The 71,661-nt window shown below is 44.9% G+C and overlaps 4 protein-coding genes and 4 non-coding genes across 12 annotated transcripts in view; 2 read left to right on the forward strand and 6 right to left on the reverse strand.

Moving 5' to 3' along the window:
- The window catches only part of LOC122879292 (S-arrestin-like), an 18,419-nt gene extending 16,903 nt beyond the window's left edge, over positions 1 to 1,516 (reverse strand). The window contains exons 1-2 of the mRNA XM_044203249.1: positions 767 to 1,516; positions 1 to 47 (exon numbers count right to left, since the gene is read on the reverse strand). The exon at positions 1 to 47 is cut by the window's left edge and continues 23 nt beyond it. Of these exons, the coding sequence (XP_044059184.1) occupies positions 1 to 25 (25 nt within the window). The 5' untranslated portion in view covers positions 26 to 47; positions 767 to 1,516. The remainder of the gene's footprint in view (positions 48 to 766) is intronic.
- A 3,245-nt stretch (positions 1,517 to 4,761) lies between these two features.
- Positions 4,762 to 37,176, reverse strand: atg16l1 (ATG16 autophagy related 16-like 1 (S. cerevisiae)). 5 transcript variants are annotated; one of them, XM_044201417.1, is made up of 21 exons: positions 37,146 to 37,176; positions 36,357 to 36,468; positions 34,248 to 34,341; positions 32,669 to 32,774; positions 30,756 to 30,829; positions 30,539 to 30,608; positions 27,487 to 27,668; positions 22,808 to 22,873; positions 22,640 to 22,726; positions 22,207 to 22,266; positions 22,043 to 22,087; positions 16,900 to 17,005; positions 15,321 to 15,426; positions 13,956 to 14,026; positions 13,745 to 13,816; positions 11,845 to 11,965; positions 11,499 to 11,604; positions 10,406 to 10,555; positions 7,238 to 7,285; positions 6,227 to 6,328; positions 4,762 to 5,240 (listed from the first exon to the last, which is right to left on the reverse strand). In XM_044201417.1, the coding sequence occupies exons 2-21, from the start codon at positions 36,460 to 36,462 to the stop codon at positions 5,147 to 5,149; spliced, it is 1,866 nt and encodes a 621-aa protein (XP_044057352.1). In that variant the 5' UTR covers positions 36,463 to 36,468; positions 37,146 to 37,176; the 3' UTR covers positions 4,762 to 5,146. The 5 variants fall into 5 exon arrangements, 4 of the variants coding, with proteins under 4 accessions (XP_044057352.1, XP_044057348.1, XP_044057350.1 ...); XM_044201413.1 differs by lacking the exon at positions 37,146 to 37,176 and having other exon boundaries at positions 16,900 to 17,002; XM_044201415.1 differs by lacking the exons at positions 22,043 to 22,087; positions 37,146 to 37,176 and having other exon boundaries at positions 16,900 to 17,002.
- LOC122879731 lies at positions 12,364 to 12,639 on the reverse strand. The gene has a single exon (XR_006378783.1).
- Positions 15,507 to 15,784, reverse strand: LOC122879729. Its single transcript, XR_006378782.1, has one exon.
- On the reverse strand, positions 29,748 to 30,025 carry LOC122879728. The gene has a single exon (XR_006378781.1).
- Positions 37,177 to 38,333: 1,157 nt separating the features above from the next.
- Positions 38,334 to 54,843, reverse strand: spint2 (serine peptidase inhibitor, Kunitz type, 2). The gene is made up of 11 exons (XM_044201418.1): positions 54,321 to 54,843; positions 48,727 to 48,897; positions 43,713 to 43,796; positions 43,522 to 43,596; positions 43,220 to 43,243; positions 41,938 to 42,099; positions 41,768 to 41,824; positions 41,297 to 41,464; positions 41,023 to 41,067; positions 39,613 to 39,721; positions 38,334 to 39,534 (listed from the first exon to the last, which is right to left on the reverse strand). The coding sequence occupies exons 1-11, from the start codon at positions 54,748 to 54,750 to the stop codon at positions 39,450 to 39,452; spliced, it is 1,410 nt and encodes a 469-aa protein (XP_044057353.1). The 5' UTR covers positions 54,751 to 54,843; the 3' UTR covers positions 38,334 to 39,449.
- Positions 47,641 to 47,730, forward strand: trnar-ucu. The gene is given in 2 exon segments: positions 47,641 to 47,677; positions 47,695 to 47,730. It is a non-coding gene; the product is annotated as a tRNA-Arg (tRNA).
- Positions 54,844 to 60,390: 5,547 nt separating the features above from the next.
- Positions 60,391 to 71,661, forward strand: part of ppp1r14ab (protein phosphatase 1, regulatory (inhibitor) subunit 14Ab) — a 20,245-nt gene continuing 8,974 nt past the window's right edge. The window contains exon 1 of the mRNA XM_044203132.1: positions 60,391 to 61,034. Within this exon, the coding sequence (XP_044059067.1) occupies positions 60,828 to 61,034 (207 nt within the window). The 5' untranslated portion in view covers positions 60,391 to 60,827. The remainder of the gene's footprint in view (positions 61,035 to 71,661) is intronic.

The raw sequence follows: 71,661 nt of genomic DNA on the forward strand, positions 1-71,661 counted from the left end.
TAAAGACGACGTGTTTAGGACTCATGGTGACCGACTAACGTCACGACCTGCAGCACAGAGAAGATGTAACATGAACTCTTTATCTAACCCTAATTCCATTCAGTTTTATTTATATTGCACCAATTCATAACAGAAGTCGTCTTATTGCCACGATGCTCTCTAAAGTGCAGTGAAACGAGACTCACTTGTTGGTTTTCGACAGACATCAGTTTTAGGGTCTAACTAACCAGTTCTGGACAGTTTCACCCTCCGTCACGTTGACCTGGAGAAACTATCCGGTCCTGTTGTTTGCACTTACTTGAATACTGACTGAAATTACCTTATTATTGGTGTTTTTTGACAAACTCATAACTAGTTGTGTGTAAAACACAACACCTATATTGCTTTTAAAATATTGTTTTCACAGCATTTTGCTGGTTTGAAGCAGACTTTAATGTACTTGTATAAACAAATATGAGTATGAATGACAGAAAAAAAAACGACTGTTATCGTCAAACAAACTCCAAATTAAATGTTCTTTTCAAGTCAAACTGATTTGGTTTACCAACTCGATCGTTTAACAAAACAGCCAAACTTGAGAGATTAATGTTAAAAAATAAGTTCCCATTTTTTCAAGTCTGTCTCAAAACAATAATGAAACACTGGAGGAGTTACTGGGCGTAGTATATATTACACTATCTTCAGTCCTCCATCACGTCATCATGTGAGAATGTGATTTAAAGATTCCTTTAATGTTGCTCTGATAGAGGAAACAGAAGAGACTGACCTGAGAGCAGTGATGTGTGTTGATCAGCAGGACGACGGCAGGTTTGCAACAGCTGATCAGACTGACAGAGCTGCATTTATAGTGGACACTCAGCCTGGTCAGCATGCTGATCATTACAGACTCAACACACACAGATAATCCTGAACAAACAAACAGGAAGCTTTCGCTGCCCACGCCTTCTCCAAAAGCTCCAGTAACAAAATGAAAGATATTTATTATTATTAGTTTAGTATCATTATGATGAGATGTTTATTTATTACTGACTAAACCAATAATTCACAACCAGTCTAAACTAAAGGTCCTCTTACTCGCTTCTCTCAGGCAAGACTGAACTGTTAAAGTTTAACTTCTGAGCCAACGTGGACAGAAAGTCTTAAAAGTGCTCAGAGTCATGAACATATATTCAGTGACAACTGAGTGGACTACATCTGCTGATGAAGACCATGTGATACCGAAAGCTCAAACAAACAAGCAAGTAAGTGGACCTTGAGTCTGTTTTGTCATCTGCTGTTTCTAAAATCAATAATTAACTTTCAAGCTCTTCTTTTCTATCCTGTAAATCACCTCGAGCCTCTCAAGCCTACATCAACACATGCAGTGCCTGCTGCACCTCCTCCTCCAGCACCGGGATTCACCGGGCAATTTCGCCAGGATCCTCTTTGTGGACTTTAGCTGTGCTTTCAATACCATCCAAAGGCACCTGACGCCCCCATTGGATTATTTTCAAGACGGTGTCGTCCCTCATTCGTCCAGCAGTGCTCCATCGTGGAAAAGGTTTCAGTCGTAGTCGTCTGGACGTCGAGACGTTTCGGCTCCCATCCGGAAGTCATTCTCAACTGTGAAAATGGTCTGAGAACTCAGAAATTTAAGCTACTCTGTGTTGCTTAAGCCCCGCCCTTATTTTCAATTTAATTTTATTTATATAGCGCCAATTCATAACAGAAGTTATCTCATTGCACTTTTCCTACAGAGCAGGTCTAGACCGAACTCTTTATAATATTAATTACAGAGACCCAACAAATCCCACCTCAATCCTACTTACCTTCCACGGCTGTGCTATATGTATTATGACACTATTTACCTCCCATACAGCTCACCTGTGCACTCATTACATGCCTGACAAAACATTTTGTTAAGTACATCTGACTCATGTTAAAGACATATAGAGTATGTTATGTGTGAAAAGTAATAAAGTTTGTTTTTTTAAAGCTGATCGGGACTCCGGAAATAACGGTAGCAAAAAACCGGCCTGGTGTGGTCTAAACGGACTCCAGACACCATTAAAGTTGGCACAAGAAAGAGTTGAGTTTTCCCTAATGCCCAAATAAGGAAGACGAGACGCCATTGTTTCTGAAAAGTTCCCAGAAATTCCCAGAAGGAGGGACTTGTGGACTACATAAGACAGCGTGCGACGCTGAGATTCAGTTGGTTCTGGAGCAACTCCGGAGTTAGATTTTTGTAAAAGCATAAGCTCTGCATCGAACTCTGACCTTCTCCGGTGATTCGGTTTGCTTTGAGACTCTGATTCATCGTAAACGTGTTGGGAGCTAATCTCTGGCCCTGACCTGGTTCCTGACCTCCACGAGAAGACGTACAGTAGATGTGTACAGTGTACAGATGGACATCAGATCATTTGTTTGCTTTTTCCATTAACGCCATTTTCTCACAAAACATAAGAATCATGCAGCCTTGACCTTTGACCTTTTGGCAATTGGTTGCTTATGTGGCCAAGTGATATCTGTAAATACATGTTTATGCTTTTATCTGTCAAGAGATTAAAACATACACTGAACAAAATGAAGACTTTGGAGCGGCCTAGTCAAAGTCCAGACCTGAATCCTATTGAGATGCTGTGACGTGACCTTAAAAAGGCAGTTCATGCTCGGAAACCCTCCAATGTGGCTGAATTACAACAATTCTGCAAAGATGAGTGGGCCAAAACTCCTCCACAGCGCTGTAAAAGACTCACTGCAAGTTATCACAAACGCTTGACTGCAGTTGTTGCTGCTAAGGGTGGAGCAACCAGTTATTAGGTTTAGGGGGCGATCACTTTTTCACACAGGGCCATGTAGGTTTGGATTTAGTTTTCCCTTAATAATAACAACCTTCATTTAAAAACTGCATTTTGTGTTTACTTGTGTTATCTTTGACTAATATTTAAATTTGTTTGATGATCTGAAACATTTAAGTGTGACAAACATGCAAAAAAATAAGAAATCAGGAAGGCAAACACTTTTTCACACCGCTGTATGTATACAGACAGGTGACAGCAGACAGGTGACAGGTGACAGGAAGTGTGTCGGCGTGGAGTCCGGCCTCCACGAGCCTCCAGAGCAGCTTCAGGGCTGCTGGAGTCTGAGGAGCTCTGCTGGAGGACGAGCGCCTCCTCCACCAGCTGCTCCCTCAGTTATATATCCAGCCTTTATTAAGCAGCTCGTCTCTGAGGTCAGACACACCTGAGTGCAGCAGGTAGAGACACCAGCTGAAGGACAGACGGCAGCAGAGACAGACGTCTCCACGCAGATCTGAAGGTTTATATTAAATCATCTGGTCTGATAGACGCTGCTGCAGAGCGCTGTCTGACACCTGAGACCTTCCACAGGTGTGACGCTGGGCCGAGGTCAGGTGACTGATCCTCACCAAACGGCTCAGGGAGCGCCGCTGCACCGAGGCAGCCGATGTTTCTCTTCCCCGTCAGTATTTATTAATGTTATTGTTGCATCACGTGGTCACCAGAGCGTTTGTCTCTGCTGAGCCGATAAGTTCCTGTCCGTCAGACTCAGCAGTGTCTGCTGACAGCAGCAGCTTAAAGACACATGCGCACACACTTAGAGATGATTTTAACTTTCAGAATGAAGTTATTCACAAATCAAACTACATCCAGCTGAGCGGAGTCTCAAGTAAAACAGCTTCACATCAAGGAGGACAGAAATGTTTCTGTAAACTTTTATTAAATGTGACGCACTGATCGTGATCATTAATGACGGAGGAGGAAGTTCTTTCTGTTCTGGGAGTTTTACTCAGAAACATTCAACAGTGTCTTTAATATCCAACAAGCATCCGGTGACTTTCCTCGGAGCACGAGCCCGGAGGGACCTGAACGCACCACGGATCAGACCTGAACTAGAGGTGATTTCGGTTCTTCAACCTGTTAACGAGTGTTGACTTGAACCGAGACGTCCAACGAGTCTTGCTTTTCAGATCGTCTCACTGAGTCCAGAGAAGCTGAAGAGGTGAAAAGGTTTCACAAGAAACCAGGTAACAGTGTCTGAATGTCTGCGTGCATATATTTAATAACTATTTGTCTTAATGTGGAAACAAACAAATGCATAAACTAAATGATTCATCTTGTCGTCCATCACGCAGTCCTGCAGCTGGGAACCACGGATCTAAATGAATACTGACACGGAAACATGTCGACGTTCTTCTGTTTTCAGTGAACATCTCGACCAAAGCGCTGCAGCTGTTGGACTTCAGCGCTCGCTCGCACTTTACCTGCCGACTGAAGAGACTCCTCCCCCGTCACGGAGCTGGACACCTGAGGGACACCTGCTGGACCCTGACCCAGTTTGCATTAACGTGGACTTTGACTAACAGTTCAGCTGCGTCAAGTCAACGTTAACTCCAGCCAGGCTCCAACAATCAGCTTTGAGCGCCATTTGTGATTCGCCGCAACCAGGAGAGGCCCTTGAGGATGTCCATCATCCTACGGGCCCCGCCCAACATTCAGACACACGACAGGAAGCGAACAAACACGATTTCTCTACGAGAAAGCTTTAAATTTAACTCCACGGATCTGCAGAAAAATCAGCATCCAAACAGTTTTAGAGATAAATTCAGATATTATTCTGATTTTATTCTTGTTGCACAGATGTTCCCCACACACACACACACACACACACACACACACACACACACACACACCTGGACGGAGGAGTTGTGTGAAGCTCTGAAGTGTTTGCATTCATCTGTTCACCTTTCAGCTGCAGACTCTGTTCACTGTTAAAGACTTTATTATTAACTCTCGAATCCTCCTTCGCTTCCAGCTGGAAGAAGTTTCTGTCTCAGTAAACTGAATCAAAACCACACAAGATTTTCTGGAACATCAAACGCTTCTGAATCAAAAAGATTAAACATAAACATGTGATTCAAGCTGTTTTTATGTTCAACACGTCGACATGAAGGCAGAGCGACAAGCAGCTGGACAGACGTCAACACAAACAGTCTGATTCAGTCTGTCAGCTGCCGAGTTCAACCAAGACCAGCTCCACCAAATACTTCGTCCAACGCAAAAACATCCGCTGTCCTCAGCGTCTCCGTCTCCTCAGCGTCTCCGTCTGCTGCTGTCCACATCATCAGGCTGTCACGCACTTCAGCCAATCACATGTCAGACCACAGGATGGCCTTGCTGCCTTTCTCCACGCTGGCGACGTACACGCCTGAAGGTGACCAGGACACCGAGTTGATGGCGGAGCTGCACACACAAACAACAACAGGTTAAGCCGGGCTCACGCTACAGCAGTTTGGGTTCGTCCCGGATTCCCCCCTCCCGACAATCGGAGGAGAAATCTGGTCTGGGACTGTGGTCGGTACCGATGTGTGATGTGTAAGCCTCCCGAGCTGCTCGCAGACTCATCAGTCCAGTGGACAAACATTTTCTCAGTTGCTGTTTCTTAAACTGATGTTTGAGGCTGCTGCTGAACCGACGCTCTGAGCGTGCTCAGTCTGAACCAAAACGGTCAGCTGACAGATGCTTTAAACCTTAAAGCTGAGAGGAAGTGCAGAGTCAGGTGACTCTTTCACATACAAGTAGTCATGTGACCCATTAATATGAAAAGACTGCAGTAAATTAAAAGCAGCAGATCTCAGGTCAGTAACAGGCTGAAGACACTGCTGTGTGATGTCATGAGTAACAAGATGGCGAGCTAAACGAGCTGTTAACATGGATGACGTGTTGGAGGACTTTCACAATAAGAGTCACCTGCAGCTCTTCATCTAGCAGCTCGCTGAATCCTCCGTCATATTTCAATCTGGGAAAGCAACACAAAGTCAGAGCGATGGCCTCTGTGACGAATACGATGCATTTCCTGTAGCCACAATAACGCCACCATGTGATGCGCCTACAGAAAGGTTCTAATATGAAACAGGAAGTGATGTTTGAATCAGCAGCATCAACAGCTCAGCTGTATGTGGAGAGTAATCTCATTACAATTACAGAACCTTTCAACTGAAAGCACCAAGTATTGACTTGGAGAGTTGGACAGATGGATGCTGATCGACAGGTCGGGGACTCCTGCGTCAGTCCGTCTGTCAGTACTGTCTGACTTCCTGTCTGCGACTCTCTGCGCCAAGCCCACTGGTTCCTTTCCTGAAAGCTTTAAACACACCTCACAGACATAGTTTGATCCCGAACCTTCAGACAGAAACATTTACACGATTAAAAATCAGTCTGGTTCTTACTTGTGGTTTCGGTCCAGAGTTCGGTCCACTTTACCCGTCAGGACGTTCCATATGTACAGAGCGCCATCAGCTGAGCCTCCGGCCACGTAGCTGCCGTCAGGACTGAACACAACAAAACAACAGCAACGTGTCATCGGAGGTCACTGCCAGGCTTCACTCAGAAAATATAGATTTTAGTAAGAAGAGGCGTCAGAGTCCTCCCTGTTTAATCTGCCGTTGATACAAACTCAGCTCCTCCTCCCCTGCTTGTCATGGCGAACACAAAAGGAAAGAGTTGATCATTTATAACTTATACAGAGGCCATATTATGCTTTTTCGGGTTGTCCCTGCCCTTTCTGGAGGTTGTTCAGTCTCAAAGTGCTTTTTCGGTCGTGAAGGAAAGTTAGTTTCTTGATGGACACACGGCTAACTACTGCTAACCGCAGCTACCGTTAGCCGTGCAGCTAGTGCTATTATTTAGCTGACTCTGCCCAGACTGGGAGCTTGATTGGCTTGTTTCAGACAGGACGAACTGAATAAAGGGTCAGTATACAGATAAGGATTTTTTTGAACTGTGAATCATGCAAAGTTACTCCAGGAGTGTCCCAGAATACAAATATAGAGCTGGAAATGAGCATAATAGGTCCTCTTTAAAACAAGTAAAAAAAGAAAATACATGTGTACAAAAGTACTAATCGTTTATTATGATATTTTTACTAAAACGATACAGGAATATTTTTACTTCAGGGTTGAATCCCTCCCTTTTATGGAAGGCCTTTAATGTGAAATCTGCAGGAAGTGTTGAGTATCACTGACAGCAGTTTAAGAGCGATCAAAGTAACAGCAAAGTAGGAGTGATCAGAATTTATCACTGAAAATAGTAATTTGTTTAGTTTTTTACCATTTATTTAAAAAACACATTTCAGATATTAAAAAGCAGCAGGAGACGAGTTACTGCAACAACATGGTGGAAAAATAAGACATTAAGTGTGTAAACGAAACACTAAACACAGCTGCTGCTGCTGCACTTACCTGAAGGTGACTCTGGTCCAGTCGGCTCCACACTTGAAGCCCTGAGCACTGAAAACACACACACACACACACACACACACACACGCGGTAAGTAACTGGTGCGATAGCAGGAACATTGTGTCGCTCACGAGCTGCTGTTCGCCCGAGCTGGAGCTCCTGACCATCAGATGTCGCCCTTTCTATCTTCCTCAGCAGTCATCTTCAGCGCGGCCTACAGTCCACCACAGGCGGACAGAGACACTGCACGATGTTCTCGTTAGCCACCAAACCGAGGCCGGGGGTTTCAACAGCGCTAACCTCAGATGTGTGTTGCCAAACCTTTGGCACACATCACATGCGCCACCAGGGGTGAACGGACTCGGAACCACTGCTACACAGTTCGAGGGCGGGTACAAAGCAAAGTCTCTCCCCGCTTTTGGCAAATCAGATCACGCTGACATCTTTCACTTGCCGAAATACAAACAACGGCGGAAACAGGAAGTTCCGGTTCAGAGAGGTCATGCGCTGGACTAACCAATCAGAGGCCGCTCTACAGGAAGCTCTGAGTGACGCAGACTGGGACGCTCTGAAGGCCAACAAAGTCGCAGACACCTCAGGGTTTGAGACCGGGAACATGGAAAAATACAAAGCTACATCATAAAAGGTCCGTCGAACGGTAGGAGGAGGTTAAGCGACGCTACGGAAAGAATCTGGAATCACAACTGCAACAGACTGATTCCAGACGCTTGTAGCAGGGACTACCGAGCATAACGGACGGTGACTGCGGTCGTCTCGTCGAGGCTGACGCTACCAGCAGCCGACAAGCCGTCCCTGTCCCGAAGAAACCTCATCCCAGCTGTCTAAATGACTACTGGCCGGTAGCTCCGACCTCCATGGTGATGGAGTGCTTTGAGAGATCTCCTTACTATCTCTGACCCTGGACAGTTTGCGTACCGCCCCAACAGATCCACAAACGACGGCATAAATAATCTCCTTCACGCTGCGCCGGCACACCTGGACATCAGAAGGGGAAATTATGTTAAAATGCTGCTTGTGGACTACAGCTCGGCGTTTAACACAATCATCCCCTCCAGACTCGTCACAAAGCCTGAAGACCTGGGACTCAACTCCACCATGTGCAGCTGGATCTTCAACTTCCCGATGGGCAGACCCCAGGCCACACCTCATCCCTCCTCACCATCAACACAGGATGTGTCCTGAGCCCCCTGCCGTACTCCCTGTACACACTTGACTGTGTGTCGGACTCCACTACCATCATCAAGTGAGCTGATGACAGTCGTGGCGGGCTCGATCTCTGACAACAAAGAAAAGGCCTACCTAGAGGAAGTGACTCACCTGGAGAACTGGTGCCAGGAGATCAACCTCACTGAATGTCAGCAAGACTAAGGAGCGGATAATGGACTTTGGGGAAAAAGCAGGAGAGGAACTACCAGCCCCTGAGGATCAACAGGGCAGCGGTGGAGAAGGTGGACAACTTCAGATACCTTGGTGTCTGCATCACAGAGGACTTACAGTCCTCTCACGTTGACACCTTGCTGAAGAAAGCCCGTCAGTGTGTACCACCTCAGAAGCCTAAGGGACTTCAGCCTGCCCCCCATGTTGCTAAAGGCTTTCTACAGCTGCACCATAGAGAGCGTTGTGACAGGCAGCTTCACCACCTGGTTTGGGAACAGCACAAAGAGGGACTGGCCCTGCAGGGGGTGGTGCAGTCAGCTGAAGGCACCATTTACACCAGAAGGTGCAGGACGAGGGCCGAGATCATAGAGGTGTGTTCACGTAGAAGTGCCGGGGAGCTCTGAGGGGAGAGACGGGGGGCAGAGCTGGAGCTTCTGGAGGAATAAACACCCGGAGCCAGACCGGATTCTGCTCTGTTCAAGAGCCGTTTAATGTACCGACGGGAAGAGAGCTCAAGAGTTTATTTTATTAAACTTTTGGGATTAAAAAAAAGTGGATTTATCTTCAACCTCGCTTCTTAACCTGTCCGCAGCAGCGAGCAGAGGTGCCGATCTCCACTGTCGTTATTGTAGCCGCCGTCTGTGGGCGCTCGCTCGATGAGAGCTACTACTTCATATTTATACAGAGACCGGAAAAAAACTGCAGACTGCTTGGAGAAAGGTAAGCGAGGACTACCTGGTAAGTTCTGAAAATGTGTGTCTGTTACTTGATTCCAGCTATCGGTTGTACTTTACTATGAACCAAGTTAGCGCTAGCATTACTCCTGATCGATCAGAACTCCATTCAGAAAACAAGCATTTTAAAAAGTTGTTTGCTTGTCGTCTTGCAGACAGACCTGACAAAGCATGAATTCAGACTTTTTACACATCGGCATCATGATGTAGTTATTCTGGCATCCTTTTGATCCATTTATTGCAATTAAATCACAGCAAAATCAGTTTATTTTGGGTTCATACCGCTGTAGTAAGCCAGAAAGAGTGAATATTCTCAGGTTGTATTTACTCGTGTGAGTAAACAAAAGTGATCTGCCAGTCAAACTTGCGCGAGTAACGCGAGGCGAATATTCGTTTCCGGTGAATAGACTCTTCTCTCTGCTGCGGTCAGGCAGGCGCTACCGCTGCCTGAAGGCCAAAACACAGAGGATGAGGAGGAGTTTCTTCCCTCAGGCCATTCAGGTCCTGAACCAGTGACGTTACACACACAATTCATTATGATCCCTCCACTTGCCGTACTCAATAAACCCAGTACTGTTTATGCTGTTCCATTGTTTGTTTTTCTTCATTTTCCTGTTTCTGTAGCTAGACACTAAAGAATTTCCGTGTATGTGACAAATAAAACCTGATTTGAGTTTTTACATACGAAGCACTGGTCAACAACAGAACAACAGTTTGTGAAGATGAAACTTTCAGTCTAAATACAAAAGACTAGTTATTGATAAACATGGTTAAGATGGTTGTGGTCCCTCTTCACTCCATGAAGAAGTGAAGGAGGACACACACCTGTTCTGGTCAGGTGCTGCTCGCAGGTACACATCAAAAGGATGGAGGAAAGCCACACATTTATAATTTGACTTCAACATTGAACATTTTTTTATTCAGAAAGAAGTTTGAGTGCATAGCTTTCTCTTATTTTCTGTTACATTCCAACCAAAAACTAAAACCAAATCCAGATGTGAGGATCAACTCAGCTGGTGGTGTCTGAGGAGGAACTCACCTGAACGTCTGTCTGACAGCGTTGGTGCGCAGGTCGATGATCTTCACCTGGTCGTCTCTGGAGCATGCGAGCAGCTCGGTGCGGTCATGGTTCAGGTCCAGAGACGTCACTCTGCCCAGCAGCTCCAGCTCCAGCACTATACTCTCCGCTCTGACACACACACAGTGTTAAATGTTCAGGGAGGTCAGGAGATGTGTGCGAGTATCTGCACACATTTTAAAATTTAAAATGAATTTAATGCTTTTTAAGACCTCAGAGAAAACAGCAGAACAAATGCACATTAAGGCGATATGTTTTAAATAAAGCACAATATTGATACGCATCTTTATTTAACAAACAAAATCACATAAAATCTAAATGTTTCATGCAGTGAACGGTGTTCCTGCTCTGCCTTACATGAAACTAAACACTTCACACAGCATCTCAATAGGATTCAGGTCAGGACTCTGACTAGGCCGCTCCAAAGTCTTCATCAGTCTTCTTCAGCCATTCAGAGGTGGACTTGCTGGTGTGTTTTGGATCATTGTCCTGCTGCAGAACCCAAGTTCGCTTCAGCTTGAGGTCACGAACAGAAATGGCTTTAAGGACATGGATGTCTTTGGAGGCCCTTGCAGACATACAGTGGTGTATGTGAATCCTATTGAGATGCTGTGGCATGACCTTAAAAAGGCAGTTCATGCTCGAAAACCCTCCAATGTGGCTGAATTACAACAATTCTGCAAAGATGAGTGGGCCAAAACTCCTCCACAGCGCTGTAAAAGACTCACTGCAAGTTATCACAAACGCTTGACTGCAGTTGTTGCTGCTAAGGGTGGAGCAACCAGTTATTAGGTTTAGGGGGCAATCACTTTTTCACACAGGGCCATGTAGGTTTGGATTTAGTTTTCCCTTAATAATAACAACCTTCATTTAAAAACTGCATTTTGTGTTTACTTGTGTTATCTTTGACTAATATTTAAATCTGTTTGATGATCTGAAACATTTAAGTGACAAACATGCAGAAAAATAAGAAATCAGGAAGGCAAACACTTTTGCACACCGCTGTAAGTGGATTAACATGTGATCTGGATCAATAAAAACTCTACTCACTGACCTGATATCCCAGAATCGCACTTTCTTATCAAAGTGTCCGCTCATGACACACTGCTCCGTGCACACGATGTCATTACAGCTGGAACCAGCAAACACCGTCTTCATACCTGCACAGGTGAGACAGCAGGTCATGATTCACGCAGACTGAACACAGGTGGGGAACCAGTGAGGTCAGAACAACAAGATGACTTCAAACTCTGAGTTAGAGAGACTGAAACTATGAATGTAAATCAGTAGTTGTAGTACAGAAACGTAGTTTACACAGTACAGAAAGAGCTGCTCTATCAGACCTGTACACCTGTCCCAGGTTGCTATGGGAAACCTGTAAAAACTGTCCAATCACGTACAGACTTTGCTGCGGAGGTCCCACAGTTTGAGCGTTCGATCGTAGCTCCCAGAGACAATTCGAGCGTTGTCCAATAGGAAGCGAGCTGACAGCACCTTCCCACTGTGACCTGTCAAGGTGTGCTGGAGAACACACACACACACACACACACACACACACACACACACACACGAAGAGCCATGAAATACTGTTGCAACATCAGCGATGCTCGACTGTAACCAGCAGGTGGCACTACAACGAGCTATGTTTTAATGGAGACTAAAGATTTACAAACACAACTCAAGTGTTTTTAAAGTGTTTTTTAACTTCGTTAATGAACATTTACATGTTTCCATCCCAAAGATGAGGCACGAAATCCGTTTCATAAGCAACAAACATGTAATGATTAAACGTGATGACCAGTAATAAATAGTTATGGACAGGTTATATAATAAATAATTTATAATTTGAACACGTTCTCCTCTCGTGTCTCCATCTAACAGCCTCACAGTGAATCAACATCTGCAAACTCAGACTTCATGGTCTCAGTAGAAGAGTGAGATCAGCACTCAGGCCCCGCCTCCTCAGCCTGGCGCTCCGTGCTGATTGGTTCTGTTGGATGTCAATCAGCGTCACAATGAGCCTGTAGGATCTCTGTACAGACTCACACTGTGATGTCACATCCTGTCTGTCAGCAGCGCCTGGGACCACCACTGCACCACTAGAGCATGATGGGAGCAGAGCAGGGGCTGCTGGGAGCTAAAATGGCCGATCGGGGGGATCCGAGGTTCAGACCTTTTACATCACATCACTGACCAGAAGACTGACGAGAAGCCAACCATCCGCACACTCGTTAACACAACTGAAGCTTTATTAGTCGTAAGAGCAATCATGTGGGATTTTACTTCAAATAAAACTGAGAACAATTCAAACTCAGCTGAAATGATTAGTCGAAACGGCAGAAAATTACTCGGCAACTAGATTAAAGTAATTTAATGAAGCAGATATTCACTGGCTCCAGCTTCAGTTCTGGTACCAAATGTGAACACTGGCTGTTTCAGATCTCAGTAAACTGAATCTTTGGGTTTTAAACTGTTGGTCGAACTAAACGACGTCAACAAGGACTCTGAGGATGTGGAGACATTTAGTTTTTAATAAACCGAAGATTACTGAAGAACATAATCTGTGATTAGTTGATAATGAAAATCGTCACTAGTTGTAGCTCTACTTTAAATGCTGAGTCACAATTTAAAGACTAAAATGAGCTATTTTTAAACGGCATGCTTTTATACTATTTCTTCATTATTCCTCTCGTGTGTTTGTTTGTGAGCAGAACTCCTCAGAGAGAAAGCCGGCTTTCATAAAAACAGGTAAAAATGTATTTTTTAAAATCAAACAAAGCCACCCGGGTGGATATTTTTCCTCTTTCAATCTACCTGGACATGTTAAGTTATTTTCACACGGGGAGCGATGACGCGGTAATTCATTTTCAAATGGGGCAACCTGACAGGTGGAGCGATATGTGGTCGTGCTCGTCTCACGCACGCCCGCCGCCAGAGATGAAGTTAACTTTTTTCTACACGGCGTGCAGTGCATCGTGGGATCGTGCACTGATCCCTGCGAGTTCCCTGAAACACACAGACCTCAAACACGAGGGCTTTCGCTTGGCAGAGCATCGGCTCAAGCCTGAGTGTATCAGGTAACGCTGTGGATAGTTTTAAGTTAAGCTAGGCTATAGAGAGAAAACTGTTGTTCGGGCAGGGATACGGCAGTGCACAGAAGCCGTCTCCATGGTTACCACGCATAGAGCGCCTGGCGTATTCGCACGAGGAGCGCAGCGCTCGCCGTGTGAAAAGACCTTTACAGGCAGGTCAAGGCTCAGTGTCTGATCATGGTGCAGTGCGAGAGCTGTAAAGACTCACCCTCAGTCTGTAGTCGTCCACAGTCCAGATCCGACTGGCAAAGTCATTAGAGGCAGCCAGCAGGTACGAGCCCTAAAGAGACACGGTGCACAGATTTCCACGCCATTATTTTCCCACTCTTTGACCCAGCAGGGGCTCAGTGCTTAATATTGCAACGCCAAAGATGTAAAAACAAAGAAAAACAGGATTAAACGGTAAAAAACAGACTTACAGTGCTGTCAAACTCGATGCTGGTGATTCCAGCGTTACTGCCGGTCAGAGCTCCTTTAGGCTCACAGCGACCTGAACACACACACACACACACACACACTCGGTAAGCATCATAAACACCCCATGTGCTTGTTTTTGGCTGTTGAATGATTGTAACTGTGCGGTTGATTCTACTCATTTGTTGTTGACGTGAAAATAAAATAAAACCAGTGAAGCATCTGAGCTCCACTGAGTCCTGCAGTCCTGGTCCACGAGGCCCATGGTATGGCCTCGTTACCAAGTGAGTCCCAGTGAGCTCAGAAAAACTCGCACACGCTGCAGTCTGCACGGGAACCAGCTCAGGTTGGATTTATAGCCGAGCATCAGATCCCAGCTCCACAACACTGGACTCGTGTGCTGCTTTATGTTCAGCCACTGTGTTTACATTCTGTCATTGACTTTGTGACGCAGAGCGACGCCGAGCTGCACGCAGATTCATCGAGTCGCATCAGGTAACTCATTATTTCTGTCTGAACAGGAGACGAGCGCCGTGTGGCCGCCGTGTTTTCGTTCGTTCAGCGCAGGCGAAGCTCTGCAGCGTCATCGCTTTGTGACATGTTTGTTACTGAAGAGGAGAAAACCGCTGAGTCTTTAACCTCCTTCATGTCGTCTTCACTCAACAAACTCCATCATGAACACAAGCAGCCAATCACAGCTCTTACATTTTCCACGTGGCGTCTCCGTCGACGCCCCGATGTGTCGCTACATGTCTGAGGAGGAACACGTCAGCTACGTTCCCATTGGCCGGATCAAAGCGTGTTTACAGGAGCTTACAGGTAATCAGAGAACGTGTGTACTAATGCGGACTTCAGAAGCCGGTCTCGGATTTTCACTGCAGCGATAGAAAACGCTGCTTCCTGACTTTCTTTTGGTGTGTGTGTGTGTGTGTGTGTGTGTGTGTCGGAGCAGCGAGACTCAAGTTCACCTCACGTTCTCCGGGAGAACTCTAGCTCTAATCCCCCACCTGGATTACTGAAACCAGGTTTACATGACATTTGCGAAGTCTTACAGGAGAACGACGACTAACCCGGTTGACTAAAGTGTAAACACTGAGTTTTAGAAAGTCTGACGGTGTCGTCCCTCATTCGTCCAGGAGTGATCTATCGTAGAAAAGGTTTCAGTCGTAGTCGTCTGGACGCTGTTTTCAGAATCACATCAAATCAATTTGATTCTGAAAACAGTGTCCAGACGACTACGACTGAAACCTTTTCTACGATATTTTAGAAAGTCTGTATAACGAGCTGTAATTTTGCCAAAGACCTTCTTTAAGTTGTTGAACTCATTCTTGGATTGTGAGCAGTACTTCCTGTTTTCATCCTGAACTCACCGGCGACGACCTCCCACAGCTTCACCCTGCGGTCCATCCCTCCTGTTGCTAGGACACGAGAGCCGGGGCTGAACCTCACTGCGTTCACCTCGCCATCATGGGCTTCCTGAACACACACACACACACACACAGGACAGGGCTTAACTCTGAGCCAATGAAAACTTCCCAGTCAGCACCTTTTCTTTTGGTCTCAGGTTGAAAACTTGAGATCAGCTCCCTCCTCCTCCTCCTCAGCCTGGCGCTCCGTGCTGATTGGTTCTGTTGGATGTCAATCAGCGTCGCAATGAGCCTGTAGGATCTCTGTGCAGACTCACACTGTGATGTCACATCCTGTCTGTCAGCAGCGCCTGGGACCACCACTGCACCACTAGAGCATGATGGGAGCAGAGCAGGGGCTGCTGGGAGCCAGAGGGCAGCAGGAGAGGATTGTGGGTAATCAGACCTTTTACTGCTCATCACTGACCAATGAGTTTACACCTGGGCAACAACAACTGTTAATATTTCCTATTAAACCCACCTGGTTCTGTCTGAGACCAAATGAGATGCATTATGGGAACACCAGATCTTTTATGATGTCATTGATCAGCTGGACGAACACTACCAGGGTTTCCCTTAAGGTTTCAGAGGGCTTAGGTGCTGTACAGTCGTTGGGGGTGGTGGGGGTTAGGGTTGTATATTTTACACATGGCCGCCGCTGGATAATCCAGCTAAACTGCATCGTTTTGACCGGGCCTGAACGCTCTGCTGTGAAGCTCGCGCTAACGGGAGCGAGGACTTCCTGTGATTCCTCATCAAATTAAAGCCGGGACTCTAAAAAGGTAGGAAGTGTGTGTGTGTGTGACTGAGGGCTGAGCTACACACACACACACACACACACACACACACACACGATGTGCCACATCATATTCACGATAATACCGCTATAATTTAATGATTAAAAATATATATATACACACAGCGGTGTGCAGAAGTGTTTGCCTCCTTCCTGATTTCTTGTTTTTTTGCATGTTTGTCACTTAAATGTTTCAGCTCAAACAAATTTAAATATTAGTCAAAGATAACACAAGTAAACACAAAATACAGTTTTTAAATGAAGGTTGTTATTATTAAGGGAAAACTAAATCCAAACCTACATGGCCCTGTGTGGAAAAGTGATTATAAGTTATTATTATTATTGTGAACATGTATTTGAAAAAACACCGTTTTAGAGGTTTACATTTCCTGATTGCACCAACCTAACAAGAAGAATTTCTCACTTCACACTCTCCTTATGTCTTTGTCTTAAACTCCAGTCTGCTTTTGAAGAAATAATCTTAAAAACATTTTCAAACAAGAAAAACTGTAAACCACAAGTTGAAGATTCAATCTTCACCGACGTTCCTGCCGTCTTTACCAACTAGTTTAAGGAGCATTTAGGACCAGTTCCCGTACTGTAGTCCAGATTCATTGAGCCAACAGAAAACCTGTTACCAATAAAGGAGCCTCGAGTCGTCTAGTGTTTCCCAGCTGAACATTTTAAACTAGTCTCCCAGTCAAACCATCATGAGCGGTCCACTGGTGAGGAACCTGAGATACTTACAAACACGTGCAGAGCTGTTGAAGGGACTCGAACCTCTGCACACACTCCTGAGGGGGCTTCAGTGTTTTCAGGTGACGAGCTGAAAGAATTTGCATGTCGACGCCTGCTGAGGAAGAGGAGCACAGTCACAGTCTAATAAGAGGAGGAGGAGCGCCACACACACACACACACACACACACACTGAGGGTTTCGGTGGAGACAAACAGTCAACTCAGACGTGGATAATTAGAGGTATGAAACTGTGGTTTAACTCTGGTTAAACACTAGAGAGACATGTGATACATATCCAGGATCTGATTGGCAGAGCTCATCTCCTCAGCTAACCAATCACGTGGCGGAAACACTAAATGAATCAGTGCTTTCACGTGTTTCATGTATCTGTAAATACACAGTCAGAACCTTGAATTAGTCACATGATCCATGACAAAGTCTTAATCACCTAAATTTACCAGCCGAGTTAATGTTGGTGTGCGAGGTTAACAACAAACAGGAAGTCTCATCGGTTTAAATCCTGGACGGACAGTTCACCAACAAAACCACTGAGAAGTACAGAAGCCTTGAAGGGACAAACAAGCTGTCAGCACACTGAGCTGATGTTCAGGGTTCGAGTGCTTCAGTAAATATGAAATCACATGAAGAAGACAAAGACCTGGACTCAGCTGGGGCGGTTCGTGATGTGGATTCACCGACTGATGGGTTCAGTTTATTTCAGTTAACATTATCTAAAGCAGCTTCAACAACCGCAGAAGAAGAGATGGAGATAGAAACGCAGATACCGTGTTCGCGATTTGACGTGCATCTGCGTGGGCGCCATGTTGGGGCGGTCAACAGGAGAGTCTGCCCAAGACAGGGAACTACTTCGACTCTTACTTAGCCCAAATATTTTATGTTTCCATGCGACGGCACAGCATTTCTGAACACTGGTCTCAAACACTTGACGCACCACACCGTGCCACTGTGCCACTGTGCCTGCAAATAATACGAAGAGTACGGTGTAGACCTGCTCTGTAGGACAAATGCAATGAGATAACATCAGTTATGAACATGGCGCTATATATATAAAACTGAACTGAATTACATTATACTAAAGTATTGGATTATAGTATTGTAATGTATGTGTCAGTGTCTAAAGAGAATGAATGAAGATGAAAATAGAGATTTACAATATTGTGTAACGGCACAATAACGGTCCGGCCTGCAGCGGCGGCGGCGTCACGTGTGTCCGCATGAACGGACTGGATGTTTCTCTCTTAATACTTTAGTCTGGTGAACAAAAGTATTAATACAAAAACAACCAGGCGGCTTTATAAAAATAGATGCAGAAATCTACATTTTTGGAGAAACTCACAAAAGCTGAAATTCTAAATAATTGACTTGACGTTGCCTATTGATAGATCGGAGCCTGCATGTCCCAGCGGAAGTCGTGGCTATTCAGAAGGTTGATGTTTTGCCATAGAGCCGATTAGATCCGCTGCCAGTAACTGAATTTAATTCCAACAAGTAACCAGTATCGCGTGAAGTCTGCATCTCTCAGTGCACGTCGTATTTGTTTACCATCTTGACCGCTCCAATATGGCGGACGCACAGACGCACAGCGGCGACACACGGCAGCGGCCAATGAGAATCTATGTTTCTACATCTACAAATAAAACAACCAATCACATGTTTGACTGCAGTCCAGATCTGCACGTCTTCTCTCAGCGAGCAGAGTTAGAATTTAACTCAATCAAGCTCAAAGTGCAAACACACAAATAAAGAGCCTGATATTAACTGCAGCCATGAGGGGGAAATGTAAGAAGATCCTCGTTTAACACACCAACATTTCATCTGAAAGTTTGTCCCGTGGAAAACTAACTATGGCCAAATGTAAAGACCGCTGGTTGTTTCCAGGTAAACCCGCCTTCAGACCGAGTCTGTGTTTAATTTCAGCTGATGTAAGTGTACGGCAGCCGTCTGAGGTTCTAATTGTATATTTCTAAATTTCAACGTAGTTTTGTAGTTGAATCTTATGAAACAAACTGTACTACAGACTGAATTTGTATATAAAAACTAAACAGACGTACAAAGTTAAAAAGTTGTTGTGGCATTCAGTTTAGGCTTGGCCGGTATCTTCCTGACATTTCACCGGGGATATGGATTGAGACGGTATTTATAAACAAATACAAAACGTAAAAGCTGAGCTGTTGGTGACAGAAGTCATTGCAGCAGGTACGACATCGTCGAGCCTGCAATGCTGTGTCCAATATGCAATTAGCCGACTTAAGGCTGCACTGAATGTCATGCTTCTGTGGGTGAAGCTTTGGTTATATATCGTCAGCGATGGTGCTGTTAGCTTGACTGCATCGTTAATACAGGCGCTGCCTCCCTTCACACGAGTTGGAAAGAATCCTACGCAGCCACTAGGGCGGGGCGACTGGACGAATATATCGACAATCGGTTGGTTATGTCGGGCGATTTCTGTTATTTTATTTTGCTAATTTAACGTTCTGCTTCCGAAGAAGCAGTGAGAGCCGCCGCCCAGCGACAGACTCGTTCAGCGACGGCAGAGAGGCAGCTGTAGAACACTTTCACATCTAACTCGGTGGATTAAAGGTTTATTTCCACCAAAGCAGAGCTGGTGATTGTTGCAGCAGTTTAAAGACTCACCGAGACGTTTCGGGGAGTTTTATTGTGTTTCAGTCGAGTTTGAATGAAGTGTGTTTTACGGGCGTTAACAAGGCGATTGAGCTGGTCTCAGTTCGGTGAAAGAAGCTTGAATTCAGAAGGTGTGCGGTTGTATTTTTCTGTTTAATAATGTGAATTTAAAATGAACAGCAGCTGTAAGGGTTGTTTTTGCTGACCTGGTGGTTTAATTTGTCACCTTGCTGCAGTGATGTACAGGTGCACTCCAGGACACTGTGATGTCACAGCTGGGTGTGGTTACAGGTGCATCACCTCTGACCACAGCCAATTACAGCCATCAGTGATCTTGGCTGTGATCAGCTTAAAGGTTCGGTCACATTACGTTCAACGAGATTTCCTCGCACTCGGCCGTGGAAAAAGACGTGATGTCACGTTTCTGATAAATAAATATTGATCAGAGCAATCAAACTGTAAACAGTGCGAACAAAGATGAACTCTGAGCTGCGAATCTGTCGGAGCAGCTGGAGATACTGAAATTGGAAACGCGCATCAATATGTCCGTCGTTCAGCTTCAACAGAAGTGAATGAGAAACATTCGTGTGAGCTTTAAACTTCGCACCAGAGAAACGCTGCTGCTCACACCGATAGCTTCAGATGGCGGGTGACTAACACGTAACTGACGACACGTTGTGGGCTGCGAGGATCAACAGGGTCACATCAGGACAACGGCCTTCACAAAGCCGTCGCACTCGATCCACACAGGAACACAAACACTACTCTACATGCCTCTTCAACTGATTATTGATTTAGTATCAAGATTATTGCCAGGAATAATCACTTCACTACAAACGTCACCGTGTGTTCACACTGCCAGCAGAACGATCAACAAGTCGACACGCGTTTGTCGAGGCCGGAGCTAAATGATGAGGCTGACCTCATCCTCTGCCGACAGCCAATCACAAGACGGCTTCTCCGAGAAATTTCTAACGTCAGGAAGCTTCAGTAGATTTGCTTAATAAGAAGTACAGACACTAAAGTTTCTCTTCAACTGTGGCCCTTTAAAGAAGAATTCTGGTTTATTTTCCTTCATCAATAATAATAATAATAATAATAATAATAATAATAATAATAATAATATTTTACTCACCAAGCTAATATCTGAGACCTGTGATCATGGTGGCGTCACTCAGGGTGTTTTCACACCTGCGCTCTTTAGTGCGGTGTGTTTTGCCCCTTGGTGCGATTCATTTGGGCAGGTGTGAACACACTAATTGAACTCTGGTGCGGACCTAAACAACCACACCGAGACCCCTGAGAGGAGGTGGTCTCGGTTCGGTCCCGAACGAACTCTGGAGCGGTTCGTTTGTGGTGGGAGCGTGAACCGACCAGACTACCATAAACACATCACGCTTACCAAACACGTCCTCGGTTTAACATGTCGACGGTTAGCATTACAGCACAGTCGTCGCACATGCTCAATATTAGCTTGTTCTGCTCAGTGGTCTGAAGGCAGCACAGTGCGTTCGGCGTTCGGCTGGTGTATCGCCCAGATAATTCCTGCGGTTATGTGCAAAAGCCAACTGTGCCGCTGCTCCACGTTAAACTGCACAGCAATGTTTCTCACAGAAACGTGCAGAAGTACCTCCTTCCTGCGTTTACTGTCTCGCCACAGCGTTCTCACGTGGTTTGTAGCGATCGGTTCGCTTGGATTGCTCTCTGCGTGAAAAGAGACCGGACCAAGGGGAAAACGCTCCAAGTTACAAACTCATCAACTGATTTGGACCGGAGCAAACCAACTACACGTGTGAAAACACCCTGAGAAGTCTGACGGGTCCAGAAACACTTTCAGTTGGACAAACCTGTCAGATTATCTGAGTACTCGTGTTTCTTCTTCTCAGCGACGCCAACGTGTTCACAGATCTCAGATATCAAGTTGGTGAGTACAACGTTATTATTACTGATAAACGATTAATAAATGACTAACCAGTCTGCAGACATGCTAGCAGCTCTGTGAGGCTGTACTTAGACAGCTAAACAGTAACATCAGCATGCTTTAGCAGGTATGTTCACCATCTTAGCTTAGCCTGTTAGCATGCTAACATTAGCTAGTTAGCAGTGACCACAGAGCGCAGCTGAGGCTGATGGGAGCGCCATCAGCTCTGCAGGTCAGAAACCAAAGTGTCGGACACGTTAACGTGTCGACCTGATGGTGGCGCTAGATGGGAAGTCAGAGGATCAGCAGAGTGATTACAGTTCGTCCTGAGGGGAGCGTGAACGATGAAGCGCGTCTCATCGCAGTCCAGCAGCTGCTGGTGTTTCAGTCTGGACCGAAGAGGACGGACCGACCGGCTGACACCATCATCCCTACAGTCGTGCTGCCAGCGAGGCCGATAAAGCCAGAGCTGTTAGAAGCTCTAATCTCCCTCAACACAAATATTCTGGTAAAGGTATCAAACCCAGTCAGCGACCTGTCAATCAAACAGCTGACAGTGTGAACAGGTGAACACACACAGTCCTTCACCTGGAGTGTGGTGGGACGAGTCCAGGCTGAACACACTCAGACACGCTGCAGACAGACAGACAGACAGACAGAGACAGGTAGATAGACAGGTGGTCAATCACAACATCCAGTCCAGACCCCCAGAGACCAGGACAGACAGGACAGACGATCTTGTAGCTACATACCCAAATATGTTGGAGATGGAGTCCAGCAGACCGCCAGGAGGAGGCTGCAAGATTTTCTTACTGCGCAAACAGAAAAACAAACTGGATCAGAAATATCAAAGTCGTTCTTGACGTGTTCGACCGTCTGGTTCGACCGTCAGTCCAAAACCCACAGGTTCAGTTTCCTGAGATAAAAACCAGAACTTCTCACTCCGGAGGAGCTGGACACAGGATGGACACAATAATTATATTTCAAGCAGCTCAGTCTCAGTGTCTGGAGGACATCAGGTGGGTTTAATGACAAAGATGCTTCAAAATCTCAAGAATAAAAATGATATGAAGGAATTAGAAAGATTATAATATTCAGTTTCTGGATAAGTATTGTTAAGAAACATAAGGAAGTTAAAGTGTCCAGTTCACCCAGTACATGAAGCAGGACAGAAACCGGTCTCACCTGGGAGTCCTACTGAGCGGTCTGTTAGGTGACGTCTCTCCACCGCCCTTCCCTCCGTCCTCCGCCAGAACCTCGATGTCGTCGTCCCTGAAGACAAAAACACCGAGTCAGTACCGAGCTTCACCTCTGCGACTCTGATACACCTGCTTCAAAGTACAAAACACTGACGGGTCGACGGGCAGAGGCTCTTTGGCAGCGTCGGCCAGCTCCTTCTGCAGTTTGGCCTGTCTGCGTCTGAAACAGACAGCACAGACAGTCAGTAACAGACCAGCACAGAGTCAGTAACAGACAGCACAGTCAGTCAGTAACAGACAGCACAGAGTCAGTAACAGACAGCAGAGTCAGTCAGTAACAGACAGCACAGAGTCAGTAACAGACAGCACAGACAGTCAGTAACAGACAGCAGAGTCAGTCAGTAACAGACAGCAGAGTCAGTCAGTAACAGACAGCACAGAGTCAGTAACAGACAGCAGAGTCAGTCAGTAACAGACAGCACAGAGTCAGTAACAGACAGCACAGTCAGTCAGTAACAGACAGCACAGAGTCAGTAACAGACAGCAGAGTCAGTCAGTAACAGACAGCACAGAGTCAGTAACAGACAGCACAGTCAGTCAGTAACAGACAGCACAGTCAGTCAGTAACAGACAGCACAGAGTCAGTAACAGACAGCAGAGTCAGTCAGTAACAGACAGCACAGAGTCAGTAACAGACAGCAGAGTCAGTCAGTAACAGACAGCAGAGTCAGTAACAGACAGCACAGAGTCAGTAACAGACAGCAGAGTCAGTCAGTAACAGACAGCAGAGTCAGTCAGTAACAGACAGCAGAGTCAGTAACAGACAGCACAGACAGTCAGTAACAGACAGCAGAGTCAGTAACAGACAGCACAGAGTCAGTAACAGACAGCACAGACAGTCAGTAACAGACAGCAGAGTCAGTCAGTAACAGACAGCAGAGTCAGTAACAGACAGCACAGTCAGTAACAGACAGCACAGACAGTAACAGACAGCACAGACAGTCAGTAACAGACAGCAGAGTCAGTAACAGACAGCACAGACAGTCAGTAACAGACCAGCAGAGTCAGTCTGAAACAGACCAGCAGAGTCAGTCTGAAACAGACAGCAGAGTCAGTCAGTAACAGACAGCACAGACAGTCAGTAACAGACAGCACAGTCAGTCTGAAACAGACAGCAGAGTCAGTCAGTAACAGACAGCACAGAGTCAGTCAGTAACAGACAGCACAGACAGTCAGTAACAGACAGCAGAGTCAGTAACAGACAGCAGAGTCAGTAACAGACAACAGAGTCAGTCAGTAACAGACAGCAGAGTCAGTCAGTAACAGACAGCAGAGTCAGTCAGTAACAGACCAGCAGAGTCAGTAACAGACAGCAGAGTCAGTAACAGACAGCAGAGTCAGTCAGTAACAGACAGTCAGTCAGTAACAGACAGCACAGACAGTCAGTAACAGACAGCACAGACAGTCAGTAACAGACAGCACAGTCAGTCTGAAACAGACAGCAGAGTCAGTCAGTAACAGACAGCACAGACAGTCAGTAACAGACAGCACAGACAGTCAGTAACAGACCAGCAGAGTCAGTCACAGACAGCACAGAGTCAGTCAGTAACAGACAGCACAGAGTCAGTAACAGACAGCAGAGTCAGTCAGTAACAGACAGCACAGAGTCAGTAACAGACAGCAGAGTCAGTAACAGACAGCACAGAGTCAGTCAGTAACAGACAGCACAGAGTCAGTAACAGACAGCAGAGTCAGTCAGTAACAGACAGCACAGAGTCAGTAACAGACAGCACAGTCAGTCAGTAACAGACAGCAGAGTCAGTCAGTAACAGACAGCACAGACAGTCAGTAACAGACAGCACAGACAGTAACAGACAGCACAGTCAGTAACAGACAGCACAATCAGTAACAGACAGCACAGACAGTCAGTAACAGACAGCACAGACAGTCAGTAACAGACCAGCAGAGTCAGTCTGAAACAGACCAGCAGAGTCAGTCTGAAACAGACAGCAGAGTCAGTCTGAAACAGACAGCAGAGTCAGTCAGTAACAGACAGCACAGACAGTCAGTCTGAAACAGACAGCACAGTCAGTCTGAAACAGACAGCAGAGTCAGTCTGAAACAGACAGCAGAGTCAGTCAGTAACAGACAGCACAGAGTCAGTCAGTAACAGACAGCAGAGTCAGTCAGTAACAGACAGCACAGACAGTCAGTAACAGACAGCAGAGTCAGTAACAGACAGCAGAGTCAGTCAGTAACAGACAGCCAGTCAGTAACAGACAGCAGAGTCAGTCAGTAACAGACAGCAGAGTCAGTCAGTAACAGACAGCACAGACAGTCAGTAACAGACAGCACAGACAGTCAGTAACAGACAGCACAGACAGTCAGTAACAGACCAGCAGAGTCAGTCTGTAACAGACCAGCAGAGTCAGTCTGAAACAGACAGCACAGTCAGTAACAGACAGCAGAGTCAGTCAGTAACAGACAGCAGAGTCAGTCAGTAACGCACAGACAGTCAGTAACAGACAGCACAGTCAGTCTGAAACAGACAGCAGAGTCAGTCTGAAACAGACAGCAGAGTCAGTCAGTAACAGACAGCACAGACAGTCAGTAACAGACAGCACAGAGTCAGTCAGTAACAGACAGCACAGACAGTCAGTAACAGACAGCAGAGTCAGTCAGTAACAGACAGCACAGACAGTCAGTAACAGACCAGCAGAGTCAGTCAGTAACAGACAGCAGAGTCAGTCAGTAACAGACAGCACAGAGTCAGTCAGTAACAGACAGCACAGAGTCAGTCAGTAACAGACAGCACAGAGTCAGTCAGTAACAGACAGCACAGACAGTCAGAAACAGACCAGCAGAGTCAGTAACAGACAGCAGAGTCAGTCAGTAACAGACAGCAGAGTCAGTCAGTAACAGACAGTCAGTCAGTAACAGACAGTCAGTCAGTAACAGACAGCACAGTCAGTCTGAAACAGACAGCACAGTCAGTCAGTAACAGACAGTCAGTCAGTCAGTAACAGACAGCACAGACAGCACAGTCAGTAACAGACAGCACAGACAGTCAGTAACAGACAGCACAGAGTCAGTCAGTAACAGACCAGCACAGAGTCAGTCAGTAACAGACAGTCAGTAACAGACAGCACAGAGTCAGTCAGTAACAGACAGCACAGAGTCAGTCAGTAACAGAACAGCACAGAGTCAGTCAGTAACAGAATAGCAGAGTCAGTCAGAGTAATAAACAGCAGAGGATCAGTCGGTCAGTAGTAAACAGCAGAGGATCAGTCAGTCAGTAATAAACAGCAGAGGATCAGTCAGTCAGTAATAAACAGCAGAGGATCAGTCAGTCAGTAATAAACAGCAGAGGATCAGTCAGTCAGTAATAAACAGCAGAGGATCAGTCAGTCAGTAATAAACAGCAGAGGATCAGTCAGTCAGAGTAATAAACAGCAGAGGATCAGTCAGTCAGTAGTAAACAGCAGAGGATCAGTCGGTCAGTAGTAAACAGCAGAGGATCAGTCAGTCAGAGTAATACTGTAAACAGCAGAGGATCAGTCAGTCAGAGTAATACTGTAAACAGCAGAGGATCAGTCAGTCAGAGTAATACTGTAAACAGCAGAGGATCAGTCAGTCAGAGTAATACTGTAAACAGCAGAGGATCAGTCGGTCAGAGTAGTAAACAGCAGAGGATCAGTCGGTCAGTAGTAAACAGCAGAGGATCAGTCAGTCAGTAATAAACAGCAGAGGATCAGTCAGTCAGTAATAAACAGCAGAGGATCAGTCGGTCAGAGTAATAAACAGCAGAGGATCAGTCGGTCAGAGTAGTAAACAGCAGAGGATCAGTCAGTCAGAGCAGTAAACAGCAGAGGATCAGTCAGTCAGTAGTAAACAGCAGAGGATCAGTCAGTCAGTAGTAAACAGCAGAGGATCAGTCAGTCAGAGTAGTAAACAGCAGAGGATCAGTCAGTCAGTAGTAAACAGCAGAGGATCAGTCAGTCAGTAGTAAACAGCAGAGGATCAGTCAGTCAGAGTAATACTGTAAACAGCAGAGGATCAGTCAGTCAGAGTAATACTGTAAACAGCAGAGGATCAGTCAGTCAGAGTAATAAACAGCAGAGGATCAGTCAGTCAGTAGTAAACAGCAGAGGATCAGTCAGTCAGTAGTAAACAGCAGAGGATCAGTCAGTCAGAGTAGTAAACAGCAGAGGATCAGTCAGTCAGTAGTAAACAGCAGAGGATCAGTCAGTCAGAGTAGTAAACAGCAGAGGATCAGTCGGTCAGTAATAAACAGCAGAGGATCAGTCAGTCAGTAATAAACAGCAGAGGATCAGTCGGTCAGTAGTAAACAGCAGAGGATCAGTCAGTCAGAGTAATAAACAGCAGAGGATCAGTCAGTCAGAGTAATAAACAGCAGAGGATCAGTCGGTCAGAGTAATAAACAGCAGAGGATCAGTCAGTCAGAGTAATAAACAGCAGAGGATCAGTCAGTCAGTAATAAACAGCAGAGGATCAGTCAGTCAGAGTAGTAAACAGCAGAGGATCAGTCAGTCAGTAATAAACAGCAGAGGATCAGTCAGTCAGAGTAGTAAACAGCAGAGGATCAGTCAGTCAGAGTAGTAAACAGCAGAGGATCAGTCAGTCAGAGTAATAAACAGCAGAGGATCAGTCAGTCAGTAATAAACAGCAGAGGATCAGTCAGTCAGAGTAGTAAACAGCAGAGGATCAGTCGGTCAGTAGTAAACAGCAGAGGATCAGTCGGTCAGTAGTAAACAGCAGAGGATCAGTCAGTCAGAGTAATAAACAGCATCCTCCTCCAGATGCTCTGTTTACTTGCTGTCCTTCTCGTTCTCAGCGTTGAGCTTGTTGGCTTCCTGAGCCTTCTCAGCCATCCAGCGGGACACCAGCTCCTGGTTGTCTTCTGTGGTTTTCCTCAGCTTCTCTTCTAGAGCAGAGAAGGTGATCTGCAGGGCGTCGTACTCGTCCTTCAGGGTCTGGTTGGCCCTCTCCAGGTCCTGCAGGGACACAAGAAGTCATGACTCCAGAAATATCTAGACCTGGTTTGATGCATCTAATCACATCTTCCTTTTCACAGGCTAACTGTCTGACCAATCACAGGATAACGTGCTGGTGTTACCGTGGTAACAGGGTGTTTGTTTTGTAGGCTTTAAGGCAAGTCACCATGAAACTCCCCCAGCTGATTACTTACATTAAGACCGTTCTTTCTTGTACGTCAAGTTTTCTGAAATGTTATGTTTAAATATGCAAATGAGGTACTGTCTAATTAAAAATGCGCTCATTTGCATACATTTCCAGAGCAGAAATTGAACATTGGTTAAACCAGGTTCAAAATTCTAGTTTCATTTTGTTGACATATTAGAGTCAAAGGTTTTAAGAGAGGGAATTTTGGATCTCTCTTATTATCAGTCCATCAATCACAAAACACTGTTATGTTATATATATAAGATAAGATAAGGCCCCAACAGATGACGTGCTCAGGGAATGTCTCAGGCAATGGGGAACAGAGGAAGACGTGCTGGAGGAAGGACCATCATGGGAGGACAAACCCCTACACGGGATGTACCACCGGAACATAAGTGAAGTGGCTGATATCAAGAAGTCCTACCAATGGCTAGAGCAGGCTGGACTGAAGGACAGCACAGAGGCACTCATCATGGCTGCACAGGAGCAGGCCCTGAGCACCAGAGCAATAGAGGCCCAGATCTACCACACCAGACAAGACCCAAGGTGTAGGCTGTGCAAAGAGGCCCCTGAGACAATCCAGCACATAACTGCAGGGTGTAAGATGCTGGCAGGAAAAGCATACATGGAGCGCCATAACCAAGTAGCTGGCATAGTGTACAGGAACATCTGCACGGAGTATGGACTGGAAACCCCGAGGTCAAAGTGGGAAACACCTCCAAAGGTGGTAGAGAACGACCGAGCCAAGATCCTGTGGGACTTCCAGATCCAGACTGACAGAATGGTAATGGCGAACCAGCCTGACATCGTGGTGGTTGACAAACAGCAGAGGAAAGCCGTTGTGGTTGATGTGGCAATACCAAGTGATGGCAACATCAGGAAAAAGGAACATGAGAAACTAGAGAAGTACCAGGGGCTCAGAGAAGAGCTGGAGAAGGCCTGGAAGGTGAAGGCAACAGTGGTGCCCGTGGTCATCGGAGCACTCGGGGCAGCGACCCCCAAACTGGAGGAGTGGCTACAGCAGATCCCTGGAAGAACACCAGACATCTCGGTCCAGAAGAGCGCAGTACTGGGAACAGCAAAGATACTGCGCAGAACCCTCAAGCTCCCAGGCCTCTGGTAGAGGACCCGAGCTAGCTAGCTAGCTAGCTAGCTAGATATATATATATATATATATATATATATAAAAATATAAAAATCCATTTTCGCTATGAGTAACATAAGTAGGGCTGTGAATAATATATATAAACAAACCCCTTCAGAATTCAGATAGGACTAAGGCTGGAAAGTTTGGCGTATGTAAGTGCTACTGAAGTGGAGATTTCTGGCTCAAAGTATGAGAAGAAACTTATTTTGAGAAAATTGAATTTAGGAGAAATCTACAGATGCAAATAGACAAAGTGCAGTAAAATAAACACCTAAATGTGTATTTTGGACGTTTCCTTTCCACTAGTCTGAAAGAAGACATGTTATAGAAGCCCAAAATCTCAAAATTGACCAGTGCATGAAAAAACCCATGTATTTCTGCCGTGTGTGAACTAAAACAGCTGATCAGTCAGACTGTGATCACTGTGAGGAGAATGCACATGAACCTGGTTGTAATAAATACAATGATCCTTTCGTGTGTGTGCATGTGTGGTTTTTAAAATAGAAATAATACAGAATAAAAACGACACTACAGCCACAATATATCTTATAACCTATAAAGATAAATTACTGCGACGGGAAATCTGAATTCCTATATTAATAAATTGATAAACCTTATGATGATAAACAGGCGCATGCAGCATCCCACTACTAAAAAATAATGATTTTTAATAGATAACTAGCATTATTAATACTTTATTTCACCACTGGAATTAATGCGACTTCCTGCCTGTTCAGACTGTGAAGGTCTCAGGTTGAAAACTTGAGATCAGCTCCCTCCTCCTCCTCCTCAGCCTGGCGCTCCGTGCTGATTGGTTCTGTTGGATGTCAATCAGCGTCACAATGAGCCTGTAGGATCTCTGTGCAGACTCACACTGTGATGTCACATCCTGTCTGTCAGCAGCGCCTGGGACCACCACTGCACCACTAGAGCATGATGGGAGCAGAGCAGGGGCTGCTGGGAGCCAGAGGGCAGCAGGAGAGGATTGTGGGTAATCAGACCTTTTACTGCTCATCACTGACCTTCATCACGTCTCTAAAGGCCGAACTCTTAGACTTATATAATTATTATTATTGTTGTTGTTATTATTATTGTGTGTATGTAAAGATAAAGCTTCTCCCAGGACAGATGCAGTTATTTATATTTGGCTTTAAGAGGACACTGACTTCACGTGAAAGCTTTTGATCAGATTTTAGTCATAGCTTCATTTTCTTTGAATTTTAAAAGTTTAAGTGCATTTGTTCTCAAAGGTGGATGAACTGACACACCCGGATCTGAGTATTCAGTACAAATAATACTGAACATCATGTGAACCCAACCATGTGTCCCGCCAGACTGTATGTAAAGATGGACGACATGTCGGCTCCCCAGCAGTGAAGCCAGAACATCTGGACCGCCCCCTGGTGGCGGGCTGCAGTACGGGTCATAAGCCCCGCCCCCTCCACGTTAGCGGACGGGACAAACTAAAAACTACGTACACGTCCGATGTCAGTTTACCTGCCCGGTCCAGGTGATGCGTTTCAGCTGGTTTCCTACCTGCAGGTAGCTCCTCAGGTCCCGACAGTCTCCCTCCAGGTTGGCAATCTGCTGCTGGTATTCCAACATCCTGAAAACACAAACAGCAACATACATTATTTACGTGCTTGTGTTTGATCACCTGCTGCAGGTAAACTAGCCTCCTCACATACACACAGATCAGGTGTGTGCGTGCGTGTGTGTGTGTTTGCGTGTGTTTATGTTTATAAATACTGACTTGGCCTCGTTGCTCTGGATCTCCTTGTCCTTCTGTTGAATCTGGTTGTTCAGCTCGATCACGCTCTGAGCCAGCTGCGGGACAAACAAACAACTATTCAGCATCAACATGTTTCCAGGACTTTCCAGGACCTGGGATTTGTTGGGTCTCTATAAATAATATTATGAACAGTTCGGTCTAGACCTGCTCTGTAGGAAAAGTGCAAAGAGATAACTTCTGTTATGAACTGGTGCTATTTAAATAAAACTGAACTGAAAACACAGAAGTGTAGGCGTGTTGATCGGATAATGGATGTCAGGCAGGTCAGATTTTAGTTTCAACACAAACAGAAAATAGGATCGTTGTTTCCAAAAACATCTCAAATATTAAAACGTCAACGTCATGAAATTCGTCAATGAGTAACGTGAGATCCTCCTCAGGACGGTTGGTGTTTGTTAGACAAAACCACACCAGTCAAACAGGGACAGAAAACCAGTAGCGACAATAAGCCTAAAATGGCTTAAGTACAGAATTTATTGAATAATTCCCAGTAACATAATTAATCCATGAATGTGACCCAGATAAGCAGAAAACGGATGGATAGATGAACCCATCACAAATTATTCATTAAATTTCATTAAGTTAAGTTTTCTCTAAACTCTTGACTTGTCCGTTGTGAGCTAATGAGGTTCATCAGCTAGCTGTTAGTAGCCGTTGGTAGCTTTTAATAGCCGTTATTATCCTTTAGTAGCCGTTGGTAGCTTTTAGTAGCCATTGGTAGCTTTTAGTAGCCGTTATTATCCTTTAGCAGCCGTTATTATCCTTTAGCAGCCGTTACTATCCTTTAGCAGCCGTTGGTAGCTTTTAGTAGCCGTTACTATCCTTTAGTAGCCGTTACTATCCTTTAGTAGCCGTTATTATCCTTTAGTAGCCGTTATTATCATCCTTTAGCAGCCGTTGGTAGCTTTTAGTAGCCGTTACTATCCTTTAGTAGCTTTTAGTAGCCGTTATTATCCTTTAGTAGCCGTTGGTAGCCTTTAGAAGCTTTTAGTAGCCGTTACTAGCCTTTAGAAGCTTTGAGTAGCCGTTATTATCCTTTAGTAGCCGTTGGTAGCTTTTAGTAGCCGTTACTAGCCTTTACAAGCTTTTAGTAGCCATTAGTAGCTTTTAGTAGCCGTTACTAGCCTTTAGAAGCTAGTATTAGTGTTACAGTGTTTGCTGCAGGTCTGATGCTGCTGGCTGAAACTCATTTAAAACTAATGTCAGTGTTTACGGCAGGAAAGAAAAAACCTTTCAGACTTTGTAAATAACATTAAAAACTTTAATACCTTCTACGGCCTTTGAGGGAAGTGAATTCAGTGCTTTTGAAGCCGTTTAAGATACTCTGAATTAATTGTTCAATATTTCCGAAGAGTGAGGTAATGCACTCTCAGGTTGCCACAGAGGACTTCAGTTACTGTTTCTAACAATCCGTTTCATGTCAGCAGGTTTTACAGGAAACTCCACTGTTGAGAAATCTGGTTTCAGTTTAGCAACACTGAAACGGTTTCCCCAGTTTGATCTGATCAGCTCCCGTGGTATAAAGCTGCAGATGTTACCATGGCAACAGCCAACACAAGTCTGGAGAAAATAAATGAACCAACCAGAAGAGAAACGCCCGCTCAGTGTTGAAACCGATATCAACTCAGAAAATGTATTGGAACAATTCTGATAATCAATGAAAACCATTCGTCACTTTCCAAGAAGAAAACAAACCAAAGAAAAAATATTTATCATCAAATCTTTAGTGAAGGTTCTCAAGTTCTCTCCGTTTTGTTCCTTATTGACTGCTCGGTAAACTCACTGCACCAAGCTTCCTTGCAGGAAGCAAACTGTTTTATCAGGACAGGCTTTGATGATGACATCACTTCCGGTGTGTAGTGCAGGTGGCTGACCTCTCCTCGCTTCTTGTGCAGCTCCGTCAGCTCCTCCTGGTGTTTGATTCTCATCTGAGCCATTTCCTGCTGCAGGGCGTCGCTGCGACTCGAGTCTGCACCCAAACTGAAACACAAGATCAGGACAGGTTGGGGGACACGTGGGGGACACACGCGTCGCATGTCCGGGGACACGTGGGTAGGGGACACGTCGCATGTCCGGGGAAACACGCGTCGCATGTCCGGGGACACGTGGGGAGGGGACACGTCGCATGTCCGGGGAAACACGCGTCGCATGTCCGGGGACACGTCGCATGTCCGGGGACACGTGGGGAGGGGACGCGTCGCATGTCCGGGGACACGTGGGGGACACACGCATCGCATGTCCGGGGACACGTGGGGAGGGGACAGGTCACATGTCCGGGGACACGTCGCATGTCCGGGGACACGTGGGGAGGGGACGCGTCGCATGTCTGGGGACACACGTGTCGCATGTCCGGGGACACGTGGGGAGGGGACGCGTCGCATGTCCGGGGACACACACGTCGCATGTCCGGGGACACGTGGGGAGGGGACAGGTCGCATGTCCGGGGACACACACGTCGCATGTCCGGGAACACGTGGGGAGGGGACAGGTCGCATGTCCGGGGACACGTGGGGAGGGGACGCGTCGCATGTCCGGGGACACGTGGGGACACAAGCGTCGCATGTCCGGGGACACGTGGGGAGGGGACGCGTCGCATGTCCGGGGACACACACGTCGCATGTCCGGGGACACACACGTCGCATGTCCGGGGACACGTGGGGAGGGGACGCGTCGCATGTCCGGGGACACGTGGGGAGGGGACGCGTCGCATGTCCGGGGACACGTGGGGGACACACGCATCGCATGTCCGGGGACACGTGGGGAGGGGACAGGTCACATGTCAGGAGACACACGCGTCGCATGTCCGCGGACACGTGGGGAGGGGACGCGTCGCATGTCCGGGGACACACGTGTCGCATGTCCGGGGACACGTGGGGAGGGGACGCGTCGCATGTCCGGGGACACACACGTCGCATGTCCGGGGACACGTGGGAGGGGACAGGTCGCATGTCCGGGGACACACACGTCGCATGTCCGGGAACACGTGGGGAGGGGACAGGTCGCATGTCCGGGGACACGTGGGGAGGGGACGCGTCGCATGTCCGGGGACACGTGGGGACACAAGCGTCGCATGTCCGGGGACACGTGGGGAGGGGACGCGTCGCATGTCAGGGGACACACGCGTCGGATGTCCGGGGACACACACGTCGCATGCCGGGGACACGTGGGGAGGGGACAGGTCACATGTCAGGAGACACACGCGTCGGATGTCCGGGGACACACACGTCGCATGCCGGGGACACGTGGGGAGGGGACAGGTCACATGACCGGGGACACACGCGTCGCATGTCCGGGGACACGTGGGGAGGGGACAGGTCACATGCCCGGGGACACGTCGCATGCCCGGGGACACACGCGTCGCATGCCCGGGGGCCTTGAGCTCTGATTTAAAATGCTGGTTCTAAAAGTTTGTCCAGCTGTAAAGCATCAGACACCTGCTGACTGAGGACTCACCTGGCCTCGTGTCCCCTCTGGACGTCATACTTGTCAGTCTGGTATCTCTCGGACAGAACAGCCTGCAGGTCTGACTTCTCCAGCAGACGGTTATCTGAAACACGGAGAGAGAGCAGGTCACACAGAAGCTGCTGCTGCACTTCAGTTCTGGTTTCTGACTGTTAAAGCAGACGACTGCGTTCAGGTCGTGGATCACAGTTTGACCAACATCAGCTGATCTTTGCAGATCTCACAGGCATGGCAGCTGTCCAGCTTTCAAACATCCGTTTAAAGCTTTCGAATTTCAGCGAAACATTTCTAATCTTAACGTCAGTTTTATGTTTTGACGGTTTAAGGCCAGTTTTTACTTCAGAGAAGAAGAAATACCCTTTCTGACCAAAGAGTTCCAGGAACTAATAGTCCTGTTTGTGCTTCCACATCAAAAGAACTGTGAAAATTAGTCAAGTTAGTCACTTATTCCCTCATGTACACAGACCTTTGCTATTAATTTTAATAAACATTTGAAGAAACGCGCCCCTTGTGCTAATACTAGAGTCTGGATCATCAGAATGAACCAGAGCTAACTGTGTGTAGCCTGTGTTAGCGTTAGCACTGCTATGCTGTTTCTCTAGCTGATGGAGCTAACAGATGTCTAAGTGTGGCATGCGGACAAACAGAGAACATTTTGGAAATGCCAGGATGAGTAATGTCTATATATATTTACCAGTAACTTTACTGGTTTCCAGTCAGGGATGTTCATAATTAACCGTTAACCGATAATAAGAATTTCGACCGGTTAATATATATTTTTAAAAGTAATGAAAAGTTTGCTGCAGGTGAACAGACTGCGCACCAGACGAACCCGACAGCCTGTTGTCGTGTTGCTATTTCTGAATGCTGCCCGCTCTGCTGAGGACTGAGGCAGGCCCGCTCTGTTTTTTAATTTGAGGTCTGAAAATGCGACTACAAGTTTCCGTTGTGTCAACCTGTTGGCCGTTTCTGATCGTTAATTAGCTGAGAAGGTTTTCGTTTCTGCGCGCTCTGTGCTGGAGGATTCAATGTGTTTCTGTTCGTTACGAAGTCTGGCTCCTATTTGCTATTTACTTAAACATTTATTAAATCAACGTTTGTCTATTAACCTTCATCAGGTACACCTGTTGACGCTGTGATTTAATAAATATTTCAGCAGTAAGAAAGACCGTGTGCGGGAGTTCTTATTGTCTTCAGACACAAGAACAGCTGCTGTACACACATTCAGTCCCACAGCTGTTTATTAATCTGCAGAAATATAAACGTGTAAAACGCAGCGTTTGCGTGCTTCAGCAGGAGACACGAGGGCTGCCGGTGTCGCAGGAGGAAACACGCCGGTCTGCAGCCGCCACTTCACTTTACCGCAACGCTTCATCTGAAAAACACGCTGGAAACAATAAACGTGTCTCGCTGCGACGACATTAACGAGAAATCACTTTGTACGATCGATTTAGCCAACGCTTGTCTTACAAACACTACGATTCTGCTCCATTAGCTGGTGGCGTTAGCATGTTGCTAACGTTAGCTTAGCGTTATAGCATTTAACAAGCAGCATGTGGCCGTATGTGATTCACCTTCAACCGACCGGTCATCCGCTGAGCCGCTGCGCCAGAGAAGGCCGGCCGGCGACCGGGCAACGCATCCATCCACACGGTCAAACCACCGCTGCTCCGCCGGTCGGAGCGCGACCAATCAGGAGTGTTCCGCAAGCCCCACCCCCAAAGTTCCTGTACTTTTGGAAAGCACTACCCGAGGCAGGGACCTTTTGGGCGGTAAAATAATGTCCCAGGAACTTAATTTAGACACTGGTCCCTGCGGAGGAAACAGTTCCTCCAAAAGGTTCCCGGTTCCTGGGGAAAGTTCCTGCGGTGTAAACGCAGCTTATGCTGCTAGATGCACATTTAAAATCATCCTCTTCTTATGAAAAAAAACCAAAACATTTGTTAAATTGGTATTTTTTAATGGGTCGCAGACACTCTAAAGAGTACATTAAAATCGTGTCGTTAACGAGCGCTGAACGCACTGGAAATGTCTGCATATAATCTATGGTGACACTGAGGGGAAACTCTGTAGTGCGGTTTCTGACAGTGGTGGACTCACACTGGTGGACGATCTCCTCAAAGGCCTGTCTCTGCACTCGGTCTCTGAGCTTCAGCTGCTCGGAGATGTGTCTCTTCCACATACACTCCACCCGCCGCTCCGCCATGACCACCTGACACACAAAACAAACACACATCATCATCATCATCATCAGATGGGATTCTCTCTAAACAACACACAAAACTTATTCAGGCTGTTTCTGTTGAGGAACTCAGCAGCACACACTTATATATATATATATATATATATAACTGTATGTAGTGTAAGTGCAAACACTGTTGAGTAAAGGCATTTTGTTTGTCTTATTAATAAATAATAATATAACCAATAACGCTGTGTCTGAGTTAACTCAGGTGAGAGTAAAGATGGTGACGTAGAGCTTAAATCCAGCCAACAGCGTCACAGAAACACGTTTAAAACTCTGCCCGTCGTCTTAGACACAAGTTTACATGCAAAATAAAGAAACGCTGGAAATGTTTAGCAGCTATTAGCTTCTCTCTGTTGCCATGTTTTGCTAAAGGGAACCACACCACAGACAGGGAGGCACCCCGGCTAACAGGCCACCCAGAGACGGTCACTTATGACTGAAATCTGCCAAAATTATAGCAGCTCGAAACTCAACAACATGTCGGCGGCTTCATGTCCGAGCTACGGTTACTGTGCGGTGTTACCGGACCGTTTCACACCGCAGGTCCCGAGACACCCGTGACTCGACATGTTAGCATGCTAACTTAGCCGCTAGCTGCAGATCTTCGCAGCGCTTTGAAAGGGATGGAAATGAAAACTTACACCATCTAACTGAGTCCGAGACTGTGGCTCGTTTCCTCTTACGACTCGTCGTTAACCTCCGTGCTGTTGTTTCAGGGTTTTCGGTGTAAACGGTCCAGTTTCTCTTCTTAACCGACATCAGCTTCTTCAGCTGCCTCGCTCCAACTCTGCTCCATTTTGGCTCCGACGACACACTTCCGGGATGGTCGCTCGAAAGTGACGTGTTTAAATAGGACCCCGTGATTTGTTTTTGGTTTTTTATTAATATTTCCCAACAGTACAAGAGTGGCACTGTAGAAAAATAAGAAATCTATTTAAGTTTGAGGAATAAACTCGCGATATTTTGAGAAAAGTCACTTCAGATTTTTACAGGTGTTTTTACAGGTGTTTTTACAGGTGTTTTTACAGGTGATGTGTCTGTAGAGTTCATATCAATATCAATAGACATTTCTTCATCCAATTAGTTTGTGAATTCAGATCCAGGACCTTGTTGCTGAAGTAAAACATACCCCAAAGTATTTTGGAGTTGATGTAATAAAACATTCCGCATGCCTTAACTTTAATTTAAATACTTTAAAAAACATATGTTAAAGTATAAGATCATTTATTTTTCAAACTGAGAATCGCGTGTGATGCTTCAGTGTCGCTGTGTGTTGGAATTCATTACACTCTTATAGGTATAATCAGATTTCAATCACGTCAAATGTATTAAAATACATGAATGCCGTCATAAATGTACGGACCGTGAACGTCTCCCTGCTAATCAATTAAGTCTTGAATATTATTTTATATGTACATAAATATTTCTGCTACATATTAGCACATATAGTTTTTAAATATGTGAGAAACAGCAGAAGTTCTGTCACTTTCATTCAACTTTTAAACTTCCTTTGTTCATGGAAATCTAAGATGAGGCCGGTGTTATGTATTGATCAAGCTAATAAAACCTGACTGTGTGAACAATTACTGAACCTTTCTGAAGATGGTTTGTATAACTGTGCGTCTGGGTCCGATCTGGTCTCTGTGTGCTGGACAGGAAGTGCAGTTCATCTCTGAGAACCGGAACCCTCCCAACACCCTGCTGTAGATCAATCAGTGTTTCTGGAGCTGAAGTTCAGGTGCAAACGTCAGCTTGTTGGATCAAAAGGTTCCAACGTACATTTCAGAAATGTTTCTCTATATGTGGAAGTGAATTTCAACAAGTAAAAGTTGTGTTAAACTTTTATTGAGACAGCTGTGTACAGTTGACAGCAGAGACACTCCTACAGTGTAAATGTCCAGTTAAATCACAGAAACTTCTAAAATCATCATTCATTTTTACAAGAAAAACATTGACATTTAAAATTGTAATGAAAACTCTGCATCATGTAATTACAAGAAAACTCATGTTAACCTCTAATTAATGAGCGACTGTTTTGGAATTTTAATATTAAAATAATGATAAAATATTACTGATATGAAACTATTTGCACGAACGAGTTTAAATTCCCCACAAACATGAAGTGAATCAGGACTCGGGTAACCCAGAGAGCAGATATTAAATACATGATTAACAAAGTGACTAATAATCCCTTTAATAATCAATAAAACACTAATCAATCAAAGAAAAGAAAGCATTTGGCACTTTGATCATGGGACTCAGGGCTTCTCAGCCTGCAGGGGGCGCCGACGGGAGGCTCTAGTGAAAGACGCTGTCCTGTTGCATTATGGGAAACGTAGGCATCAGTGTTTCTGGACTACAAGTCAGACATTCTCTGCTGCTTCAAAGCTCTCGCGTCCTTTTAATGATTTGTTTTAAATTTGCTTCTCTTCATCTTAACAAGTAATTTAGTCGATTATTATTCAGCCCGTAAAGTTTATTTCTGTTCACAATGACATCTTCCTGCAGGTGGAGAGGTTTCTATGATCACATGACGGTTTGTTGGTCGCGGCAGAGACAACAGTCTCGTCCTTGTGGCTCAATATTTTCTTGTTTAGTAAGAAAACTAAAGAAACTTTATCACTTTTAAAGATACGAGTGTTCTTATGGTTCATTCCACTTCAAAAGTTACACGTCGAATCGTTTAATCCATAAAATATAAAGTGATGTCAGACCACCATCTGAAGTCCCCAGAGATCAAAGTGACGCCTTCATATTGTTCATATCAAACACAACGGGATTCAGTTTATGACGATTAAAAGATGACAGCAAATCTTCGCATTGTAGAAACAAAAAATAATTAGAGTTTTACTTAATAAATGACTTCAAATGACAACTTCAAGTACTTTAATTGAATTAAACAAACCCGGGACCCTGGGTGGCCACGGGTGAATCCTGGCCTCTCCTCAGGCCTTGTCCAGTCTGGGGCTCTCTGGGACGCTCAGAGACTCCACAGAGGACTGCTCGTCTGGAAGCAGCTCCTCCTTGTCACTGCAGAGGAGAACAGACGTTTACAGCTGCTGACGACTAAACTTCATCTGTAGCTCAACATCAGCAGGTGAACGTTACCTGATGGAAGACAGGCGGCGGGACAGGCCGTGACGTCTCAGCGTGATGACGATGAGCGTCGCCAGCAGCAGAGCAGAGATGGCTGCCAGAGTGACGAAGAGGAAGACGGCTAGAGGACAGAGGAGAAGATCATCAGATTCATCAAAGTGGTGAGGGCACAGCTGCACACACACACACACACACACACACACACACAGGTGTTGTTATTACACACACACACACACACACACACAGGTGTTGTTATTACACACACACACACACACACACAGGTGTTGTTGTTACACACACACACACACAGGTGTTGTTATTACACACACACACACACACAGGTGTTGTTATTACACACACACACACACACACACAGGTGTTGTTATTACACACACACACACACACACACACACACACACACACACACACACACAGGTGTTGTTATTACACACACACACACACACACACACACACACACACACACACACACACAGGTGTTGTTATTACACACACACACACACACACACAGGTGTTGTTATTACACACACACACACACACACACACAGGTGTTGTTATTACACACACACACACACACACAGGTGTTGTTATTACACACACACACACACACACACACACAGGTGTTGTTATTACACACACACACACACACACACACAGGTGTTGTTATTACACACACACACACACACACACACACAGGTGTTGTTATTACACACACACACACACACACACACACAGGTGTTGTTACACACACACAGGTGTTGTTACACACACACACACAGGTGTTGTTACACACACACACACACACACACACAGGTGTTGTTACACACACACACACACACACACACAGGTGTTGTTACACACACACACACACACAGGTGTTATTACACACACACACACACACACACACAGGTGTTATTACACACACACACACACACACACACACAGGTGTTGTTATTACACACACACACACACACACACACACAGGTGTTGTTATTACACACACACACACAGGTGTTGTTATTACACACACACACACAGGTGTTGTTATTACACACACACGCAGGTATTGTTATTACACACACACACACACACACACAGGTGTTGTTATTACACACAAACACACACACACACACACACACAGGAAGCAGGAATCTTAGAAACATAATTAATGTTCTCCACCATTTATGTTAAAAGTCTTCATGCTGAAAGTTCAGGGATTTCACACAAGAGACATTTTTGTTATTTAAAACTGATGAATCACAGAAAAAAAGCTTTTAAATGATGCGTCCAACTCTAAACACGAGAGAACATTAGCTACTTATTATTATTATTATTATTATTATTATTATTATTATTATTATTATTATTATAAGACTGGAGTTTATCTGTTGAGTAAAAACTGACCTGCCGTCCAGCGGTTACGAGCTCTGCCGTGACCTTCAAACCAACCTGGAAGGAGAACCAACTACAGTTATTATTATTATTATTATTATTATTATTATTATTATTATTATTATTATTATTATTATTATATTATATATTAAAAAACAGTGTCCGCGTACACATCACATCTTTTATAATAATTGTATTTTATAGCCTAAAGAAATAAAAGTAACTGACAGTGTTTGTTAAACAGCAGTCAGTTTGTTCCTGTGGGAGACATAATGAGTTTCTTTACCGTCGCCGCTGCAGCGGGTCATACACTCCTCCACGGTGCCGTAGCGGTTCTGGTTGCCGTGACAACCGCCGTACATGAATGACTGACAGGTGGCGGTTTTGGGGTCGTAGTAGAACATGGAGAAGGCGGCGCGGCAGGGACCGGGGTCAGGGGTCACCATACACTGATCTACAGAGAGACAGCATTCTTTACTGGACTTTACTGGTTTGAACCGGCAGATAACAACAACAACAACAACATACAGCTGAAATAGAGCGTTGAATTAACGAGTTCAAAGGTCACATCAGTGTCTCATCTCTACACTGGAACCTCTTAATTTGGTGATGATTAATCTCCACTCAGTCACTCATGTTACAATGAACTGAATGAGCAAATCGGCTCCAGAGGATGAACCGTTTAACTTTCCTCTAGCGCCACCTGCAGGACAAACTCCACATGTTCCGCTACTGAACTGATTTATTCGTTTTGTACCTTTGTATTCTGCAGAAGCTTCATCAGCGGCTTTCTTGGAGGAGGGAAGCACAGTGACTGCAGGAGGAGAGAGGAGAACTTTAACACTGACACACAGGTACAGACAGGTGAGTCACGCACCTGCAGGGGGGTACAGACAGGTGATTCACCCAGCAGGAGGTGTTACTCACCTGTACACGAAGCAATGCAGCTCTCCTTCCTGATGTAGTTGTTCTTGTTTCCTCTGCAGCCTCCGTAGATGAATGATTGACAGCTACCTGTCTCACTGTTGTAGTACCAGCGCTGAAACGCTGCTCTGCAGGGCCCCACCTGAGGCTCCCCCCCACAGCGCTCTGATTGGACAACACCACACAGACTCATATTTATCTTTGTCTCGGTTGTTGTTTTGTTACAAAGACAGTATTTTGTCTTGTCTTTTATTTCTATAGTTCTGTTCAAACAGCACACAGAAAACTCGAGGCAGCTAAAGACACAGATACTTTTATCAGCAGACGGTGTCGTCCCTCATTCGTCCAGGAGTGCTCCATCGTAGAAAAGGTTTCAGTCGTTTTCATCTGGACACTGTTTTCAAAATCAAGACGTTTCGGCTCCCATCCGAAAGTCTAAGAACTCTGCAGCTACTCTGTGTTGCTTAAGCCCCGCCCTCAGGGAGGAGTCTTCCTGAGTGTCTGCTGTTTACCTGCCTAGTTTTACCTGAAACAGACCTAATTGTTTCCATGATGGCCCAGTAATCAGTAATCAGGCCTACTGATTACTGATTACTGGGCCATTTTCCACAATTGAGAATGACTTCCGGATGGGAGCCGAAATGTCTTGATTCTGAAAACAGTGTCCAGATGACTACGACTGAAACCTTTTCTACGATTTTATCAGGAGACTAAAAAATAATCACGCAGAATTAAATAAGTTTCGTAGACGAGGTGAAACATTAAAAGAGCCAGTCTGCTGCAGCTTCACTGTTTCCACGCTGAGAACAAAACCCTGCTGCTTCTGTCTGTTACTGTAAACTGATCTTTATTCAACTGTCGTCAACAAAACTCCAAAAGACTTTTTTTTTACATTTATTCATTTGTCAAATGAGTTTGTCCAGATTGTACGCACGAGGTCCGATCTCAGCCCGTTTGTTTCAGCTGAAAACCTCCTGTGATGTGTTTTCTTTTCGTTTTATTGTTGACTGAACTTTTGTATGCGTTAGTTATTTTATGTTTATCTTTTATCTCCTGCACCATGCTTTGTATTAATGTATTAGCTCCAGCAAACCTGAAATAATATGAAGCCTCTACTGATGGAAAGTTAATAAGATATGATAGATCCATCTTTTAAACTTTAAGTTGATCAGCTGCTGTAATAAACTGATGGACATTACAGTGAAAATATAAATAATGTAAGAATTAAACAGTAAAATAAACTGAAAAGTTGCTTCATGTTACAGAGAGAAGAGTTGAAACATACCAGCAAAGTCAGCAGCCGACATTTCTGTAGGAGAGAAGAAGAAGAAGTTGCTGAGTCACACACCACATACACACACCACACAACACACACACACTATTATCAGTCAGTGTCAGTGAAAAGTCCAAAGTGATGTCATCAAAAGTCTTGTTTTGTTCAAAACCCAAAAATATTCAGTTTACTGAAAACAGAGAAACAGAAACTGACACTGAAGAAACTGGAGCTTTAGACGATTTATTTTCTGCTGATCAACTAATCGGGTATGGGCGTGTCCAGGTGTGGGCGTGTCCAGGTGTGGGCGTTACCTGTCTCCTGAGCAAGTACAGACTTGGTAGCAGCAGGTTCAGACTCCACTGGACCTTCAGCATCCTGAGACACCTCTGGACAGATGGACAGAAAATAATATGGTGAGGTTAATCAGAAGTGTTTAGTTTCAGTATGAACACTAACGTTTCTTCTAGTTATTACTGACGCCAAGAGTTTAAAGTGTGTTTACTTGTGTTGAAGGCAGGAGCCATTCGAGCAGCTTTGACCGGAAGTGGAGGAGGAGCAGGAGTCGAGTCATCAGGAAGAACTGAACCTGAAAACACACACACACACACACACACACACACACACCCACCCTCAGTTATACTGGTCACGTACTGGTTTCACTGGTTAGTTACTGGATCAGGTTCCATGGCATCGAATCCACTTATTAAATCTGACTCCTTCTGAATTCCTCATGGAGTCTAATTATATTTAACAGATGTTTAATCAGCTGCAATCAGTGTGCTGCTCCTGGCCTCTCCGTCCTCGATAGAGAAGTGGAGTCTCTGTTCTACGCTGATGACCTTGTTCTATTGTCTCCTACTGAACAAGGACGACAGCAACAGCTGGACATAGTAGAAGAGTGCTGTCAGAACTGGGCCCTGGCAGGAAATATGAAGGAAACTAATGTCATGATGTTTCAAAAACGCTCCAGATGCCAGGAGAACAAAAAAACAGTTTACAATAAATAATCATATCATTGAACACAGTATGAGTTATACCTACCTGGGTTTAACCATAACAGCATCGGGAAGTTTCAACATGGCAGTGAACGCACTAAAAGACAATTAAAGTGTGTCGTAAAATATTTGATAGTGTCATCCGGCCCACTGCGCTGTCTGGTGGTGAAGTCTGGGGTCCACTCAATCATCAGAGCTTTACCTGCAGGGACTTTTAGTGCGCATGCGCCAACGTGCATGCTGCCTGTTGCCGTAGCTCCGTCTCGTCGTCTTACTTTTTCCAACTTTTAACTTTCCTTTTTCTTCCGAACTTGCGTAACTTGTGTGTAAGTATAATTTAAACTACGCTCTTTACGAAAATTAGAGTAGAAAGTGTTTTAGTACTTTTTTTCGCTGTGGAACAACTTCTCCTGCTACTCGGTCAGGGCACCGCTGCAGAAGCTGAGCGGCATGGCGCCCAGGACTACTGATGTCCCCACTGAGATCTGGAGGAGGACACACCGAGGATGCAGAGGTGGAACGAAGCGGCGAGGGAAGAGAGAGGGGTCCAGACAAAAGAGACTTAAGAACAAGAGATTTAAGCCGTGTCTGCCTTCTCTCGTCATGGGCAACGTGAGATCGCATAAAATGGATGCGCTAACGGCGTTAGCCCAGAGTCAGACGGAGTTCAGTGAGTTTAGTTTGATGTGCTTCTCAGAGACATGCCTACACCAGGATATCCCGGACCATAACGTTTCCATCAACGGCTTTCAGACTGTTCGGGCCGATCACACCGAGAGTGGTAAGCAGAAAGGCGGCAGGCTTGCTGTTCTGGTCAACAACAGATGGTGTAACCCTGGTCACGCTACTATCAAGCAGAGTATCTGTAGCCCGGACATTGAACTGTTAGCTGTGGGACTCGGGCCATATTATCTGCCACGTGAATTTTCACATGCCATTGTTGTGGCTGTTTACACCCCCCCCTCTGCTAACCCGGCATCGGCGTGCAACGCCATTCACACCGCCATAGCACAACTCCAGACTCGACACCTGAGTGCACTCATATTAATCTCGGGTGACTTCAACCATGTCAGTGTTTCAACAACACTGACTAATTTCACCCAGTATGTGAGCTGTCCTACTAGAGAGGAGAGGACACTGGACCTGCTGTATGCTAACGTTAAGGACGCATACAGCTCTTCCCCCCTCCCCCCTCTGGGTAGGTCAGACCACAACCTGGTTCACCTCAAACCCTGCTATGTGCCTCTGGTTAAAAGGTAGCCTGCGACCACAAAGACAGTGAGGAGATGGTCAGAGGAGGCCTACGAGACACTGCAGGAATGTTTTGAGGTGACAAACTGGGATGCACTCTGTGAGCCTCATGGAGAGGACATTGACGGGCTCACTGAGTGCATCACTGGCTACATTAACTTCTGTGTGGACTGCAATGTCCCAACTAAGATGATCCATTGTTGACCAGGTGAGAGGACAGCTGATGAAACTCCACTCAAACAAGGCTGCAGGCCCCGATGGCGTTAGCCCGGGGTGCTAAAAGCCTGTGCCCCCCAGCTATGTGGAGTCCTTCAGCATGTCTTCAACCTGAGCCTGAGTCTTCAAAGGGTCCCTGTTCTGTGGAAGACATCTTGCCTCGTTCCTGTGCCGAAGACGCCGCGTCCCAGTGGCTTCAAGGACTACAGACCGGTGGCACTTACCTCCCACATAATGAAGACCCTGGAGAGGCTAGTGCTGGAACAGCTGCGGCCCATGGTCAGACCCCTTCAGTTCGCCTACCAGCCCCGGCTGGGAGTTGAGGAAGCCACCATCTTCCTGCTGAACCGCATCCACACCCACCTGGACAAGTGGATCATGTTTTTTGACTTCTCCAGTGCTTTCAACACCATCCGGCCAGCCCTGCTGGTGAGAAGCTGGCAGCGATGCAGGTGGATGCCCCCCTCGTCTCCTGGATTGTGGACTACCTGACCATCTGCAGCTCAATGCGACAAAGTCTAAGGAGCTGGTTGTGGATCTACGAAGGGCCAAGGCACCAGTGACCCCGGTTTCCATCGAGGGGGTCAGTGTGGACATTGTGGAGGACTACAAGTACCTGGTGTACACATGGACAATAAACTGGACTGGGCTAAGAACACTCAAGCTCTTTACAGGAAGGGCCAGAGCCGCCTCTGTTTCCTGAGGAGGCTGAGGTCCTTCAACATCTGCCGGACGATGCTGAAGATGTTTTATGAGTCTGTGGTGGCCAGTGCTGTCCTGTATGCTGTTGCATGCTGGGGCAGCAGGCTGAGGGTAGCGGACGCCAACAGGCTCAACAAACTGATCCGTAAGGCTGGTGACATTGTGAGGGTGGAGCTGGACTCTCTGGCGGTGGTGTCAGAGAGGAGGATGCTGGCCAAACTACACGCCATCTTGGACAGTGTCTCCCACCCGCTCCATGACATGCTGGTCAAACAAAGGAGCACCTTTATTACACCTTAAATCCCCCGAGACCCCCTCCATCCCAAAGCCCTCCAGACCCAGGAGCTGAGCCCAGAACAGAATCCCGTATGTCAGCTGGTGCTGAGACTCACTGCCCCCCCTCAGACCAGTCTCACAGCAGCACTGCTTTCCAAACACCAATCAGAGGAAACCAAACTATAACACGACGTAAAGAAACCTGAATCTGGATCAATGGACAGAAACTAAGCCAAAGTGGATCAGAAAGTTATCTGGCCCTAAAAAGAGACAGGAAGCAGAGACAGATCCTGACTCAGGCTCAGTGACCACAGACTGGACATCGAAACAGGAAGACACAGACAGAACATGTGGTCGCTGTTGGATAGGTGACGTGAGACAGAGATTCACTTCCTCCTACAATATTCAACATTCAATGAAATAAGGAACGTTTACTTTAACAAGCTCAACTCTGTGATCTCAGATTTCAATGAGCTCGACATTAAAAAAAATACTCAGAGGAGACGGAGGCGGGGCCGATCCTGCTGATCAATATGTATCAACACACACACACACACACACACACACACACAAACGTTGCAGTGTTTATATGGTTTACTTATTTTGTATTTGTATCTTTTAACTGCCAGTCTACATTTTTATTTTATTTATTAATTATTATTATGCTAATCTGTCTTAATAACACATTTCTTCAGTTTATGTTTTTATTTCACACTTTGGCAACGTTAACGGGGGGAGGGGGGGGGACATGTGACAGTGTTATCTGAACAGGGAGCGGTGTTAGTTTTAGTCATGTCCCTCCCAGCTGGTTTCAAATTCCTGTGAAGGAATCCATCACATCACTCACCACTCCCCCCCACCCCACACGCACACACACACACACACACACACCCAAACATTCAACAACCCCCCCCCACCAGGAAACACAACACGTGTGTGTTGTGTGTGTGTTCCAGTCTAAATCCGTCCTGCAGCTCCACATCAACAGGTGGCTCTGTGGCGCAATGGATAGCGCATTGGACTTCTAGTCAACACTGAGGAGTGATTCAAAGGTTGTGGGTTCGAGTCCCACCAGAGTCGAAGTTTTGAAGTTCAGCTGAAGACACAAAAGGACGAGGGGAGGTGCATTATGGGAATCTGAGCTGCTGACAGCCAATCGGAGTGAACTGTAAAGGGTGTGTGTGTGGTTAGACCGGTTCTGTGAACTCTGATCCTGAAGACAAACAATCACACCTGAACTCGCCTGTACAGAAAACTTCATCTGTTCAGAACTTCACCGGAAAAAAAGCTTGTACCTGCGTGTCTCCGTCTCCTGTTTTTTCCACTTTATCTCACCTTAAACCACGTATCATCATCAGGATTGATTAATCGGATCATTTCCAGGGTTAATCGATCATTCATGGAGCCGGGCAACATTTGAAAATGTTCTATATATGTGGATATTTTTAACAAAGTCTGGAGGAGTGGAGTTGGAAAGTGTGGATGTTTACCAGGCAGGGAGGGTGTTGCATTATGGGAAATGTAGGAGTACTACTACTAGAGAGGAAAAGTCTCAGACAAAACAGGAGGAAATAGTGCATCTGTTGTCAAATGAATTTTCATATTTTTCACAAGTACTTCGCCTACACACATCTCTCCCCCTCCTCTCCATCACCTACTCCCTCTTTCATTACATAACATGAGACCATGTGAATCTTCTGTTAAACTGAGTCCTACTACCGTCTTGGCTGGGGAAGACTCATGTTGGCCAAAGGAATTTGTGAATGGACTCGAGTCAAGTGAGGCGGACGGGAAACTATTAGTCAAGTCTGAAAACAAAAAAAGGAAGAAAACAACAAAATGGCCGACGGGGGGCTGGCCCAGAGATATCCCCTCAGGTGCTGTCAGACTTCGTCTGTGTGGTTAGAAAATGTCTGCACATGCAGACTGAATTTGAATAAAACAGCCACTATCATGAACAGTGACACTGCCTGACAGCCAATCAGCAGCCTGAGACATGAACCGTGAGCAGCTTTAAGAGGACGTTAAGCTGAAACCCTTCAGACATGTTTTACAGATCCGATATCTGTGTTTTACCTGTGACTCCGCTGCAGGTGGCCTCGCACTCGTCCTGGGACTCAAAGTGGTTTCCGTTGGCCTCACAGCCGCCGTAGATGAAGCTCCGGCAGCTCTGATTGGTCACATCGTAGTAAAACTTTGGGAAGGCCGCTCGACATGAACCCACCTTCATTGGCAGACGACAACGAACTGAAGGAGACGAACAGAGAGGAAACGTTAACACACAGTAAAATATTCAAACCATGTTTTTTTTATGACTGCATCATTTCATCAGCCGGAAAACATTCTACGTCTGCTGCATCAGTTTACACACATTCCCCAAAAATTCAGCCCGACATACAGTATTTTATTTATTTATTCTTACACAGTATTTTAATCTGGTTCCAGACCAGCTCTCCCCGTTGAAGTGAAACAAGACAGACAGCTTTGGGATCTTTGGGGTCGCCACTAAAATAAAGTTCTGTGGTTTTTAATAACTGCTGGAACAGTGAGGCTGAAGAGGTTTAACCCATGTGCTTTTTACCTATGAGCATGTTTATAAGAATCACATCTAAAGTCTGAAACTAACTAACACTGCAATAATAAAACAAATTCACATTCAGGAACCAGACAGTCTACAGCCACACTAGCAGCTAACATGCTGATGTTTAGCAGGTATAATGTTTATCATGTTCATCATCTTAGTTTAGCGTGTTAGCATGCTAACTTTAGCTAATTAGCAGTAAACACAAAGTACAGCTGAGGCTGACAGGAATGTCATTAGTTCTGCAGGTATTTAGTCATAAACCAAAGTGTTGGACACATTAAAATGTTAACAATAACAATAATAACAACAACAATAATAATAATAATAACAATAATAATAATAATAATATTTGTATAGCACCTTTCATACAAGAAATGCAGCTCAAAATGCTTTAAAACAAAAGAAAATACACGCATCGAGTGCTTCACATAAAAAAAGACAGAATGAACATAAAAACAGGGATAAAATGCCATAATTAAGTAAAAATAAAGTAAATATAAGATGAGAACAGAATACATGCATCTTAGCAATGTAGCTTGGTCCTAAACCAGTAAGAGCTTTGTATACAAAAAGGAGGAGGAGCTCAACATCAGTTCTAAATGTTACAGGAAGTCAGTGCAGAGCAGCTAAACCTGGACTGATGTGCTCTCTGCTCCTGGTTCTGGTTTACAGCCGAGATGCAGAGTTTTGAATGAGCTGAAGTCTCTCCGTGTTTTTTTCGAGAGGCCAGTAAAAAGTGCGTCACAGTAATCGAGTCGATGATTTATAAATGCTCTTCCTTTATGTTTCTAAGGTGGAAACATTGGTTTCGTCACCTTGTTAATGTGGGACTAAACTTAGATCTGAACCATATATCGCCAAGACTTGTAACTTCAGATTTAATCCAGGCAGTCAGTTTCTGCAGATTATTAAACAGCATTTCTCTTTTGGTTTTAGGAACGACTAGAAGGAATTCAGTTTTGTTCTCGTTTAACTTTAAGAAATTATCGCTCATCCATTTATTTATTGCCAAAGACAGGTAGTGATGGAGTTTATAGCTGCAGCATCAGCTGGTTCAGCAGAGATGTACAGTTGCGTGTCATCGGCGTAACTATGGAAACATCCATTGTGCTCTCTAACGATGTCACCAAGTGGCAGCATGTATAGTGCGAACAGTGATGGACCAAGGCACATGATCTCCAAGACTGACGTCAAACTTCCTCCTCTGATGTTTGAACCAGTTTCACACGGGGGCTGTAATAACCAAAAGTTATTACAGTTCAACCTGAGAGGAACATGAACGATGAAGCACATTTCATCACAATCCATCCGACAGGCAGGCAGACAGACAGACAGGCAGACAGACAGACAGAGAGACAGACAGACAGACAGAGAGACAGACAGAGAGACAGACAGAGAGACAGACAGAGAGACAGGCAGGCAGGCAGACAGGCAGACAGACAGGCAGACAGGCAGACAGACAGGCAGACAGACAGGCAGACAGGCAGACAGACAGACAGACAGACAGACAGACAGACAGACAGGCAGGCAGACAGAGAGACAGGCAGACAGACAGGCAGACAGAGAGACAGGCAGACAGACAGACAGGCAGACAGACAGAGAGACAGACAGACAGAGAGACAGACAGACAGACAGGCAGGCAGGCAGGCAGACAGGCAGACAGACAGAGAGACAGACAGGCAGAGAGACAGACAGACAGACAGAGAGACAGGCAGGCAGGCAGACAGGCAGAGAGACAGACAGACAGACAGAGAGACAGGCAGACAGACAGAGAGACAGACAGACAGAGAGACAGACAGACAGACAGGCAGGCAGACAGAGAGACAGGCAGACAGACAGACAGGCAGACAGACAGAGAGACAGACAGACAGGCAGGCAGGCAGAGAGACAGACAGACAGACAGAGAGACAGACAGACAGAGAGACAGGCAGGCAGGCAGACAGGCAGACAGACAGGCAGACAGACAGGCAGACAGACAGGCAGACAGGCAGACAGACAGGCAGCTGCTAGCAAAGAAAACTGTTCTCTCTGAAAGCTCGAAACCCTCGAGTTGTCTTTCCTCTTAATGCAGCTTCACAGTTTAAAATCAATACACTTAAAATTAGTAAGATCAAACAAGTAAGATCTGCTGAGTGTAACCAGGTTTCTACAGAGCTCATGTAAACGTAGTCATGTGAACTGACTTATACTGAAGAATGACTCTAAATGGGAACCATTCACCTTCCAAACAAAGCTACAATAAATGACCATAAAACACAGAAAAGTGTAGATTAAATGTGCTAACTGAGAGCTAATGTTCAGCATCACAGCTGTTTTCCCTTCAGGTGTAAAGTTCATCAAAGCTGAACAGAAACCAGACCGGTCTGACCTGAAACCCTCAGCACAGAGAACAAAAGCAGCAACACAGGCTGGATTAACACAGGACTGGGCCAAAGGTGGCTCAGTATCTACCTGGACAGGTGAGTTTAATGTGAGAAATGTCAGAGGAGGAAATACAGTCCTTAAGTTCATGGACAGTAACTCATCATTTGTTGTGGCTGTAATTATCACTGGGGTGGGGGTGAAAACATATGAGCAGGTTATGTTAAAATCCCCCCTCCCCCCTGACAGCCGGCGGCCCGTTTGTGTCGGCCGACTTCTGCTGCTGGTGAGAAAAAGTGATTCTGTGCGACGTCGTAAACAACAAGCCGCCTCCACAGGCGACGAGGCTCAGCCGCTGCTGGGAAAACGGACTCGCGGGGTTTTTGGGAGACTTAATAAAACAAACTGCTGACGACGAAACAGAGAGAGGCGGGGCAAGCAGGTGTGTGTGTGTGTGTGTGTGTGTGTGTGTGTGTGTGCAGACTTGTTACCCTATAAAACAGGAAGGACTCTGACATGTGGTCAGATGTAAAACAGAAATAAAGACACGAAACCTGTTTAGAATACATAAAGTCGCTGCTTACAGTCACGTACAAATACACCATGATACAGGTACAAGTGCTGTGACTGAGGAAGTCCAGGTGATTCACCTGTACAGGTGAGAAACAGGAACCAACAGGACGAGTAAAGCAGCATTCCTCGCCTGTTTCCCGTCACAAGCAGCAGGAAACAACAAACACTAACAGACTGCTGTGTGTTTAAAGCCGCTCTGTATTATCTGGATATGTTATTATTATAATGTTGATGTTTGTAAAGCAACAAACACACCGAGGATTAAAACCTGCTGAGATCAAACTGACGATTCGTCTCGAAAACATTTTGGTTTTTTAATCTTCGTAATGAACTTTTCACTTCCTGTTTCAATAAACGTCAGAGAACCTTCATGAAAAAGAAATAATGGATTTTTATGAAAATTTCACTACTGATGAATAATTAACATTTGAAAATTCACATCATCTGGGCTGTTGATTAGATTAACTTTTCATTATTGATTAACCTGCAGATATTTTCTCAATTAATTGGTTTATTGTTTCATCTATGAAATATCAGAACATAGTGAATAAAAATGTCTTCAGATGGTTTGTTTTGTTCCCCGACAGAGATTCAGTTTACTGGCAGAAAACAGAGAAAAACAAACTCTGACTTCAATGCAGATTAATTTTCTGCCTATCGACTAATCGATTGATCGACTATATGTTGCAGCTCTAAAATAAAGTTAAATATTCTTCAGTATTTTATGAAATCATAAAAGTATAATAGCATCCTTTTATGATTTAATAAAAAAAAACCTTACAGTAAAGCAAGATGGCCGACTTCTTCAAGACAGCTGCACCAAGTTCTGCAGGATTCAAGGAACAACATTAATCTACGAACACTTGCGGTCGCCTGCGGTCACCTGCAGTCGCCTGCGAACACCTGCGGTCACCTACGTACGTCTGCGGTCACCTGCAAACGCCTGCGGTCGCCTGCGAGCGCCTGCGAGCGCCTGCGTACACCGATCCATATCATGAAGCTAATAAACATACAGAGGTGATCTGCAGCTTTAATGAAACTCAGCAGGATGTTCAGACCTGAGCAGGTGAGAACATATGGAGTTTAAACAGCTGCTGATCTGGAGTCAGTCGGTATCGCTCTGCTCCTGACACGAGTCAATAACAAACTCTTTCTGTTAGCGATTTCACGGTTTCAGGAAGTCTGCGGTCATCAGGACGCGCCGGATCAGACGCGGCAGAGTTCACGAGCTCACGTTCGTCGGGTGACTACAGGTCTGCAGGTGTTGCGTTCACGTCCGTTTCCCCTTTAAATGTTGCGTCATAGCTCAGCCGGCAGCGTTCAGATCATATCGGGAGGACGAGTTTAGAACACGTAAACAACGGGCTTTATAATGCAGCTCCCTGTGGCGAATCAGCATTTCAGATTTAATCTGAATTTATTATTTGATAGAAGACAGAAATTCATACAAATGAAGAAAATAACATTTATTTTACCTGTGTAAACTTGTTACCTACTTTATAAAGAACTGTTTTCCAGGACACTGGGAATCTAATCTTCATCTTCTGCATGACATCATCATCGTCATCACCCTCCTTTTCTTTACATGCTGATGTCAGACTGTCTCTCCTCTGAGTCAATCAACAAACTTCTGTTTCTTCATCTCCTCCTCCTCCTCCTCCTCCTCCTCTCTACAGCCATTTTTATTCATTACCTTTTTACTTCCCAACATGCAGCTTTTATCTTGAAGTGATTCAGCATCGAACCGAAGTCCTGATGTTGGGAAAACGGTGAATAATCAAAAGATTCTGTAACTATTTTGGTCGTTTGAGTCATTTTTTAAGCAAAGATGTCAAACATTCCTCCGAGAGGAGCTTCGTTTCTCTGAATAAACTCAAACTCTTTGGCTTTTAAAACATTTATTTATCTGTTTGGACTTTTGTCACTTTTTCTGACAAAATGATCAGAAAAGAATCAGCAGATGGATCGATAATGAAATTCTTTGTTCCATTCGTCTTCTCGTGAATAATGATGAGGATCAACCTCAGATCACTTCACTGAGGAGCTCTCTTTAAACCCGACCCGCTTGTTTTGGTGTCTGGAGGTCTGAAGGACTCAGGATCGGACTGACAGAATTAATGAAGCAGCAGCAGAAAAGCTTTAGTTGTCTTACTGTTGTTGGCCTCGCTGGTCTTCGGCTCCCAGGATCCCAGCAGCGGGACTACGTGCGGCCTCTCCCCGTCTTCCTTCGCCTCTCTGCGGGTCTCTGCCGTCACCTTCCTGCGGTAAACCTTGAACTGTGTGCTGGGCTGGAGGACGCACACGTCCCGGTCCCGGATCACGCAGCTCACCAGCAGGCACTGCAGCCCTCCGTCCGCCGGGTAACCGACCAAGGCCAGGTCACAGTCCGGCTCCTCGCAGCACGCCGCTCGGCAGCCCTCAGGGTCCGACACCTCCGTGATCCGGCTCAGGTTGAGCGCACCGGCGTCCACGGAGGCCGGATCCAGACCCTGATCCGGATCAATGGACTGGTCCCAGTCACAGGCCAGAACCAGCCCAGTACAGACCCAGCAGAGGACACACAGTGTCTGTAGGTTGAACATGGCGCGTTCAGTGTCTTAAGATGAAACTTCAAATCAGCAGCTCTGTGTAAACTCTTCGACAGCACGCGGAGGAATGACTCACTTCCGTGTTTGGTGGCTTTTTGTTGTCGCAGATAAGTTTACCTGAGCGACAGGTGGGGTCACTGCAGCCACGCCCACCCGCCTGCGTCACCACCACCTGATGTAGGCCTACATCTCTGCTGGATTCTTTTTATTTTTACAGTTTATTGTTCATTTAGTAAATTTAATCTGTCCAAATATTTGGAATAATTCATCATTACATTTTACATCAAGACTCTTATGAGAAGAAATGTGTTCTGAATTATTTACAGACATTTCATTCTCCGTTTTTCTTTTTGTTCCATGTGTTGATTTCTATAATATCTATAAAGTCGCAGTAAAATGTTTTATATTTACACTGTTCGACCAATAAAAACACAATATGAAAATATTTAATATAAAACACAAAAACGAAAAAATAAAGCATTCCCTTCCCTATCTTATTAAAACTGATGACGTTCTTCTATTTTAGCTCATTTTTATCTTCTATTTTTACTCTTTTTAAATACTTCGTAAATTGTTTTGCGTTTCTTTTATATTTCGTCTTCAAGTATTTAATGTTTTATGTTTTAAGCTGCTGTAAATAGAAAGAAATGATCTGTAAGATCTTTGTTTGGACTTGATGTGACTTTGGTTTGTTAAAGTGTTTCTATATTTATCTTTTGTAAAACTTTTTAGCTTTCAGCCGCATCTCATGGCCTTCATCAGGTCAGGACCTTGTGATGTTTGTCAGCCTTCTGTAAAACAGATGTGATGACATCACAGATGCAGGAGTCACACAGTGATCCATGAAGCAGAAACAACAACAACAACAACAACAATACGAATAATACAATAACAACAACAACAATTCTAATAATACAATAATAACAACAACAACAACAACAACAATTCTAATAATACAATAATAACAATAACAACAACAACAATACGAATAATACAATAATAACAACAACAACAACAACAACAACAATTCCAATAATACAACAACAACAACAACAACAACAATTCTAATAATACAATAATAACAATAACAACAACAACAATACGAATAATACAATAACAACAACAACAATACGAATAATACAATAACAACAACAACAATTCTAATAATACAATAATAACAACAACAACAACAATACGAATAATACAATAACAACAACAACAACAATTCTAATAATACAATAATAACAATAACAACAACAACAATACGAATAATACAATAATAACAACAACGACAACAATACTGATAATACAATAATAACAATAACAACAACAACAATACTGATAATACAATAATAATAATAATAATAATAATAACAACATCATCAACAACAATACGAATAATACAATAACAACAACAACAACAACAACAACAACAATACGAATAATACAATAATAATAATAATAATAATAATAATACTGATAATACAATAATAATAATAATAATAATAATAATAATTCTAATAATACAATAATAACAATAACAACAACAACAATACGAATAAAACAATAATAATAATAATAATAACATAATCAACAACAACACTAATGATTACAATAAAAAAAATATAAACAACAATAACAATAAAGTGATAATAATAATATTAATACGAATTATGGCGATAATAATAACAATAATAACAACAATAATAATAATAATAACACAATAATAATAATAATAATAATAATAATAATAATAGCTATAATAATAGCAATAACAATAACAATAATACAATAATAATGATGATACGACAATAATAATACTACTACTAATAATAAAATAATACTTCCAAAAATAATAATACTAATAATAACAACAATACAATCTTTCGTCTTTTCCTTTCGGCTGTTCTCTTTCAGGCGTCGCCACAGCGAATCATGTGCCTCCATCTAACCCTGTCCTCTGCGTCCTCTTCACTCGCACCAGTTAACTTCTTGCTGAGACTCTTTTATCACACAACACACCTGACACTTTCCTCCACCCTCTCCAACCTGCTCGCACTCGCCTCTTCACCTCTTTTCCACAGTCTCCATCGCTCTGAACCGTTGACCCTAAATACTTAAAGTCCTGCACCTTCTTCACCTCTGCTCCCTGTGACCTCACCGTCCCACCTGGGTCCCTCTCATCGACGCACCTGTATTCTGTCTTACTGCGGCTGAGCTTCATTCCTCTGTTTTCCAGAGCTGACCTCCATCTCTCTAGACTTTCCTCCACCTGCTCCACCTGCTCTCACTACAAATCACAATGTCATCCGCAAACATCACAGTCCATGGAGATTCCTGTCTAACCTCACCTGTCAGCCCGTCCATCACCAGAGCAAACAAGAAGGGGCTCAGAGCCGATCCTTGATGCAGACCCACCTCCACCTTGAACTCCTCCGTCACACCTACAGCACACCTCACCACGGTCTTACAGCTCTCATACATGTCCTGCACCACTCTAACATACTTCTCTGCCACTCCAGACTTCCTCATACAATCCCACAGCTCCTCTCTCGGCACCCTGTCATACGCTTTCTCTAAATCTACGAAGACACAATGCAACTCCCTGTGACCTTCTCTGTGCTTCTCCATCAGCATCCTCAGAGCAAATACTGCATCTGTTGAACTCTTTCTAGGCATGAAACCATGTTGCTGCTCACAAATGCTCACCTCTGCCCTTAGCCTAGCTTCCACTACTCTTTCCCACAGCTTCACTGTATCATCAGCTTTATTCCTCTGTAGTTGCCACAGCTCTGCACATCTCCCTCGTTCTTAAAAACTGGCACCAGTACACTTCTCCTCCATTCCTCGGGCATCCTCTCACTCTCCAAGCTCTGTTAAACAAACTAGTCAGAAACTCTACTGCCACCTCACCCAGACACTTCCATACCTCCACAGGTATGTCATCAGGACCAACTGCCTTTCCACTCTTCATCCTCTTCAACGTCTTCCTCACTTCACTCTGCTAATCTTTGCTGCTTCCTGCTCCACACCAGTCACCTCTTCTACTCTTCGTTCCCTTTCATTTTCCTCATTCATCAACTCTTCAGAGTACTCCTTCCATCTTCCCATCACACTCCCGGCACCTGTCAGTACCTTTCCATCCTTATCTTTAATCACCCTCACCTGCTGCACATCCTTCCCATCTCTATCTCTTTGTCTGGCCAACCTGTACAAATCCACCCCTCCCTCTTTAGTGTCCAACCTAGCATACAAGTCCTCATATGCTCTTTGTTTGGCCTTTGCCACCTCTACCTCCACCTTACGCTGCATCTCCCTGTACTCCTGTCTACTCTCTTCAGTCCTCTCAGTGTCCCACTTCTTCTTAGCTAACCTCTTTCTCTGTATACACTCCTGCACTTCCTCGTTCCACCACCAAGTCTCCTTGTCCACTTTCCTCTTTCCAGATGACACACCGAGTACCCTCCTACCTGTCTCCCTGATCACATCGGCTGTAGTGGTCCAGTCATCTGGGAGCACTTCCTGACCACCCAGAGTCTGTCTCAGCTCCTCCCTGAAAACTACATGACATTCTTCCTTTTTCAACTTCCACCACTTCGTCCTCTGCTCTGCCTTTATCCTCTTCATCTTCCTCACCACCAGAGTCATTTTACACACTACCATCCTGTGTTGTCTGGCTACACTCTCCCCTACCACGACTTTACAGTCACTGGTTTCTTTCAGATTACAACGTCTACACAAGATGTAGTCCACCTGAGTGCTTCTACCTCCGCTCTTATATGTCACCCTATGTTCCTGCCTCTTCTGGAAGAAAGTGTTCACTACAGCCATTTCCATCCTCTTTGCAAAGTCTACCACCATCTGTCCTTCTGCGTTCATGTCCTGAAGACCAAACCTGCCCATCACATTCTCATCACCTCTGTTCCCTTCACCTACATGCCCATTGAAATCTGCACCAATCACCACTCTCTCACCTCTGGGGATGCTCTGCATCACTTCATCTAACTCACTCCAGAATTTCTCCTTCTCTTCTAACTCACATCCTACCTGTGGGGCAGAACCACCCACAACATTGAACATCACCCCTTCAATTTCCAGCTTCAGACTCATCAACCTGTCTGATACTCTTTTCACCTCTAGAACATTCCTCACAAACTCCTCTTTCAGGATACCTCCTACTCCGTTTCTCTTCCTATCTGACCCATGGTAGAACAACTTGAACCCTGCTCCTAAGCTTCTAGCCTTGCTACCTTTCCACCTGGTCTCCTGGACACACAGTATGTCCACCTTCCTTCTCTGCATCATGTCAATCAACTCTCTAGCCTTCCCTGTCATAGTCCCTACGAACACACCTTTCTCCTCTCCTTCTTCGTCTTTGACCAACAGTAGTCCAGTTTCCACCGGTACCCTGTAGGTCAACAGCACCGGTGGCGGTCGTTGTTAACCCGGGCCCCGACCGATCCGGTATGGAAGTCATTGTCACGATTTGCATTTTTAATTTGGCATGTGTTTTACGTCGGATGCCCTTCCTGACACAACCCTCTGCATTTATCCAGACTTGGGACTGGCACAAGAAGACACTGGCTTGTGGCCCCTTGCGGTTGCATTAATAACAACAATACAATAATACAATAATAATAATAATAATACTAATAATAAGACAATACTAATAATAACAACAATACAATAATACAATAACAATAATAACTTCATACTGCACAGTAAAAGCGCAGGCTGCAGTTCACCTGTACACCACCAGGTGTCGCTGCTGCGCCTTTATTGTCTGTCAGGTTTCCACAGCCACCATGAACTCCAGAGGCACTAGGACCCAGCAGGATCCTCTTATGCTGCATTTAAGGTCTCCTCGTAAATCTCAGCATCACATAGTACGACGTGCTTTAGAGCTTCAGGTGGATTCTGCTGTAAACTCACATGCAGGAGAGAACACGTTATATATAATAACAAACAGGCTAAGTAATTAATTAAATGAATGCCAGTGTGTTTTATTTTTAATAGTTACGATTAATACGATCCTTCTATCAATTATAAAATCTAATGAAACAACGACAAACACAGCAGCAGATATTATTACAAAATATAACATACGTAATGATTCCTTTTTTGAATCAGTTGTTGAAACTTTCAGACTCTTTTTGAATCAAAGAAAAATTTCCACCTTTACAATTTTTATTTTTATAATCTTTGATCCGGTCAGAGTCTCGAGGGACTGCCGGTGTCTCTTTGTATCTTTTATTATGAGTTTTGCATTTATACAGAATTATCCACAAAACAAACAAACGACACATCTGCATTTCAACAATAATTAAGTAATGTTTATAATATTAATAATGAAGTTTGAAGCAGTTTGAGATGATTCCCTGCAGCACTGACAGATGTGACAGGAAGATGACGCAGCTCTTTTGATGTAGAAAAAAAAACTAATTGAAACTAGTTATAACATATACTGGTAAAACAAAGGTTTCCGCAGAAATGATTTCATGAAGCGACTGGAAGAAGTTTAATACTTCAGGTTCATGATTTAAATCACAGTTCAGTCCTGAATCTGGCACGAGTTCATAAATCCCGACAGCCCGTGAATGCAGCACCAGCAGCATGGTACCCGCCCTGCTCCGGTTCTGTCAGTCCGCACGCGCCGCACCGACGGTCCACCGGTTCACTTCGACAGGACTCGAGTTTTCTATTATTTTCTATTTTCACAGCTTCATCAGGATTCATCTGTTTTTATCAGATAAGAAGTTCGGTGAAGAAACGAGAGAATTGGGGATTTTAATATTATTATTATTATTATTATTATAATTATTATTATCATCATTATTATCATCATTATTATTATCAGTAGTAGAAATATTTCTCTCTCTCGCTGAAACTCTGACTGATTTATTTATACTTTTGATTTTTGTCTCAGTTAAAAACTGAATATTAAATAGTAAAATATTCAAATCAGACTATTAGATATTTGATCCGGTTCTGGGGATTTTGTGGGGGTCTCTTTTTGACCTCCTTAGTGGTTCCTGAGGCGGACTGTCCGAGTCCGGGTCTGATCGGTCCTGATGGCGGCGAACCGGGTGGGGCGGCGGGTGAATAAGGTGTGTAGTACTCAGTCACCGAGCCGTGTCGGCAGGGGCCGGGATCCGGGCCAGAGCCTGCAGCGGCGGCAGGCCCGGGTCACCGTCAAATACAACCGGAAAGAGCTGCAGAGGAGGCTGGACGTGGAGAAGTGGATCGACTGTGAACTGGACCAGCTGTACAGGGGCAGGGTGAGTACTGCAGTACTACTGCAAAATACTACTGTAAGCACTGCTAAAGTACAATCTACTCCTCATTCGTTTCCACCGCGCCCAGGTTATTCTTATTATCTACTAACATTAATATTATTATCTACTAATATTAATATTATAATATACTAATACAAATATTATATTATACTAATACTAATATTATATTATACTAATACTAATATTATAATACACTAATACTAATATTATAATATACTAATACTAATACTTATTTATAATAATACTAATACTTTAATTTAATAATACCAATACTAAAATATACCCAACCGGCAGCCGCCCACCCTGAGTCTGGTTTTTCCTTGCCACTGTCGCCAAGTGCTCGCTCATGGTGGGAATCGTTGGGTCTCTGTTAATAAAGAGTTCGGTCTCGACCTGCTCTGTAGGAAAAGTGCAATGACATAACTTCTGTTATGAATTGGCGCTATATAAATAAAATTTAATTTGAATAATAATACTAATACTATTATCTACTTACTGAAAACGTTCTTCAGTAAATAGAGTAACGTCTTGTCATCGAGTCGACCCTCCTCGTCACTTTTCAGGAGTTACCGTGACTACAGACAATATTCATCTCTGATTGGCTGCAGGTGAAATATTGATGGAAGAAGTAAAAGTAGTAATACCACAGTGTAAAACAGGAAAGTATCCGCATAAAAATATACCAAAGTATCAAAAGTAAAAGTACTCATCGTGCAGAATAATATATACGATATTATTGTATTATAATTATTGCTGCATTAATGTGTTCATCACTTTAATGTTGCAGCTGGTAAATTACTTCAGATACTGCTGGGTGGTTATCTATAGTAATACTTCATCATTTATTAGTTGATTATATTTTGTATTAATAATCTAAGTCTGTAAAGTAACTAAAGCTTTAAAATAAATATAGCGAAGTAGAAGTATAAAGTACAAGTACCTCAGGATTGTGTATAAGTACAGTACTTAGTTACTTTCCACCGGATGTAAACACAGTCTGTCTGTTGGTTTGTGATGTAAGAGACAGTGGACTCCAGGTGTATCCAGGTAACATCATCTGACATCATCATCATCATCATCATCACAGGATGAAATACATGTATGAAACTAGAGACCATCTTGCGACCACACCAGCTGCAACGCCTGTCCGAGTACTCAGTAGTCATTACTATATTATTCATATAATATAGCCCATGATGAGAGTGTGGACTCTCTCGTCATGGGCAACGTGAGATCGCTGGTGAATAAAATGGACGAGCTAACGGCGTTAGCCCGGAGTCAGACGGAGTTCCGTGAGTGTAGTTTGATGTGCTTCTCAGAGACATGGCTACACCAGGATATCCCGGACCATAACGTTTCCATCGACGGCTTTCAGACTGTTCGGGCCAACAGGGATCACACCGGGAGCGGTGAGCGGAAAGGTGGCGGGTTTGCTGTTCTGGTCAACAACAGATGGTGTAACCCTGGTCACGTTACTATCAAGCAGAGCATCTGTAGCCCGGACATTGAACTGTTAGCTGTGGGACTCCGGCCATATTATCTGCCACGTGAACTCTCACATGCCATTGTTGTGGTTGTTTACACCCCCCCCCCTCTGCTAACCCGGCATCGGCGTGCAACGCCATTCACACCGCCATAGCACAACTCCAGACTCGACACCTGAGTGCACTCATATTAATCTCGGGTGACTTCAACCATGTCAGTGTTTCAACAACACTGACTAATTTCACCCAGCATGTGAGTTGTTGTATGCTAACATTAAGGACGCATACAGCTCTTCCTCAGATGGTCCATTGTTACCTGAATAACAAACCGTGGGTAACAAAGGACATCAAGGACATCCTGAATGCCAAGAGGAGGGCCTTTACTGATGGCAATAGGGAGGAGGTGAGGGCAATCCAGGCCGACCTGAAGGTGAAGATCAGGGAGGCCAAGGAGAAGAACAGGAGGAAGCTGGAGCGGAAACTCCAGCAGAACAACATGAGAGAGGTCTGGAGCGGCATGAAGACCATCACTGGCTTCAGACGCCTCTGTTTCCTGAGGAGGCTGAGGTCCTTCAACATCTGCTGGACGATGCTGAGGATGTTCTATGAGTCTGTGGTGGCCGGTGCTGTCCTGTATGCTGTTGCATGCTGGGGCAGCAGGCTGAGGGTAGCGGACGCCAACAGGCTCAACAAACTGATCCGTAAGGCCGGTGACATTGTGGGGGTGGAGCTGGACTCTCTGGCGGTGGTGTCAGAGAGGAGGATGCTGGGTAAACTACACGCCATCTTGGACAGCGTCTCCCACCCGCTCCATGACGTGCCGGTCAAACAAAGCAGCGCCTGCAGCTGAAGACTCATCCCCCCACAATGCACCACAGAACGCCACAGGAAGTCATTCCTGCCTGTGGCCATCAGACTCTTTAACTCCTCCCTCTAAGTGTCAGTCTGTATGACCCGAAGTCACTAAACTGGACATTGATCATTAACATCTCTGCAATACTTGAGATATCGTGCAATATTCTGTTTTCAGTTTAAAATGACCTATTTATTGATATTTATTGACACTTCTATTATTGCTGTGCGATATCCACCGTCTCATTATCATCTTAATCTGCTGCACTTAACTTGACAGTACTCATTATTGCACTATTACTTATATCATTACACTGTATTATACTGTACATACTTATCCACCTGTGAATCCACTTTGGTACTTACACCTATTTTATTTTATACTTTATACCCACTTGGTACTTAATTTATTTTATTTAATTTATATTATGACCTGTATTATAGTGTATTATATTTGATTTGCTCAGTACTTCTATTCCTGTGTGCACTGACTGACAGCGAGCTGCTGTAACGAAAGTAACTGTGTGTTACTGTGTGTGTTACTGTGTGTTACTGTGTGTGTGTTACTGTGTGTGTTACTGTGTGTGTGTTACTGTGTGTGTTACTGTGTGTGTTACTGTGTGTTACTGTGTGTGTGTTACTGTGTGTGTTACTGTGTGTGTGTTACTGTGTGTGTGTTACTGTGTGTGTTACTGTGTGTGTTACTGTGTGTGTTACTGTGTGTGTGTTACTGTGTGTGTGTTACTGTTTTGTGTTACTGTGTGTGTTACTGTGTGTTACTGCGTGTGTTACTGTGTGTGTTACTGTGTGTGTGTTACTGTGTGTGTTACTGTGTGTGTTACTGTGTGTTACTGTGTGTGTGTTACTGTGTGTGTTACTGTGTGTGTGTTACTGTGTGTGTTACTGTGTGTGTTACTGTGTGTTACTGTGTGTGTGTTACTGTGTGTGTTACTGTGTGTGTGTTACTGTGTGTGTGTTACTGTGTGTGTTACTGTGTGTTACTGTGTGTGTTACTGTGTGTTACTGTGTGTGTGTTACTGTGTGTGTGTTACTGTTTTGTGTTACTGTGTGTGTTACTGTGTGTTACTGTGTGTGTTACTGTGTGTTACTGTGTGTGTGTTACTGTGTGTGTGTTACTGTTTTGTGTTACTGTGTGTGTTACTGTGTGTTACTGTGTGTTACTGCGTGTGTGTTACTGTGTGTGTTACTGCGTGTGTGTTACTGTGTGTGTTACTGTGTGTGTGTGTTACTGTGTGTTACTGTGTGTGTGTGTTACTGTGTGTGTTACTGCGTGTGTGTTACTGTGTGTGTTACTGTGTGTGTGTGTTACTGTGTGTGTGTGTTACTGTGTGTGTGTTACTGTGTGTGTTACTGTGTGTGTGTGTGTTACTGTGTGTGTTACTGTGTGTGTGTTACTGTGTGTGTGTTACTGTGTGTGTGTTACTGTTTTGTGTTACTGTGTGTGTTACTGTGTGTTACTGTGTGTTACTGCGTGTGTGTTACTGTGTGTGTTACTGCGTGTGTGTTACTGTGTGTGTTACTGTGTGTGTGTGTTACTGTGTGTTACTGTGTGTGTGTGTTACTGTGTGTGTTACTGCGTGTGTGTTACTGTGTGTGTGTGTTACTGTGTGTGTGTTACTGTGTGTGTTACTGTGTGTGTGTGTTACTGTGTGTGTGTGTTACTGTGTGTGTGTGTTACTGTGTGTGTTACTGTGTGTGTGTGTTACTGTGTGTGTGTTACTGTGTGTGTTACTGTGTGTGTGTGTGTTACTGTGTGTGTGTTACTGTGTGTGTGTTACTGTGTGTGTGTTACTGTTTTGTGTTACTGTGTGTGTTACTGTGTGTTACTGTGTGTTACTGCGTGTGTGTTACTGTGTGTGTTACTGTGTGTGTGTGTTACTGTGTGTTACTGTGTGTGTGTGTTACTGTGTGTGTTACTGCGTGTGTGTTACTGTGTGTGTGTGTTACTGTGTGTGTGTTACTGTGTGTGTTACTGTGTGTGTGTGTTACTGTGTGTGTGTGTTACTGTGTGTGTGTTACTGTGTGTGTTACTGTGTGTGTGTTACTGTGTGTGTGTGTTACTGTGTGTAATGAGGAAAATCTAAAGTCACAGTTTGATCAATAATGACAATCTTTAAATTTTCATCATATAAAACTATACCTACAACAATTATTCAGTTAATCAATCAGTCGATTGACAGAAAATTAATCGGCAACAATTTCGAGTCGCATAATCGTTTAAGCATTTCTTTTAAAGAAATGGTTAGTTTAGCTTAGCATAAAGCCAGGAAACAGCCAGTCCAGGGCATTTTGAAGAGAAGACATATTTGTGTTGATAAAGCTTAGCTAAGCTAAGCTAAGATAAATTAATCTAATCTAATCTAATCTAATCTAAGATAAAATAAGATAAACTAAGCTAAGCTAGCTATGCTAAAGCTAAGCTACAGCAATTTATAAAGAACACAAGTTGTCGGTGTCGGACCCCGGCAGCACTCCACGCACCACTGACTGTCTCAGCCTGAACAGTGTCCAGGTTTCTGAGGGCGGGGCTCCGCACCGCATCGCCCGCACTACCTCGATCCTACCGGCCTGACCGCCGCAGGCTGCTGCTGCCATCAGACTGTTTGTTCTCTGCTGGTGAATTCACTGAACTCAGATCAGTAAAATCAGCTCCTTATCGTTTCCCTCTCTGTGGTTTCTGTGGTTGCCATGGTTACATGGCGAGCCGTGGCGAGTAGTTGAAAAAGTTAGTTAGTTAGTTAGTTAGTTAGTTAGTTAGTTAGTTAGTTAGTTGAGATCTGTTTTACAAGAGAGACCTGAGAACAAACTACATATATACAACATCACACACACGCACACACACACGCACACACACACACACACACAGGCTCACACACACACACACACACTCACGCACGCACACACACACACACACACGCACACACGCACACACACACTTCTTCTGTGATCTACTTGCCATCAGGCTCAAAACTTCAGCTGAGGGCGAAACAGAGATTTTGGTTGTTGGGGGACAAAAGAAGGAACCTCGTGTCTTAGTGCACGTTCTCTCAGCGCGAAACGGTCTTTTACCACTTAAAGAACATTTCCAACGTCACGCTGTTTCTCTTATGGGACAAAAAAATGTCTTCACGCTTTTGTTTTCAGTCGCTGGATTACTTTATTTCTCTGTTCACAGGTTTCACTCCCTGAGAACCTGATCAAACATCTACAGTTGGTTCAAAGCACCGCAGCCAGGATCCAAAACTAGACTAGTGCACATACATAGTGCACAGATCACCCAGACTAAAACCTGCCCCGAACTGGGATAATAATCCAGGTCGGGAATCTGATGTCAGTCCAGAACCATATCCACACATTCACAGCAGACGACGTATACTGGACTCGTTTCCTCCGAGCTGGACTTGTTGATCATCATGGCGCTCTGGCAGCTCTGAGTAACTGCAGACAGAAAAGAGTCCACAGCTCTTTATTTTCTACGTTATTTCCATCTCCTGCTTTCCTGCAGAGCATCAAGTGCTGATGCTATTTATGAAATAAAAAGAAGGGTGGTTGTGATGGGGTGGGGGGCCCACGGGGCCCACGGGGCCCACGGGGCCCACGGGGCCCAGACCACATGTTCTGCTGCTACAGAGTCCTGAGCATGAAAATAACAGACTGTCATTGAACACAGCAGGGACGAAGTAAAGGTCAGACAGGTGACGTAGAAACAGTTTGTTCCATCTAAAAACAAACCAGGAGTAGACACGCATTTCACTGCTCCATCAGTCTGTCTGCATCCCTCCACCCTCCTCCATCCATCCATCCCTCCACCCTCCTCCATCAGTCTGTCTGCATCCCTCCACCCTCCTCCATCCATCCATCCACCCTCCTCCATCAGTCTGTCTGCATCCCTCCACCCTCCTCCATCAGTCTGTCTGCATCCCTCCACCCTCCATCATCACTCCACCCTCCTCCATCAGTCTGTCTGTATCCCTCCACCCTCCTCCATCCATCCATCCACCCTCCTCCATCAGTCTGTCTGCATCCCTCCACCCTCCTCCATCCATCCATCCCTCCACCCTCCTCCATCAGTCTGTCTGCATCCCTCCACCCTCCTCCATCCATCCATCCACCCTCCTCCATCAGTCTGTCTGCATCCCTCCACCCTCCTCCATCCATCCATCCCTCCACCCTCCTCCATCAGTCTGTCTGCATCCCTCCACCCTCCTCCATCCATCCATCCACCCTCCTCCATCAGTCTGTCTGCATCCCTCCACCCTCCTCCATCCATCCATCCACCCTCCTCCATCAGTCTGTCTGCATCCCTCCACCCTCCATCATCCCTCCACCCTCCTCCATCCATCCATCCACCCTCCTCCATCAGTCTGTCTGCATCCCTCCACCCTCCATCATCCCTCCACCCTCCTCCATCCATCCATCCACCCTCCTCCATCAGTCTGTCTGCATCCCTCCACCCTCCATCATCCCTCCACCCTCCTCCATCCATCCATCCACCCTCCTCCATCAGTCTGTCTGCATCCCTCCACCCTCCATCATCCCTCCACCCTCCTCCATCAGTCTGTCTGCATCCCTCCACCCTCCATCATCCCTCCACCCTCCTCCATCCATCTGCTCCTGCAGTATCTTTAAATCCTGCGGAGTGGGTTTGCCGTACGAGTCTGAACCTCCAGGGAGGGTGGGGTTATTGACGTGTCAGAGACGGTAAAAGCTGCATTAGAGGGCAGATTAATGATGGGGGGTCGTCTTTGTTCATCTTTGTGTTTTGGTTCACACACACACACATTAACGTGTATTAGACGGATGTGAAGGGGGAAGGAATAATTTGTCCCCTGATAGGATGTTTGGTGATGAATAGATAATCAGATCTGCCCATTTGGCTCATTTCCTGTCAGAGACCTCATCTGGACACATCCACTTTCTTGGTCTTCGCGAGGACGCGAGCAGCAGCGCTCTGAATCAGCTGCAGCTGTCTGATCGATTTGTTAGAGATCAGAAAAGACACCGTTACGGTAGTCGAGTCGACTGAAGATAAATGCGTGGACAAGTTGTTCCAAATCCTGCTGAGACATGAGTCCTTTAATCCTGGATATATTCTTCAGGCGGTAGCAGGCCGACTTTCTAATTGTCTTAATGTGGCTGTTGTCCACGACGACGCCAAGCAAGCACCAAGCAGTGGAGCAAATCTGTTCTCCAGTTGCACACTTGGTTGTTGGGGAGGCTTGTTGCTAAGTGTCCGTTTCGCAGCTGTCCACGGCTGTGTCCGGCTAAGAACAGGGGATGAAGAGGCGCTCTGCCCGGATGATAATGCAGGCCAGCCAGATCACGAATCTCAGGGCGCTGGGCTCTGCCTGGTGCTCGTCCTCCCATTTCCCAGAGAAATGACTTACTCCGAGCTCCGGTCACTGCAGTTCAGGCTTGTGCTGTTGGTAGGCCGCACTCACGTATGTATTAGTAAATTACTTTCCCAATGATTGGGGAAACTGTTAGCTTACCTCCATCTTGTTTATTGAACAGGTGTAGAAACCAGAGCAGAGACCCGAGCCAAACCATCTCAGATCCTCTCTGCCACAGTCTGGATTGGGTCTAACTGTCCTTGAGAGTATTTTGGACCAGGCCACGTTCATCCGCAGTGTGGGAGACGGTCCTGGATGCTCCCATAGAAATATTTACGTTATACTTCCTGTTTACATCTAGTTCCAAAACAATGAATTTTGTTAAGATCTTAGTTGCTACTTCAGATACTGACTACAGGCTGCGTCTCATCCAGTCCAATATTTAGGTCAGTGCGTGATGTCAGACAAGCTCATCATCACATCAGCAGCAGTAAAGAGGTCAGAGGTCAGATCACCATGACAACAGATCTGAGTCAAAGCGAGATCAGTGTGGCTGAGGGGAGTTTCGTGTTTTCAGACTGCTCATAAATACATTCAGTATGTTGAAATATGAAGAATGTAATGCTTCAGGTTTAATATGAATAATAAATAATAAATCATATCAAACTGCAGCTGAAACACATCAGTTGTATAAACAACTCCAACATATAAAAATTTAAGAGCTATTTAATTTGTTGTTTTATAAGTTTCCATAAAATATAAAAATGAATGTGTGACAGAACATATACTTCTATGTCCAGGAGAGAAAAGACGAGGTGAGGAAGAGAGAAAAACAAGGAAGATGGAAAGAGACAAAAAGACAGATGTGAGGATGCTGCTATTAGACGTATTGATTGATGAAGACATCACTGTGTGTGTGTGTGTGTGTGTGTGTGTGTGTGTGTGTGTTGGACGGGGGAGGGGACATGAAGGAGGAGTTTAAAATGTCCCATATGTCACCAGACAACACACACAAACGCACACACACACACACACACACACACACACACACACACAGTAATGAATTATTACAACATTAGTGTTTGTAATCTTAAATGTGTATCTTTTTACTCCATTTTAATAATATATTTAATCAATTTAACATTTGTTTTATGCTTTTGACTTGTACTGTTCAACAACTGAATGATTCATTATCATGTAATATTAATTCAGTTCATTTTAAATTCACTTAAAAAAAAAAAGGTCAAATAGGTGCTTCTTATTTTACAACTTTAAATATCCAAACACACGTTCATTTATAATCCAACAACAACAGCAGAAACTGGTAAGAAATTATAATTCAATTTAAACTTTATTGTCCTGGAAAAGAAAAAAAAAACAAGTTTAACATTTCTGTCTCTTTTTAGTCTTTTTAGGGCTCAAATGTGCAAGAATTACAAATAGTAATTAATATCCAACATACATACATATAATAAGTATAAAAGAAAGTATATAAAAAATGCAACTCGCTCCAGGCCGGTGTTCCTGCATGTGCCCTCCGACCTCAGCCTACCCAAGTTACTACACGGCTCCTCCGCACCCTGTACTGGCCACCGGCGGCTGCTCCAATCCGGTTCAAGACACTGGTACTTGCCTGCCGTGCTGCGAATGGCTCAGGCCCATCCTACATCCAGGACCTGGTCAAACCAAACACCCCATCCCGTCCACTATGCTCTGCTACTGCCAATCGGTTTGCTACTCCCTCACTACGAGGGGGTCCAGCTGCCGCTCAACAAAATCACGACCATTTGCTGTCCTGGCTCCACAATGATGGACTGAGCTCCCCATCGACATCAGGACAGCAGAAACTCTACACCTCTTCCACCACAGACCGAAAACTCACCTGTTCAGGTACTATGAGGGACTACACTGTCTTGTTTTGAAGAATTTTGGGCAGAAAACCTTGGATCTGGTTCGGGAACTCGAAAACACAGCCAGGAAATTAGCAGACCAAAGGAACCATCTCCGTTTTAATCTAAGATGCAGGCAGAGCAAGATTATTCCCAAGAACCTACAGATTAAACCACCAGTAAAAGGGCACAGAGCAGAGAAGATTTGGAGAAGAAACCTGACCCAGATGCTTAGTGAAAGGATCAGGGAAAACAACTCAAGAATAGACAATTTGAAGAACAGAACAGAATTTTTGCAGAAAAAGTTAACAAGCATTGTCCCAGAAGAAATCCTCAAAAGAGTGATGGACTTTACACAGATAGCACAGGGTGCACAACATAGGAAGAGCAAGGAGCGGCAAATTAAGAAATTCAACATCCTTCTGAATAAGAAGAATCTAGGAAAGGACCAGCAACAGGAGAGCAGGGGCTGAACAAAGTGAGATGTGTGTTAACAGAAACAGTTGGATCAAAAACTTATCAGACTTATCAGACTTATGGCTCAGACTCAGACTTATCCTGACACAGGCGGAAAAAGATGTGCTCTCCAAAGGGCTCAACTTTTCAGTTACATCCAACCACATCCCTACAGTGGACTACATCACAGCCACAGAAACAGCCGTTAGGAAGAACAAGATGACTGAAGCAGAGGCTGCAGACCTGAGGCTACGTGTCACTGCAACATTAAAGAGTGCCAAACCGCCTCCTTCCAACATTACATCCGAAGAGAGGAGGGCACTCTCAGCACTGCAGAAGGATCACAGCATAAACATTCTACCAGCAGACAAGGGTCGCTGCACTGTGATTCTGAACACAGCCGATTATGAAACCAAGGTCAACAACCTTCTTGAAGACACAACCACATATCAAAAACTTAAAAGAGATCCAACCAATGGTTACAAGAAGAAGGTTATAGACTGTCTACAGAAGCTTGAGAAGGAGGAGGTGATAGACAGGCCTCTGTACTACAGACTATACCCTGGGGAAGCCA

Source organism: Siniperca chuatsi, linkage group LG7 (assembly GCF_020085105.1).
Source record: "Siniperca chuatsi isolate FFG_IHB_CAS linkage group LG7, ASM2008510v1, whole genome shotgun sequence".
Taxonomy (NCBI): domain Eukaryota; kingdom Metazoa; phylum Chordata; class Actinopteri; order Centrarchiformes; family Sinipercidae; genus Siniperca; species Siniperca chuatsi.

Bases quoted from the DNA above. Each gene is read 5' to 3' on its own strand.
- atg16l1 (XM_044201417.1), bottom strand. From the start codon at position 36,462: ATGGCGGAGCGGCGGGTGGAGTGTATGTGGAAGAGACACATCTCCGAG. The intron at 13,817-13,955 runs GTAAGTCTGTTT...GTGTCTCTTTAG, and splicing joins GCATCGAGTTTGACAGCACT to GGCTCGTACCTGCTGGCTGC. The intron at 7,286-10,405 runs GTGAGTTCCTCC...GTGTGTTTTCAG, and splicing joins GCTGTCAGACAGACGTTCAG to TGCTCAGGGCTTCAAGTGTG.
- spint2 (XM_044201418.1), bottom strand. From the start codon at position 54,750: ATGTTCAACCTACAGACACTGTGTGTCCTCTGCTGGGTCTGTACTGGG. The intron at 41,465-41,767 runs GTACAAAACGAA...GTCTCTCTGTAG, and splicing joins AGCTTCTGCAGAATACAAAG to ATCAGTGTATGGTGACCCCT. The intron at 41,068-41,296 runs GTAAAGAAACTC...TTCTCCTTCCAG, and splicing joins GACCCGCTGCAGCGGCGACG to GTTGGTTTGAAGGTCACGGC.